At 40.5% G+C, this 60,948-nt stretch overlaps 1 protein-coding gene and 1 long non-coding RNA gene across 3 annotated transcripts; one reads left to right on the top strand and one right to left on the bottom strand.

Moving 5' to 3' along the window:
- Positions 1-16,651: 16,651 nt before the first annotated feature.
- On the bottom strand, positions 16,652-17,449 carry LOC121854743 (putative cyclin-dependent serine/threonine-protein kinase DDB_G0272797/DDB_G0274007). Its single transcript, XM_042349481.1, has one exon. The coding sequence runs from the start codon at positions 17,447-17,449 to the stop codon at positions 16,652-16,654; it is 798 nt and encodes a 265-aa protein (XP_042205415.1).
- Positions 17,450-18,978: 1,529 nt separating this feature from the next.
- Positions 18,979-33,443, top strand: LOC121854792. 2 transcript variants are annotated; one of them, XR_006086637.1, is made up of 2 exons: positions 18,979-19,035; positions 32,799-33,443. It is a non-coding gene; the product is annotated as an uncharacterized LOC121854792 (long non-coding RNA). The 2 variants fall into 2 exon arrangements; XR_006086638.1 differs by having other exon boundaries at positions 18,992-19,035; positions 33,138-33,443.
- Positions 33,444-60,948: the final 27,505 nt, after the last annotated feature.

The raw sequence follows: 60,948 nt of genomic DNA, 5'->3' as shown, positions 1-60,948 counted from the left end.
AACTTCACCCTTGACCTCCACTCAGACCTCCAACTTCACCCTCGACCTCCAACTTCACCCTTGACCTCCTACTTCACCCTCCTCCTCAGAGCCAACCAATAAACAACCAGACTGAACTAAACTAAACTGCACAGCCTCAACTAGTGTTCACCTCCAGCCTAAAGATCTTCATAAAGTATTGCTCAAGTTTATGAAGAGAAAGAGGAAGAAGAGGAGGAGTAGGAGGAGAAAGAGGAGGAGGAGGAGGAAGAAGAAGAAGTGGAGGAAGAGAAAAATGGAGAGTGTGTGTGGGTGCTCAGACACCTCCCTTTATGTATGTAATGTATGTATGTATGTATGTATGTATGTATATATGTATGTATGTATGTATGTATGTATGTATGTAGAGAGAAAGAGAAAAGAGAGAGAGAGAGAGAGAGAGAGAGAGAGAGAGAGAGAGAGAGAGAGAGGAGAGAGAGAGATACACATTCAAGTTTGTGTATGCAGATTTAATGTATCTATGTATCTATAGACGCATATATGACTGTATACACCTGTAGATCTACCAGACGCACCTGAGTGAAGGAGTAAAAATGACGTAGAATAATGGCGACAAGGTTCAAAACACCATGATAACTACCTAAGTTGGTATCCTCACTCATCACAATTTGGCCGGGACAAAAATTGACGTGAGCGCAACGCCAATACCTCTTGCTCAATGATAATTACAGGCAAGTGAGAAGTCGGCTTCCTGAACTAATCCTATTACCATGTAGGAGATTAATACCAGCCATCTCCTCAGACATCCACACTCCATCTCTCAGACAACATCCCGCGCGCCCTCTCTCACAAGCGGCAAAATCGTGACGTCAGGAGTGATTTTAACCAATGCCAATCCTACATGATGATGACGTCACATAAATAATCCAATTAAAAGTCTCCATTAATGACGACAGCATAATTCTGGCCAATGTTGAACACGCACAGTTCAGTGGTTCGTTCCTGCTAGACTCTGACATAACAGTGGGGGCTTTTGTCAATACACTGAAGCCCTGAAGCCACAACCTACTTGACCAATCCAATCTTTATAATTACGGTGTCACATAATCAACCAATCCAAGATATATAGTGTCACATAATCAACCAATCCAAGATATATAGTGTCACATAATCAACCAATCCAGATATATAGTGTCACATAATCAACCAATCCAAGATATATAGTGTCACATAATCAACCAATCCAAAATATAGTGTCACATAATCACTAATCCAAGATATATAGTGTCACATAATCAACCAATCCAAGATATATATTGTCACATAATCAACCAATCCAAGATATATAGTGTCACATAATAAACCAATCCAAGATATATAGTGTCACATAATCAACAATCAAGATATATAGTGTCACATAATCAACCAATCCAAGATATATAGTGTCACATAATCAACCAATCCGAGATATATAGTGTCACATAATCAACCAATCCAAGATATATAGTGTCACATAATCAACCAATCCAAGATATATAGTGTCACATAATAAACCAATCCGAGATATATAGTGTCACATAATCAACCAATCCAAGATATATAGTGTCACATAATAAACCAATCCAAGATATATAGTGTCACATAATCAACCAATCAAAGATATATAGTGTCACATATTAAACCAATCCAAGATATATAGTGTCACATAATCAACCAATCCAAGATATATAGTGTCACATAATCAACCAATCAAAGATATATAGTGTCACATAATAAACCAATCCAAGATATATAGTGTCACATAATCAACCAATCCAAGATATATAGTGTCACATAATCAACCAATCCAAGATATATAGTATCACATAATCAAACAATCCAAGATATATAGTGTCACATAATAAACCAATCCAAGATATATAGTGTCACACAATCAACCAATCCGAGATATATAGTGTCACATAATAAACCAATCCAAGATATATAGTGTCACATAATCAACCAATCCAAGATATATAGTGTCACATAATAAACCAATCAAAGATATATAGTGTCACATAATCAAAAGTAAACAAAACAAGAAATCAAGTTGTTTACTGTAACCCTTATGTTTGTTTTTCTCAGGTGACTAAACTAATCAATGAGGATAGTAGGAAAGCGGATCTGAGTTTGGGTGGATAGTAGTAGGTCTAGATGGATAGTAATGGCCTTAGATGGATATATAAGGATTTAAGTGTATAGGAGTGGGTCCAGGTGGATAGTCAAAGGCTCTAGACAGACAACAGATGCTCTCCACTGGCACTGGGAAGTTCAGAAAGGACGGGTGATGATTTGACAGATATTGGAAACATTTAGATAGGACTGGTGACGGTTTAGACAGATTCAGGAGACTTTAGACAGATTGAGGAAACTTTGGACAGATAGCATAGACATTTAGACAGTAAGGGAGAAAATTTAGATAGATAGATGAGAGATTTCGACAGGACGGGTGACATCTTAGACAGAGAGCGGGGATATTTAGACAGAATAGATGACGATTTAGACACAACGGACATATAGGCAGAACTAGTCACGATCTAGACAGAGTAAAAATTAGACAGAACAAGTCACGGTTTAGACAGTGTAAACAATTAGACAGAGTGACGATTTAGACAGGCCTCAGTGACCGAAGACTCAACCAGGGTTAAATGTTGTTAAATCCGTTCAATAATAGGACTCAGACAACCTATCAAGAGCCGTGGGGTGACAAGTCGTTGGCATAGAGATGAGGAACCGTGAAGACCTACCTTGGCTCTACGGCACAACTTAGGGAGAGGTCGTCAGCCAGGGTTAGAGACGTGAGCATGTTACCAAGATCCTCTGTTGAAGTGTGTCTGTGGGGGGAGGAGGAGGGGGATGTAGGCGGGGGCAGTTTGTGTTTCTGAGAAGAGGAAGAAGGGGGAGGTGCTCTGTGTGTGTGTGTGTGGGAGGGGTAGGGTTGTGTGTGTGTCATTCATGTCGAGGTCAACTTTGAATCCTTTCATGGAATATCGACATTGAAGCGTTGAAGAGTTTGTGGTTACGTTAACAGAAAATCCGTGAAAACAATTCTCGTACAAACGTATTTATAATGATAAATAGCGAGTCCGTTCCAAGACTAACAACATAGAAGTGTTCGCGGAATAATAAACAGCAAATCCATCAAGAAATACCGATGACAAGGCGTTCGTGTAGGGATAAACAATGAATCTTTGAGAACCGTAAGCTGAAACGTTTTTGTATTATATGATGAAAATCCGACTTACGTAGAAGCGTTCGTATAGCGGTAAACAACGAGGACTTTAAGAGACGAGTGTAAATACTGGCTCCCCAACACTGGAACATTTGTACATGACGTTCATATCATTTTTACCCTACAAGAGGAGAGAAACTTCAGCAATGGTTGGAATTAAAAAGATCATTTTCTGAGACAGTATCAGAGGAAAGGAAGGGAGTGAGTTTACTTGTAGGGGTAGGGGAGGAGGGGGGTGGGTAAGAGGGGGGGGAGGAAGGAGGGGTGGGAGGAGGGGTGTGGGGGAGGAGGGGGTGGTAGGAGGGGGTAAGGAAGAGTAGGGTGGGGAGGAGGAGGCAAGGGAAGAGGGGTAGGAGGGGAAGGAAGAGGTGGGAGGAGGGGTAAGGAAGGAGGGGTGGGTAGGAGGGGGTAAGGGAAGGAGGGGTGGGAGGAGGAGGTAAGGAAGGAGGGGGTGGTAGGAGGGGGTAAGGAAGGAGGGGTGGGAGGAGGGGGTAAGGGAGAGGGGAAGGATGATGGAGTAAGACTTAAGATAGCTTAAACCCTTGAGTACGATAACTTATAGCCTGGCGTACAATGACTTATGCCTTGAGTACGATGATCTATGCCCTTCAGAACTGTAACCTGTACTAAACTCGCAGTACTCTAGGAGTTAAGTCATCTTACTCAATTAATTCATCCACCAATTTTATCAGTGAAACTAATTTGTTAGACATTGTAGATTAGGTTAAAGATAGGTTATGTTAGGTTAGGTTTGGATAAGTTAGATTAGATTAGGTTAGGTTAGGTTAGGTTAGGTTAGGTGAGGTTAGGTTAGATTAGATTAGGTTAGGTTAGGTTAGAGGAACGGCACCATAGGTTATGTTAGGTTAGACTTGTTACCGTGCGTAGGTCTGGGGTCTTTGTTTGAGTGAGGCCCCCGTTTACGTGCGAGGTGCAGGTCATAACAGTGTAGTAAGTCACACAATAACGACTGGTGAATCGAGTGTCCAATCGTCGGTGCACGGCCTCAGTAAACAAAGGTATATTGGTAGTTTATAAACACGGCCGTTGGTAGCTGGTGTGGTCACGTCAGGCCCCCAAAACTAACAGTGTGTTGCTGACGCTGGCTGACAGGTGGAGCAGCTGTGTTGTGTGTATATGAAGGTTAAGAAGGAAGCTGCAACACTAACTTTCTCTCTCTTAAATGTTAAAATTAGTTTGATAGCAAAATATGAATTTGTATCTGAGGAAATAGGAAATAAAATAAAGGACAAATAACGAGTAAAAGAGAGAAAAGAGAAAATAAAAAAAGAGGAGAAAGAGGACGAAATAAAGAAGAAATACGAACTAAGGAAGAAGAAAGAAAAATAAATAATTGAACATTATCGAAGCGGGTATAAAAACTGCCCACAAACCGTTACCATGGCAAGGAAAATATACTCTGTTAATGTACAACTAGTATAGTCACCGCTGAAGACTGTCTCATGTCACCGTTTTCTTTAAAGCTCGAAAGGAAAACAAGCGTGTTATCCTCCAGCTAACGATTACCATGGCAACACTTATCAAATTTCGGGTTTATATGCACCAAGAGTTTAATCCTGGAGACCTTGTTACATGCTGATCAAACCTAATAAACACACACACACACACACACACACACACACACAGACACACACACACACAGGAATATATCAGTCCTTCAAGAACTCAACAAAATAAACATATAAAATAAAGAAAAAATATTAAATGGAATAAAAGCCAAAAAATAAATGGTTAAACAATTATCCAAAAAAGGTCGAGAGAGAGAGAGAGAGAGAGAGAGAGAGAGAGAGCATATATATGATACTGAAGGAAGTGAAACAGCGTCTAGAGAGCTTCCCATGTCCTTCCAACAAGTATCTTCCAGGATTTTCCAGTGATCTTACAGGAACCTTCCAGGACGTTCCAGGATTTTCCAGTGATCTTACGGGAACCTTCCAGGATTTTCCAGTGATCTTACAGGAACCTTCCAGGATTTTCCAGTGATCTTACGGGAACCTTCCAGGATTTTCCAGTGATCTTACAGGAACCTTCCAGGATTTTCCAGTGATCTTACAGGGACCTTCCAGGATTTTCCGTGATTCCTGGGGACCTTCCAGTGATCTTACAGAACCTTCCAGACGTTCCAGGATTTTCCAGTGATCTTACAGGAACCTTCCAGGATTTTCCAGTGATCTTACAGGAACCTTCCAGGATTTTCCAGTGATCTTACAGGAACCTTCCAGGATTTTCCAGTGATCTTACGGGAACCTTCCAGGATTTTCCAGTGATCTTACAGGAACCTTCCAGGATTTTCCAGTGATCTTACAGGAACTTTGCAGGATTTTCCAGTGATCTTACAGGAACCTTCCAGGATTTTCCAGTGATCTTACAGGAACCTTCCAGGATTTTCCAGTGATCTTACAGGAACCTTCCAAGACTTTCCGGTGATCTTATATGAATCATCCAGATCTTTCCAGTGACCATCCAAGAGCCCTAAGGAAGTTAATAAACATCCTTCCAGCAACCATCCCAAAACCTTCCAAGAGCTGTAACCTGGAAGGAGTGGTGCTGGAGGGTGTGTGTGGACCTTATCCACCGCCTAGGCATAACAACAGCCTCCCACGACAGGTACAGCCAGCCTTGACCTAGGGGCGAAGGAATACACCCATGGTTAAGGAAAAAATAGCCACTGTTTTCATTTTTCTTCTTCTTCTTCTTCTTCTTCTTCTTCTTCTTCTTCTTCTTCTTAATATTTTTTCTTCTTCCTCTGTTTTTTAGTAATTTTCTAATTTTCTTCTCTTTATTCTATTTTTGCTTTAGCTTTGAACAATAGTATTTGTTACAATACAAAACATTGAGAAAACTCTCTTGAATTTCTTAAGATAAAAAAGATGTTTAAAATATGTGACAATTAACTTGATGTGGGTGTTAAAAAAGGCATTAACGTTTTAGTGAAGGCAGAAATGTTCTATATAATTACTCATAAAAAAAAATACGGGATGTATTTCCAATGGAAGTGGGTCCCATATGCGTGGCTGACCGTTTGGGGCACCAAGATCTTTGTTTACAAGGATGCTGTATAACCATACTACACTCGACTGCCCTCACTACCCTAACTGCAAAGTCTGGTACGCATCCGTGGACTGGGGGTCCCTGAGCGCGAGCGGGAACCAGTAACCTTTAGGACAATTGACGAGCGCTGTATGCACTGGGCTATCGCACCCTAAATGTCCATTAGTGATTGTTTTAACCAACTGGTGTCACCCCTGGCTCCCATTACTCTCAGTCAGGTGACAGAATAAGGTGGAGGAGGCTTCACCCATACACGCTGGCAGGCTGAGAGAACTCTTAAGTGGCAGTCTAAGACTTACTCTGCTCTCCCGACTACAAAACTGAATTAATGAATAAATTATAATAGTAGACCTGACTGTAGTGACATTTGGAACCTCCTATTTATTCAATTAACTGTAATACTTAAACCTAGACGATAGTTTATTTCTGTGTAACAGATCATTTAGGTAAAAGCCAAAAAACATCAACAACAAAACTATTAATAAAAGTAATAATAATAATAATAATGAAAATAATAACAATAATAATAATAATAATAATAATAATAATATTAATAATAATAATAATAACAATAACAATAATAATAATAATAATAATAATAGTAATAATAATAATAATAATAATAATAATAATAATAATAATAATAATAATAATAATAATAATAATAATAATAATAATAATAATAATTATAAAAGTCTTACATTCATTATAAATATGTTATCTTCGTAATATACCTGTGACAATATGAACCAGTTAAAATAATCTTCACATTTCCATTTATTTCGTCTGGTGTATTTTTCCAGGTATGTAGCCCTTAGTGTACTGTTAGTGGCCAGTTAAACATCGATAATATAGTGTTTTATTTATACTGTAAGATAGACATGGGGAAATTGTAATATAGGCTATAAATTGTCTGTCTCTATATCATCACTTTAATTTGCTAAAACATAATCCTCTTTATCACACATCATCTGGGTCATTACGTTATGCTTTATTTTTCTAATAATTCACTGCTACAGGTACACAATTAGTTCACTTGAAGACTCTCCTCCAACATCTTATTTCATCTAAAGACTAACCTAACCTAACCTAACCTAACCACCATAACGCTATTGAGAAGGTGTGTGTGTGTGTGTGTGTGTGTGTGTGTGTGTGTGGTGATGATTTACGTAAAATATACATTATAGTTAGCTTTTTTATCCTTTATATATAAGAATAAATTATTAAATCAACAACAACAAACTATTAAGGGTTATTTTATATATGGATACAACAGTGACCTTCCTATATGCATGATTTAAGCTTAAGTCACATATGTTACTACTAAACCACGTATATATGTATATATGTAGACCTATATATCCTTCCTACATTCCTTGTTGTGGTCCTGTTCATCAAAATCCCTTCCCTTCTCTTCCTCTCCCTCCTTCCTCTCCTTTCCTCCCTCCCTCTCCCAAATCCTTTCCTTTAATCTTTTTCTTGCTAGTCTGAGGAGTTTTGGATAAGCCGGAGTAGCATATAACTTGTGGTCTCAGCTGTTGTGGGCGGAGTGTGGGCCAGGGGGCGGGGCTAGCCAGCTGCGTGGGAGGAGTCTGCGCAACGGGGGAGGTGGAGTCGCTCGGATATTTAGACGCCCCCTTCTTACTTCTTGAGCTGGGGGAAGAGGAGGGGAAGAGATAGAAGGGAGAAAGGAGGAGGGGGGTTGGTGGGGGGGGGATTTACCAAGTAATTGTTGCTGAAATGGTGGAAAGGAGACGGTTTCGAGGTGTATAAACCCAGTGCCTCCTCATGTCTGGGAATAAGGAGGGAGAGAAGTGATTAAATCGGTCATATACTGTTGAGAGTTGTGACGAAGGGTGAGGGAAGGAGGGAGGGAGGGAAGGAGGGAGGGAGGGATGGTGAGCAAGAGAGACGTGTCCTGACATGCCTCGACGTGTCATGACGTGTTTGCTCAGACGTCCACCAACATCCACCCCCCCCTCCACCACCCCACCCCCGGTCTATTCCTCTCTCCCCTTCTGCACCTCCCCCTCCCCCTCGCTACACCATCACACACATAAACAAACACACATCATAGCCACATCTTCTCGCTTCACTCTTCTCGCTTCACTCTTCTCGCTTCACTCTTCTCGCTTCACTCTTCTCGTCCATATTTTCATCTCTATGTTTAGTCATTTCTCCTTCATTCTCCTCTAATTTTATGTTCGTTTTACCTCTCATCATCACCGTGTGTTCTTCTCTGTATAGTGATCATGTCTCCTCTACACCGTCAGGGTTAAACACATCTGTCTCTTCCCATTAAAATTCAGCATCTTGAAGGTTGAAAGTTCATCGCTATAAATATTCTACTGGCTGACAATTTCTTAAAGTGTTTTAGTTTCTGATTTTTGTACTCTCTCTCTCTTACTGACTCGTGACGTCATGTGCAACAGGTAATATTTCTCAATAGGTTATATAGGCTACAGTACACAGGTGACCTTCGAGGTGATTCTGTCTATCTATTTTATCTATTTATATAGCTATGTATGTATGTATGTATGTATGTATGTATGTATGTATGTATGTATGTATGTATGTATGTATGTATGTATGTATGTATGTATGTATGTATGTATGTATGCTGTCTGTCTCTATTTTCTTCAGGTATACGACAATATTTTTAACCCTTGTGGCGTCCCCGTAGTGAAGGTGTTAATCTTTGACATAAAACAAATTCATTAGTTCAGTGTCCACCTGTGTCCTACACGTAACAGACACGTATTGCAGGTAAGTGGGATCACCTGAAGATTAACCTCCCAGTTTAGTTCATCTTATTTCACCCTAACCTAATCTAACCTAACATAAACTAACCTAACCTAATCTAACCTCAGCTACCTTAATCTAATCAAGACTAACCTAATTTAACCTGACCTAACATACACCCTTACACTCTCATCACCACCACACCCTCACACCCTCATCACCCCACCCTCACCAACACACCCTTACACCCTCACTACCACACCCTCACACCCACAAAAACAAAAAAAATCCACGTAGAACGACCCCAAAACATTATCCTAACTTCGGTAATGGTTAGAGAAGATAGCCAAGTTGCCCAAGTAGAGATAGCCAGTTTGATAGCCCAGGATATTGCCTCCAATATAGACGGTCGCGAATGATCTTAACCATGAGAGAATCTGCGTTAATGTTAGTTGGATTTTAGATAAACTCTGAAAGCTAAGTTAAAGGGAATTAATATCTTCATTTAGGATTTAACTGGAGTAGAGATATTGTGTGCATTTAATAGTGGACTGGATTAGCCGGAATAGGTTCGTGTGAGGGTTAAATTGTTTGTTGGGGGTAGTTATGGTATTAGGGATTGTTTATTTAAGAGATGAAGGTATCAGGTGTGAGTACAAGGGTAGGTGTGAGTGGGCAGGTGTGAGGACAAGGGTAGGTGTGAGTACAAGGGTAGGTGTGAGTGGGCAGGTGTGAGTACAAGGGTAGGTGTGATTACAAGGGCAGGTGTGAGTGGGCAGGTGTGAGGACAAGGGTAGGTGTGAGTGGGCAGGTGTGAGTACAAGGGCAGGTGTGTATGGATAAGAATAGGTTCAGGTGTAGATACTAGTACAGGTAGAGGTATTGGGGGAGATATGTGTTTATATACTGTAATTGAACATACAGTATAATTACAGGTAGATTACAGGTGTGATTATATAGGTAGATGTATATATAAGTACAGCGAGAGTACAGGTAAAAAATTAAATCCCATAACAGATAAAGTTACATTACCTAACATAAAATAACGTAACGTAACCTTACCTTACCCAATATAACGTAAAGTAACGAATTGTATCCAACCTTAACCTAACCGAACTTAACCTAGCCTAATGTTAACCTAACCTAACCTAATCTAACCTAACCTAACCTAACCTAACCTAACCTAACCTAACCTAACCTAACCTAACCTAACCTAACCTAACCTAACCTAACCTAACCTAACCTAACTTAACTTAATCTAACCTTATCTAAACTAACCTTATTTAAACCTCAAATAAGGTAAACTATAACACAACCATTATAAAAATTACCCTCCAAAAGAAAGTTTCGGTCACTGAGATGGATAGCCAGATAGATAGCGTGTGTGTGTGTGTGTGTGTGTGTGTGTGTGTGTGTGTGTGTGTGTGTGTGTGTCTAGGGGGTGTGTGTGTGTGTGTGTGTGTGTGTGTGTGTGTGTGTGTTGGTCTTAATTAAAGGTATAAATCTTTTAGTATTGAAATAACTAATTCTCATCAATTACAATACTTTAATCATTCAAAAGTCTCTCCACTGTTTAATTTCTCTGACAAACAAACACCTGTCTCTCTGTCTCTCTGTCTCTCTCTTATATTTTATCATCTCGCTAACTGAGAGAGCCGCTTCTATATATAAATAACCTGAAAGTTACCAAGAAACTTGAAAATAGTTAAAAAAAATCAAAACCTGAAACTTTACCTGAGATAAAGTACCGAGAGAGAGAGAGAGAGAGAGAGAGAGAGAGAGGAGAGAGAGAGAGACCCCAAACAGGACTAAAAACCCAAAAGACCAAAAAACACAAAAAAGACCAAGAAAAAAAAACTAGAAAAACCCCAATAGACCGAAAAGACCCAAAGGACAGACCCAAGCACGTATAACCAGGCCTGGAAAGAAAGACCATTGAGGGATGGTCACTCTTGACATCTCAGGACCAGAGGGAGGGAAGGGGTAGGAGATAGGGGAGGAGAAGGGGGGGGAAGGGGAGAGGAGGTAGGGAAGGGGCAGGAGTAAGGGGATGGGATAGGGGAGAGGAGAGGAGAGAGAAGAGGTAGGGAAAGGAGAGAAACTAGAGGTAGGGGAGGGGAGGGAGGAGGGGGGAGGGGAGGAGGAGGGGAGGGGAGGGGAGGAGGGTGGAGGAGAAGGAGAAAGAGAAGGGGGAAGAAGGGAGGTAGAGGGAAGGCATGGAGAAGGAAGAGGAAGTAAGGGAGAAAAGAGAAGGTGGGAGAGGACGTAGGGGAGTGTCAGGGAAGGTCAGTGGGTGGAGAATAAGGGAAGAGAAGAGAAGGGAAGGGAAGGGAAGGGAAGGGGGTAAAGTAATATTAAGTAATGACAAGCCTGAGGTCAAAGGTCAACAACTATCATTAAAGGTTCATTAGAGGTCATTAACTCGACATTAATTACTTAGTTCTGCTGCTTCGCTAGATATCAATTAAGACACATAAAGACTTAAGCCACTACACAAGATGTGGTGATGTGTGGCTGTGATGTGTGTGGCTGTGGTGATGTGTGGATGTGTGTGTGTGGCTGTGATGTGTGTGTGTGTGGCTGTGTGTGGGTGTGGCTGTGGTGTGTGGCTGTGGTGATGTGTGTGTGTGTGTGTGTGTGTGGCTGTGGTGATGTGTAACTGTGGTGGTGTGTGCTGTGGTGATGTGTGTGGCTGTGGTGATGTGTGTGTGTGTGTGTGTGTGTGTGTGTGTGTGTGTGTGTGTGTGTGTGTGTGTGTGTGTGTGTGTGTGTGTGTGCTGTGGTGATGTGTGTGGCTGTGTGTGTGTGTGGCTGTGTGGTGATGTGTGTGGCTGTGGTGATGTGGTGTGTGTGATGTGTGTGTGTGTGTGTGTGTGTGTGTGTGTGTGGCTGTGGTGATGTGTAACTGTGTGTGTGTGTGTGGCTGTGGTGATGTGTAACTGTGGTGGTGAGTGGCTGTGGTGGACGAATGACAGTCAGCACGATAAGATGAGTTTGGACGGCAATAAGCGACCTTGAACTGATAACAAGGACTAAATAATATCAAATGAACTTAATTAAACCATACTAACATGATACAGCATATGTACATGATTTTACTACATGATATAATAAGGTACAGACTATGACATTACTGTTGAGGGGAAGAGACAGTCAGTTAATGAGAGACAGTCAGTAACTTTCTCACTGCACTTTGGTTTTCTCATATTTTGTTCCAATGCCCGAATAAATTCTCGTCATCTGCATTTGTTAGTTGCTCTTCTGGCTTCCTCACCATGTTCATTACCTCTGTGTGTGTGTGTGTGTGTGTGTGTGCGTGTGTGCGTGTGCGTGTGTGTGTGTGTGTGACCAAACATTCTCCCACATCCTCTTTATCCAATTTCTTAGCTTCATCACACGACAATATAAGAACAAACAGCCGGAAATATTATCCCTCCACCCCTGGCGCCATCAAAACAAAGTGGCCAGAACGAGTACTAATTGGAAGGCGGGAATTTAATTTGTTTTTGGTCAAAATCTTAAAAATTAAAAGTTTGGTAAAAAAAAAAAAATGGTTTCTTCGGTGACGGTTTCGAGCAGAGCCCCTGTATTATTATTACTATTATTATTAAATTCATTATCAGTGTTAATTATATTATCACTATCTCCAAAACACACACACACACACACGAGGGAAGGTGAATCAGACTCCAGAAACGTGCATTCCACCTTTTTTTTTTTAATTCGCTGTTGTAAGTCTCCGTTAATGGCCAAAGTTAGTTTCAGAAATGCATTAAAAATGACCGTAAAACTTATAAGCAACAATAAACTCCGGTAATGTCATAATTCTAGCGGCAACATTTCGTCCTATTAGCCTTGATTACTGGCAGGTGTCGTAGACGCTACCTGTGTGTACTGGAGAAGTCTCGTCCTATGTTGGGTGATATTTTTGTTGTAGCTTTTATTTTTAGCTTTTATTTTTAGCTTTTGTTTGTAGCTTTTATTTATAGCTTTTGTTTGTAGCTTTTTAATTTCAGATTTTGTTTGTAGATTTTATTTTTAGCTTTTATTTTTAGCTTTTACTTATAGCTTTTGTTTCTAGCTCTTATTGTAGCTTTTATTCATATCTTCATTTTGTAGCTTCTATGTATCTTGGCAGTTGTTGGCTTTTGTGTAACTTTTTTTTCTGTATTTGTTTAAGAGTTTGTTGATTGTTTCTCCACTTTAGCTTTTGTTTAATTTTGCTTCTTGATACTGTCCCTAATTTTAGCTTTTGTGTATCTTGATTTAATCCCGGTTTTAGCTTTTTGTTTAAATTTATGTCTTGATTGCGTCCACATTCCAAGCTTTTGTTAGCGTGTTTATTTTGATTATGTCTTCGTTCTGGCTGTTGGCATTGCTTTTATTTTGTAGTTTTGTCTCAATTCTCTCTCTTTATAATTCGGTTTTCTATCTTAGTCGTCTCTCTCTCTGTCTCTCTCTCTCCTTTACCTCCTTTCTCTTACTTACCTATTTGTCTCTCTCTCTTCTTCAATACATCTTTCTCTCATTAATCTCTCCTCTCATTTTCTTTCTCCTTCCCTCCTTTCTTGCCTCTCTCTTTCTCCCTCTTTACCTTATCCGTTCCATTACCCAATTCTTAATTATCCCTTCATCTCGTCACTTAACCAAACTCTCTCTCCATCACTTAGTAAAAACTCTATTCTTCCTTCTCTCTCTCCCTCCCTCCCTACTTAAACTAAGTAAGGTGATGAAAAGTTCGATATACTATATAATGAACCATCAACCATTATATTAAAACATATAGGCATAAAATAAAGTACAGTCACTTAAAAAAAAAATATCTATACATGGGGTGATCGATGAATTTCAGAACGAACACTATATCTCCTATTGTCACAGTAGGTGTTGTCAAAATGTTTCGTCTATTGTGTCATATTTTTTCAACCCAATTTGGTATAGATAATTTTTTTTTGGAGTGACTTTACGATACATTTATTTATCTTCTGACTAACAATATTAACATCTAAAATCTACAGCCATTTGCAAAGTTCATCTGTTCTGTATGGATAATATAGTAAGGGTAGAAAGTTTGGTTTTGGCTGATGGTTCTTGATTACTTTTATGTTATGAAAATGAACAGGAAAGGAGTGAGGTGGTTTAGGTCCAGTTGCATCTCCTGTACCCTGCTAGTTAAACTTCCTGTACCCTGCTAGTTATACTTCCTGTACCCTGCTAGTTATACCTCCTGTACCCTGCTAGTTATACCTCCTGTACCCTGCTAGTTATACCTCCTGTACCCTGCTAGTTATACCTCCTGTACCCTGCTAGTTATACCTCCTGTACCCTGCTAGTTATACCTCCTGTACCCTGTTAGTTATACTTCCTGTACCCTGCTAGTTATACTTCCTGTACCCTGCTAGTTATACCTCCTGTACCCTGCTAGTTATACCTCCTGTACCCTGCTAGTTATACCTCCTGTACCCTGCTAGTTATACCTCCTGTACCCTGCTAGTTATACTTCCTGTACCCTGCTAGTTATACCTCCTGTACCCTGCTAGTTATACCTCCTGTACCCTGCTAGTTATACTTCCTGTACCCTGCTAGTTATACCTCCTGTACCCTGCTAGTTATACTTCCTGTACCCTGTTAGTTATACCTCCTGTACCCTGCTAGTTATACCTCCTGTACCCTGCTAGTTATACCTCCTGTACCCTGCTAGTTATACCTCCTGTACCCTGCTAGTTATTTAATCCATTATCCTATGCTGTTCTTATCCTATCATTGAACTAACTTTACTTTCTCTCTCTTTTCTTTTTCTGTCTGTCTGTCTCTCTGTCTCTCTCTCTCCGTCTCTCTATTATTGCCAATTGTTCCAGTAACCAATTCATTATTAACCTTTCCCTACACATCATCCCTTTAACTTTACTCTCACCCTCTCTCTCTCCCCTCTTCCAATCTTCCTCCCTCCACCCCCTCTCTCTGTCTCATTCCTACTTGTTCCATTACTTTATTAACTTGTTGCCTTCCCCTTTGTTTTATCAGTTTGTTAATCTCTCTCTCTCTTGTTTCTCTCCGTCTTCCCACACCTGTCTCTCTCTTTCTCTCTCTCTCTCCCTTCCTCCTCCTCCCTCTTCTCTCTCTCATCTCTACTTGTCAGTATTTTTTCATTCCTTTCCCTCCCCTTCATTTCCTCAGTTATTTAAACCTCATGATCTGTCTATCTGTCTCCCTCTCTCTTTCTTCCTCCTATTCTCTCTCTCTCTCTCTCTCTCCCCTTCTCCCTCTTCTCTCTGTCTCTCATCCCTTCATTATTTTATTCATTCCTGTCCATCCCCTTTCATTTCCTAAGTTAGTTAACCACCGTTCGCCCACCAGAGTCTAAGCTTATAATATACCATAGTAACAGTTTCCCTCAGACGGAGATATACCACTTCATGACAACAATAACATGGGTGCGATTATTGAGGTGAAGAATTAAATAGAAATAGAGTGAAATTAAATAAATAACGTGAGTGAACGATTATTTAGTACCATTGAGTGAACGATAAAATACAACCACAAGAGTGAAAAATTAATTAATAAAACACAGATTGAATTATTTAAATAGAAAAGTAATTAAAAGCTGTTAAATATAACGATTAATTGACAAAACATATAGGAAATTAATAACAAATAATAAACAATAACTGTAAATATCGATATATAATTAAGTACAACATTATTAATATATAAACTAAAATGTAGATTATATATACATAATTATAGGCAAATATAAATGACTGAGATGTTATATAATTTATACTACAATACAAATAAACAAATAACCATAATTGATAAAAGTTAAACAATAAGAATATACAATAACGGATAAATTATTAAGTGAAAATATTATTAAATAATTATAATAAACAGAAAAAAATCACTACTTAATACTTAAAACATTACTGTTGACACTGATGTTTCTGTTGTTAATACTGATGTTTCTGTTGTTGATACTGATGTTTCTGTTGTTGATACTGCTGTTTCTGTTGTTGATACTGATGTTTCTGTTGTTGATACTGATGTTTCTGTTGTTGATACTGATGTTTCTGTTGTTGATACTGATGTTTCTGTTGTTGATACTGATGTTTCTGTTGTTGATACTGATGTTTCTGTTGTTGATACTGATGTTTCTGTTGTTGATACTGATGTTTCTGTTGTTGACACTGATGTTTCTGTTGTTGACACTGATGTTTCTGTTGTTGACACTGATGTTTCTGTTGTTGATACTGATGTTTCTGTTGTTGATACTGATGTTTCTGTTGTTAATACTGATGTTTCTGTTGTTGATACTGATGTTTCTGTTGTTGACACTGATGTTTCTGTTGTTGACACTGATGTTTCTGTTGTTGATACTGATGTTTCTGTTGTTGTTTCGATGTTTTGCTGTTGATACCGATGTTTCTGTTGTTGATACCGATGTTTCTGTTGTTGACACCGATGTTTCTGTTGCTGGATACTGATGTTTTGCTGTTGACAGACTGATGTTTCTCTGTTGTTGATACTGGATGTTTGTTGATACTGATGTTTCCTGTTGTTATACTGATGTTTCTGCTTGCTGACACTTCAGATGTTTCTGGGTTGCTGATACCGATGTTTCTGTTGTTGATACTGATGTTTCTGTTGTTGACACCGGATGTTCTGTTGTTGACACTGATGTTTCCTGTTGTTGACACTGACGTTTCTGTTGTTGATACCTCGATAAGTTTCTGTTGTTGATACCGATGTTTCTGTTGTTGATACTCGATGTTTCTGTTGATACTCGATGTTCTGTTGATACCGATGTTTCTGTTGTTGATACTGATGTTTCTGTTGTTGATACTGATGTTTCTGTTGTTGATACTGATGTTTCTGTTGTTGACACTGATGTTTCTGTTGTTGACACTGATGTTTCTGTTGTTGATACTGATGTTTCTGTTGTTGATACTGATGTTTCTGTTGTTGATACTGATGTTTCTGTTGTTGATACTGATGTTTCTGTTGTTGATACTGATGTTTCTGTTGTTGATACTGATGTTTCTGTTGTTGATACTGATGTTTCTGTTGTTGACACTGATGTTTCTGTTGTTGACACTGATGTTTATGTTGTTGATACTGATGTTTCTGTTGTTGATACTGATGTTTCTGTTGTTGATACTGATGTTTCTGTTGTTGACACTGATGTTTCTGTTGTTGATACTGATGTTTCTGTTGTTGATACTGATGTTTCTGGTTGATAACTGATGTTTCTGTTGTTGATACTGATGTTTCTGTTGTTGATACTGATGTTTCTGTTGTTGATACTGATGTTTCTGTTGTTGATACTGATGTTTCTGTTGTTGATACTGATGTTTCTGTTGTTGATACTGATGATGTTGTCGACATATATATTATTGTTGTCATTAACACTGTTGTTGTTGACATCGTTGCTGTTGTGTTGTTGTTGTTGTCGCACTCCAGTTATCGACTACTGAGGTCATTTAGCCCAATTCCGTTACATTAACTAACTCGTTCTGCTCAATTAGACTGAACGCTGTGTGTGTGTGTGTGTGTGTGTGTGTGTGTGTGTGTGTGTGTGTGTGTGTGTGTATTGTTTGTTGTGTGTGTGTGTGTGTGTGTGTGTGTGTGTGTGTGTGTGTGTGTGTGTGTGTGTGTGTGTGTGCAGATATCAAATAAACAGGCAAGAAGTAAGAGCACATGACCTTGCTATCACTACACACACACACACACACACACACACACACACACACACACACACACACACACACAGAGTCAGTAGGCTACTAGAACCACACCAATCCTATACTTCTCCTTCACTCAGGTACAGGTGAATCCCTTTACAATAATTACCACAGGAACATCGATACAAGTTCAGGTATAAATTACAGGTGAGTTCCATAGCATTAGTGTAGTGTGTTTATGAGTCATGTGCCAACCCTGACCTCCCGACCAACTCGTTAACATGTATAAATATGTATGTGTGTTAGGGTGAAGTTTTGCATTGGATGAATTTCATGAGTTAAAAGTTGATATAGCTTCGAGTTTTAGGTCTATAGACAGGGTATACTTATTGTTTTACACATACATACATACATACATACATACATACATACATACATACATACATACATACTCAAGCTAGTGGCAAATATGGCGTCGAAATTGCACCAAGACTGTAGCGTAAGTATTGCTGTCACGTCTTTACCGCAGTTACAGAGGAAGATAATAATCACACACAAGTCTTTGGGAATGTGAGCTCCTGGCCCTTGTATACAGTGGAGTCCCCTTATGCTAGCCGTCTGTGGCGCCAATCACCCCACAGACTAATGACGGTGTACAGGCGCAGAAACAATTAATATCTGCCCATTCCGACCAGCCAAGGCGCGGCAAACACCGGAAAACCATTTGTAAGTCCACAGGAAGACCACCATTGTTGACGAATTTGCGACACTTCTTGAAATCCCCTGGCGAACTGTCCCACACCCTCATGGTACTGTTACATCTATCATAATCCATCTTATAAATCCCCTTCAACCTGCGGGCAGGGGAGGGATTAATCATTAATCCCGTGTGATCTTTGGTATATATATTGAGCGAGTTAGTTTAGATTTTAATACACGAGTGATGGTGGGTGAGCGGGGGATGGGGTAGGGTGGGAGGGATCTGAGGTGCTCTCCAAGATAGACTTTGTTCAACTTCCTTCTCGGAGGCTTTGGGTCGAGGCTGCCCCTTCTGTAATCTATCTTTGTGCCAAACTAATCTATCTATCCACAAGCCACCACCAAGACCTCGTTAGGAGGCTCTGGTCAGTAGGTGGCGGGGGGCGGAGTTTGGAGAGCCGGGGGGCGGGGCCACAAGCTGGAGGGGAGGGCCAGGCGGTTGGGGGTAGGAGAATATTTCCCTCACCTCTGCCACCTCAGTCGGGTTTGAGGCACCACGGGGAGCGTACGTCCGCGTCTGTCGCTGTGAGAGTGAGTGAGAGTGACTGGGAGAAGAGGAGGAGGGAAAAGGAGCCATGTGGGGAAGGAGTTTTTTCACCTTCTTGTGTTAAGACAATCCTCGGTTAAAGTAATTATTTACGGGCTATTAACTCAGGTGAAGGTTGGTGATATTAACAGGTAACTTGGTGACCTTTGAGACACCTTGGAACACATGTCTGGTAATGTCAACACACCTTAATATTTCAGTTCGGACCCCAGATGTTCTCAGGCGTCTGTGGGTTTTCTTTTTTCTTTTATTTTCGACACTCTGGACACCGGCTGATGTGACCCAGCCTGGTGGTCCTCCCAACGTAGCCTTTTAGAGTCGACAAGAAAAAAATAGTTCGTCCTGTAAAGATAATCCGAAAACGAAGACAAAAATATACTTAAAAAACTTTGAAATTCTGCATTTTTAGGTCATTTCAAACGTCGTGCTCAACGCATTTTTTTTTCTTGCATTTTTTTCTTTTTGTGAATTTAGTTTATTTTAACTTCATTGAGAGATTACCAACATTGACACTAAATATAGTCATTCATTGGACAAGTAAAAATTCCTTTACAATTTCCACAAGATGACAACTATAATAACTTACCAATTATTGATATATTTTTTATTAATTTTTATCTTAAACCTCTACAGAATATAGAAACTTGACTCATTATATATATATATATATATATATATATATATATATATATATATATATATATATATATATATATATATATATATAACCCGTTCGTTAGGTCTATTTATCTTTAATGAGTAGTTCATATGTTATTATCATCATCGTCTTCATCATCATCATCATCATCATCATCATCATCACCACCACTATCATCATCATCACCACCATCATTACTACCAACATCATCATCATCACCACCATCATCATCACCATCATCATCATTACCATCACCACCACCATTATCATCATCACCACCATCATCATCATCATCATCATTACCACCATCACCACCATCATCATAGTCATCATCAAGGAACTAACGTGGGAACACATAAATAGCATATAACATTCAAGGCGTCGTTGGCCAGGTGTTTATACAGGTATTTAAATCACTCGACACATTTCACCCTTATCATTAATTTAATTACGATATTAGGGTAATAATTATAAGGTAATTAACAGGTATTATAATTACCATCCATGTATAAGAACCTAATTAATCCTACCTGAGATAATGGTCAGATATTATTTATGGTAATTAAGTGTCATAAACCTAATTAATCGCATTTGGGATATTGGCCAGGTGTTACCTATGGCAATTAGTGTCTTACCTACCATCACCACCACACACCTATTTAATTAAGATATCTAATGAATAGTACTTAAGTTGTTGGTAATGTGTTTGTAACTTGGTAATTAGGAAGTAATTATATTTCATTATGGCCAAAGTTCCTCGGGGGAGGGTAAGTGATCGCATATATTAAGATGAACAGATGGCTGTTTACGTCAATCAGCTGATGTAACGTGTGTCGTCATTCACACACACACACACACACACACACACACACACACACACACACACACACACACACACACACACACACACACGTTTAAATAAAATAAAAACACAGTCGTATAAACATGCATTAAAATTAACGTTAAAATACAATAGGCATAAAAATGTACGGAAAATAGATCATCATGTATTAATAAATGTTTCGTTGTGTCTTCATCATCATTTTAAAATTTCTACTGAGAAATATTTATCAACAAGGCATTAGATTTATGTACGTTAAACCTCCGTCAGTATGTACGTTAAACATGGCTGTATGTACGTTAAACCTCCGTCAGTATGTACGTTAAACCTGGCTGTATGTACGTTAAACCTCCGTCAGTATGTACGTTAAACATGGCTGTATGTACGTTAAACCTCCGTCAGTATGTACGTTAAACCTGGCTGTATGTACGTTAAACCTCCGTCAGTACGTACCCTTAAACCTACTTCTGTATCTACGTTAAACCTGTCCGTATGTACGTTAAACCTCCGTCAGTAGGTACGTTAAACATGGCTGTATGTACGTTAAACCTCCGTCAGTGCGTACGTTAAATCTTCCTCTGTAACCACGTTAAAACTCCGGCTGTATGTGTGTTAAACCTTCGTCTGTGTAAACGTTAAACTTCCCGTGTATCTTTGAAGGTAAAACATTTGTCCCTTCTCGTAAAACTTTCAATCCTTCTGTTCCTTGTTCGTCAAAGTTCATGTTCCTTGATCCTACACTGCAAAGGAATTCATATTCGTTTCAGTAAAATAAATAAATACTAACACATCAAATCTCTTACACTCACTTCGCCAACTGACTACGCAAACAACGCCAAAGTTTCAGCGAGTCAGTTCCCGATGTCGCCAATGATCTCGTCATATTTTGTTTCTCGACAACTTACTGTACAGTTTTCTTTTTTTCATTTCGCGATATCCTTCAAACTCCAGTTTATTCCTTAAGCGATGAAGTTAAAGGCCACATTTCATTCACTTCGCGATCACGCTCTATCAGGAAGTATACTCCGCGAAGCCGCCAAAATCCACTTCACAGATTCCGTCAAAAAACTTCCGGTGATTTGGTTTCTGGTGCGCGAACCTCCGATAATCCCAGTTACCTGATTACCCACAAAGGTGCTCACTCACCTGTAAGTCCCGTCAAGTCCTTTCTTCTTCACGCTATCCTGTTAAAACGTCCGGTGACCAACGAACCGTATACCCGATCACGCACAGGCCCCGACGACCCGTTTTACCAATACGTAATGCCGCTGCACTTCCGGTACACGCCGAGTGGTCCGCGATCGCGCTAAAATTCGACGACTCCTTTCACGTTAAAACTCTGATTATTTGTCTCCTTGTTAAGTGATATCGTTGAAATTCGATGTATTTGGATATTCGTGTTGAATCTGGTTAAGTTACAGACGAGGAAAAAACGTTTCTTTACCATCGTGTTCAGATCCAAGTGAAGTGCCACAAATACCATCTATGCGGTAAGATCAGTAGCTCAAAGATTCGTTCTAACAGTTCGGAGATTCGTTCTATAGCAACTAGGTGACGAGCTCCAGTAGTTCATAGATTCGTTCCAGAAGGTAGGAGACTCGTTCCAGCACATTACAGATTCGTTCCAGTCATTCCGATACTCAATAATATCAAGGGGTTTTTTTCACGGTAACTTTTGTAGTTTGTTTATCTTCCGCTATCCCAGTAAATGTCGCATCACCTTTGTTTATACACACTCTCGCTCTTAAAAAAAATCAACCAGTATCTCTTTCACTCAGTTTGCTTACTTCTTGTTTACCTCCGCTTATTCGTTAGTGGAGATAGTCCATTAACCCCTTTTATATCTACGGGTCCCCTCTGAGCTGAATAAAATCTCTCACGTTAGCCAAATAGAATATAAAAAAAATGTCGTCCAGCAGTGAAGGGTTTAAAGACAAAACCTAATATTAAAATACCAAATCATATCATCACTACAGTCACCCATATTTCCCCCTACAGTAAACAAATACACATACATCATTTATAAATCATTAAGTAGATTAGCTTTACCCCTTAAGTGACGTCACATTATAGCCACACCATAGCCACATCATAGCCACACTATATCTACCTGACACTATGTTATACTCACACCTGGATAATTAGTGGTCCTTATCCCCCCCCCCCATCTTCCTCATCCCTTTAAAAAGAAGATATAAATTAATTTTCTAGATACCTGGTGTAGCGAATTGGCCGTCTAGATACCTGGTGTGGTTAATTGGTCGTTAAGTTACCTAGTGTGGTTAATTGACCGTCTAGATACCTGGTGTGGTTAATTGGTCGTTAAGTTACCTAGTGTGGTTAATTGGCCGTCTAGATACCTGGTGTGGTTAATTGACCGTCTAGATACCTGGTGTAGTATGGTTAATTGGTCGTTAAGTTACCTAATGTGGTTAATTGGCCGTCTAGATACCTGGTGTGATTAATTGGCCGACTAGATACCTGGTTTAGCATGGTTAATTGACCGTTAAGTTACCTGGTGTGGTTGTTACCCAAAGAATAAGGGATAAGATTACATTTTCTCTTCACCCGGACACGGTTAAACATCCGGAAAAACTATAAAAATATATTTTCTATATAGATGGTCAAGACGATTTACAACAACAACAAAAATACTATAAAATGAAACGAAAATACAAACGAATTTCTGGATACGTGTTCAGGACGAATTAAAAGAGACGAATTTCTAGATCTGCAGTCCGGTGGAATTTTTGTATGTGTGATCAGGACGAACTACTAAAAAAAAATATGTAGAATTTCTGAGTACCTGGTTGATTACAGGTGATATATAAAGGACCAGTAATCAGCAGATATATAGATCCTTAACATGGTATAGAGGAGTCAGTATCCCGTGAGTGTCTGAAGGAGGCATAGCGGTGTTATTCCCGTCATGGTGGCTGTACTCTGGTCTCCTTTTAACCCCTTGAGTACAATGATTTGACCTTTTGAGTACGATAATTTAACCCTTTGAGTATGATGTCTTTCCTCTTTGAGTATGATAAGTTAACCCCTTAAGTACAATTACTTGACCCTTTGAGTACAATAACTGGATCCTTTGAGTACTATGCCCTTGTGTACAATGAATTAGTCCCGTGAGTATATTACCAACAACCCCTTGAGTACGATAACAATCCTATGAGTACGATGCCAACACTCTGAGTACAAGATCTTAACCCCGTGGTAAATTAACCCTTTTTAGTCCCTTTTGAATATAGTGAGTTAACCTCTTTGATATAATGACTTAACCCCAAAGGAAACTAAGTCTCCTTAATCACAGTGTTCAAAGGGTTAGATTAGGTTAGGTTAGGCTAGATTAGGTTAGGTTAAGTTAAAGTAAATTAGGTTAGATTATGATAGGTTAGATAAATTGTTAGGTTAATTTATAATAGATTAAACATGTTAGATTAAATTAAGATAAGTAAGATTAAGGTTTTGTGAGATTAGGTTAGGTTACGTTAGGTTAGGTTACGTTAAGTTACGTTAGGTTACGTTAGGTTAGGTTAGGTTACGTTAGGTTACGTTAGGTTATGTTAGGTTACGTTAGGTTAGGATAGGTTTCTGACGTTGTATTGTTTAAGGCTACATTGGCTATTTTTCTTTATGACTTCCCCAGGTGTACAGGAGCCAACTGTACACCACACACACACACACACACACACACACACACACACATACACACACACACACACACACCAAACATCAAATTCTGCTAAAAATCGAAAGTTTAAGATCGTAAAACACACAAAAATAAATGAATAAATACAACAATTCTTCCTCGACAATTGCAACAAAACACCATCAAGTAGCAGTAGTAGTAGTAGTAGTAGTAATAGTAGTAGTTGTTATAGAATATTTACGCGTCCTGTTATTTTTTGTTGCCATTATAGGTAATTTACGTGTCGTGTTGTAGTCGTGTTTGTTATAGATTATTCACGTGGACTAACAATCACGCATTAAAAGGTCACTGTCTCTTCACTACGCTCCAATAATGTGTAAGTTAGGGTATATTATATACTTTGGTTATACTTGAGAGAGAAATATACTTTGGTTATACTTGAGAGAAATATACTTTGGTTATACTTGAGAGAGAAATATACTTTGGTTATACTTGAGAGAGAAATATACTTTGGTTATACTTGAGAGAAATATACTTTGGTTATACTTGAGAGAGAAATATACTTTGGTTATACTTGAGAGAGAAATATACTTTGGTTATACTTGAGAGAAATATACTTTGGTTATACTTGAGAGAGAAATATACTTTGGTTATACTTGAGAGAGAAATATACTTTGGTTATACTTGAGAGAGGTTATACTTGAGAGAGAAATATACTTTGGTTATACTTGAGAGAGAAATAGACTTTCGTAGGTGAAATAGACTTTCTATTGTTCTTTCCTAAGGAGTTAAAATAGACATCGACAATCAATAACTTTATTATAGTCGACGATAATTACCACAACGGCCTCGATAATTAACCTAAAACCTTTAACAGTTAGTAGTAAGTTAAATACAATTAAGTGGCCAATATCCCCTAACAATTATTAGTAAAATATGTACAATTAAGTTCCTGGTAATTAATTGCATAACTCATTATCAAAACTTATAAAAATGTAAAATAAAATAATAATTGTAAATAAAATAGACACAATAAAGCTAAAATGATAGTAAAAAAAAATGTAAATGAGATGAATTAGTAAATATAAAATGTAAAAAATTGTAAATAAGAACAAATATATGACCCAAAATAAGATAATCATAATAAACAGATAAATATAATAAATAAATTAATTAATAATAATAACTGACCCTAAATACCCGATTTAAATTATATATTAGTTATACAAATACTAACACAGTCAAGTAATTAAGTCAATAGAAGTTGATATAATTTACAATCATCTCTGTACAGTATATATAACTATGTAATGCGACTGCTATGTAAGAGTTAGGCTATGTAATGTGACCGCTATGTAAGGGTTAAGCTATGTAATATGACCGCTGTGTAAGGCTTAGGCTATGTAATGTGACCGCTATGTAAGGGTTAAGCTATGTAATGTGACCGCTATGTAAGGGTTAGGCTAGGTTGGGTAATGCGATCGCTATGTAAGGGTTAGACTATGTAATGTGGCCGCTATGCCGCTATGTAAGGGTGAGGCAATGTAATGTGACTGCTATGTAAGGGTGGTGCTCTGTAATGGACCGCTATGTTAGGGAAGGGCTATGTATGGGTAAAGCTATGTAATGTGATCGCTATGTAAGGGTAAGGCTATGTAATGCGACCGCTATGTAAGGGTGGTGCTATGTAATGCGACCGCTATGTAAGGGTGGTGCTATGTAATGCGACAATTGTCTATGGATCACGACGGCTACACAAAACGACTACTATGTAACGATAAAATGCTATGGAAAAATAACAGCTATGTAATTATAAGTAAGCCATCTTCTGCCGTACGCTTGCTATGTAGAAACAGATCTGCTATGTAACATAACTGCTATGAAAGGATGAGGCTGCTGTTAAAAGGCTGCTATGTAATAAGGTCGCTTTGTAGGAAAACGTTCGCTATGTAATGATAGGGTTGCTATGTAATTTGACCTTTATACAGTAAGGTTTGCTATGTCACAATAAGATGCTCTGCAATACGAATGATATATAATAATTAGGCTACTATGTGAAATTTAGAACGCTATGTAACACGAGCATTCTGGAAATATAAGATCGCTATGTAACGATCTTAATGCTATGTAACAGTAAGCATGCTATGTAATGTGGCAGAATGGTAATAAGAAAATCGCTATGTAACAATAAGGTTGATGTGTAAAGTAATCGCTATGTAATGAGATGATCGCTATGTAAAAATAAGTGCGCTATGTAAATTAAGGACACATAGTGACCTAATCGCTATGTAATAATTTGAACGCTATGCTAACTACTATGTAAATAATTTGACGGCCAAGCTAACCACTAAGTAATAATTTGACCGTGATGCTAATTGCTATGTAAATACACTATGGATGAACTTTGAACTCTGGTCATAAATAGTGAGTCCCTTTATTAGTTAATAAGCAAATTAACATTTCCCTAAGTAAAAAAAATATATATATCTGAATCGAAAATTTATCTCTATACGATTAGTAAATAATTTATTTCAAAAACTAAATATGCTGATAAATTATTTCAGTAAGATTTATTTTATTTAGAGAATAAATCAATAATTAATTTCTTTTGTGAAATAAAAATAGATTTTTTTAAGTTAATAATTAATATCGATGATAAATAAGGCTAAAATAATTCAACCAATTTCCAAAATAAAATCTGTATCATAAAGAACAAATTCCTTGAAATCTACTGATACAAATCGGTAAAAAAACCCCACTCAACTGATCTCAAAGACAGCGAGTAAATCTGGTAAAAAACAAACTCCAGATTTTCTCATAAAACAACAACGAAGACAACGCAAAATCCGTTCACAAATCCGAAAACAGCGACAGATTTTGAAAAACTCGTAAGATAAATCGAAGGAAATAGGTCAGAAGACTAAGAAGGTGGTAATCTGTCCCTAATGTGCATCACAAGTCTAATTTACTGGAAAATCTGTTGTGGTACAGGAGGGGGGTAGTGGTAGTGGTAGTGGTGGTGGTGGTGGTGGTGATAGTAGGGGCTGAGATAGTGGTAGTAGTGATAGTGGTGGTAGCGGCAGGGATGGTGGTAGTGACAGCGGCAGTGATAGTGGTGGCAGGGATAGTGTTGGTAGTGGCAGTGAGTGGTGGTAGTGGTGGTGGTGGTGGTGGTGGCATTGATGATAGTGTTGGTGGAACAGATATAAGTCGGAACAGGAATAGGACGGAACAGAATCAGGATAGAGGGAAGACAAAGAGGAAAGGAAACAGTTGAGAAGAAATATATAGTCGTAGGAAAGGCGTAAAGGGAAGGAAATAAGTCGGTAAATACAAGAAAAACGGAAGAGAAAGAAATAGGAGAAGAGAAAGAAATACGGATGGAGAAATGGAGGTATGGTAAATAATAATAATAATAATAATAATAATAATAATAATAATAATAATAATAATAATAATAATAGTAAAATAATAATAATAACTAATAATAATAATAATAATAATAATAGTAATAATAATAATAATGATAATAATAATAATAATAATAATGATAATAATAATAATAATAATAATAGTAAAATAATAATAATAACTAATAATAATAATAATAATAATAAGTAATAATAATAATAATATAATAATAATAATAATAATAATGATAATAATAATAATAATAATAATAATAATAATAAAATAACACCGTAGAATAAGAAAAAAATAGGTAAAAACAGACCCCAGTTTAATAGGCTCCAGTCCTAATAGACCCCAAGCCTTATGGACCCCAATACTATTAGACCCTTCTTATAATTTATTCAAAATCTAATCATGCATTTAAATTCAGGGTCTAAGTCGTTAACAACAAAAAAATCAGGAATAATTTATCTAATTCTAAATGAGACTTTAGATTTAGCTTCCTGTCTAGATATCAAAAACAGAAGGTATAGCAATTAAAAGCATTAACTGCAGCTAATACAAAATCAAATCCCAACAGGCATTATAATTAGGCAAAAATCTCAACTCTAATTCTAAAAATCCATCGTTTTTTTTCATTACGATATTTACAAAGATGGAGAAAAGTGTAAATATCATGTAAATCATTTTCAAAAGAATGTAAATAAGAGTAAGATATTTTTGTTTTGTTTTTATTACTAGTAAAATTGACAATGACTAATAAATAAAATATCAGGTAAATAAAAACTAATAAATTATGAATAATAGGATAAATAATAGATGAAATAATCGTAGGAGTAAATTAATGTATAAAATTATAAATATTAATGATGAAATAGATTGATAAATAATGAATAAATAAAAAATATATAAATAAATAAATAAATAAATAAACAGGAATTAAATAAAGCGATAAATAACAAATGAAATAAATTGATAAACGATGAAATTAAAAAAAAAACATAGTATGAAAGTCGGTCCCACAGACATCACGGGGAGGTGTGGATATAGCACACTGTACACTAACCCTTCGGTACACCTGGGTGAACTGGGAAGTTCGTGATCGAACCAGCGGCCCGTGGAACCGCAATAAACGATGTGGCTAAACAATCACAATTCACCAACCACAACAACCACAATCAACAACCATCGTATTGTTTACCGGTGTGAGGTAGAAGTTGTAAACAGAGAATATTTTAACGATGATTAACAAAATTTAAACACCCAGTGATTAAACAAATTACTAACAAACAGAATTATAACAAATGATCTTCACGGATTTAAACATGTCTTATGGAAACAACAACAACAACAAAAACAACAACAACAATCTACAGTGGAAAACAGGCCATGAGTTCCTATTGTGATTCTGTAGACATTAAAGTGATATTCTATTTCCTGCTAAACATTTTGTAGTATCTGAACAAAAATTATATAGTTCTCTATCTATCTATCTATCTATCTAGTGTACAGTTGTTATAGCGGGTAACCCACGTCAGAACACGACAGTAAGTGTTATATTCATCAATTCGCTCAATTTCAAATTAACAATGAAATTTTCAATGATCAAATATCATGGAATTTTTATAACCAGAACCAGACAACTTTAAATTAACTAGAAATTAAACCTAACTTTTTTTATCTATTTAATCATTTATAATTTTTTTTCCATGGAACGAGTTTGTGTTTCAGTATTAAATCAACCCACATAACAAATGCCCAATTACCAAATAGTGATGATTTACCTGTCCTAAAGTGAAGGCCCATTATCTCGTTAACAGTACAGGTAGTTGGCTGGTATACATATTACTAAGCTAACACTAGTTGGCTTGTATGCATATTATATATAATTATGTAGTTTGTGGCTCATTTACACATGATATCGGTACACTCGTGTTAAAAAGGCAGAGAGAGAGAGAGAGAGAGAGAGAGTTAGCTCTCCCCTCCAACACACGTTACCCTAAAAATAGGGAAATTGGTCATAAACTCCTTTAGTGAAAAAAAAATCTGATTGGCGATGAATATGTAAGGGGTGTGGGGAGGTGAGAAGCGGGGTAGGGGAGGTGTAGGGAAGACGGGGTTTAGGGAGGTGTAGGGGAAGACGGGGTGTAGGGGAGGTGTAGGGAAGACGGGGTGTAGGGGAGGTGGGAAGACGGGGTGTAGGGGAGGTGTAGAGGAAGACGGGGTGTAGGGGGAGGTGTAGGGGAAGACGGGGTGTAGGGGAGGTGTAGGGGAAGACGGGGTGTGGGGGAGGTGTAGGGAAGACGGGGGGTAGGGGAGGGGAAGACGGGGTGTAGGGGAGGTGTAGGGGAAGACGGGGGTGTAGGGGAGGTGTGGGGGAAGACGGGGTGTGGGGGAGGTGGGAAGACGGGGTGTAGGGGAGGTGTAGGGAAGACGGGATGTGGGGAGGTGGGGAAGACGGGGGTGGGGAGGTGGGGAAGACGGGGTGTAGGGGAGGTGTAGGGGAAGACGGGGTGTAGGGGAGGTGTAGGGGAAGACGGGGTGTAGGGGAGGTGTGGGGGGAAGACGGGTGTGGGGAGGTGTAGGGGAAGACGGGTGTAGGGGAGGTGGGGAAGACGGGGTGTAGGGGGTGAAGACGGGGTAGGGGAGGCGTAGGGGGAAGGACGGGGGTGTAGGGGAGGTGTGGGGGAAGACGGGGGTGTAGGGGGAGGTGTAGGGGAAGACAGGGTGTGGGGGAGGTGTGGGGGAAGACGGGGTGTAGGGAGGTGTAGGGAAGACGGGGTGTGGGGAGGTGTAGGGGGGCAGGGGAGGTAGGGGAGGTGTAGGGGAAGACAGGGTGTAGGGGAGGTGTAGGGGAAGACGGGGTGTAGGGGGGTGAAGACGGGGTGTAGAGGAGGTAGGGGGAAGACGGGTAGGGGAAGTCGGGGGGGGGAGGTGTAGGAGAAGATGGGTGTGGGGAGGTGTAGGGGAAGACGGGGTGTGGGGGGTGTAGGGGAAGACGGGGTGTAGGGGAAGACGGTGTAGGGGAAGACGGGGTAGGGGAAGACGGGGTGTAGGGGAGGTGGAGAAGGGTGGGGGGTGTAGGGGGAAGACGGGGTGTAGGGGGTGTAGGAGAAGATGGGGTGTAGGGGAGGTAGGGAGAAGATGGGGTGTAGGGGAGGTGTAGGGGAAGACGGGGTGGGGGGGTGTAGGGGAAGACGGGGTGTGGGGAGGTGTAGGAGAAGACGGGGGGTGTAGAGGAGGAAGACGGGGGTGTGGGGAGGTGTAGGGGAAGATGGGGTGGGGAGGTGTAGGGGAAGACGGTAGGGGGAGGTGTAGGGGAAGACGGGGTGTGGGGGAGGTGTAGGGGAAGACGGGTGTAGGGGGAGGTGTAGGGGAAGGATGGGGTGTGGGGGAGGTGTAGGGGAAGACGGGGTGTAGGGGGGGTGTAGGGGAAGACGGGGTGTAGGGGAAGACGGGTGGGGGTAGGGGAAGACGGGGTGTAGGGGGATGTGAAGACGGGGGTAGGGGAGGGGGTAGGGGAGACGGGTGTAGGGGAGGTGTAGGGGAAGACGGGTGTAGGGGAGGTGTAGGGGGAAGACGGGGTGTAGGGGAGGTGTAGGGGGAAGCAGGGTGTAGGGGGGGTAGGGGAAGACGGGGTGGGGGGGGTGTAGGGAAGACGGGGTGTAGGGGAGGTGGGAAGATAAAGTGTAGGGAAGACGGGGTGTAGGGAAGACGGGTGTAGGGGGATGTAGGAAGACGGGGTGTAGGGGGAAGACGGGGTGTAGGGGGATGTAGGGGGGGATGTAGGGGAAGACGGGTGTGAGTATGGCAGGGTGTAGGGGAGCGTTAGATTAAGGTTGGTGGGTTAGGTTAGGTTCTACATTACTGTTCCTATGTACACATCAATTCAAAATTATAGATAAATATATGAACTTATTGCTAAATTACAATTACACACACACACACACACACACACACACACACACACACACACAGGAGATACAAGTGTTAATGAATAAAACATGATGATACAGTAACACTTTTAAGGCGTTGTTCACTATAGCTTTACCACTTTTCTGATGTGTTAACCTAGATTATTATGAGACTAATAATAATAATAATAATAACAATAATAATAGTAACTAATAATAATAATAATAATAATAATAACAATAATAATAGTAACTAATAATAATAATAATAATAATAATAATAATAATAATAATAACAATTGTAATAATAATAATAATAATAAATAATACAACAGCAACTACTTCAAATGGTTCTAATAATGGCGACGATAATGATAATGAAGATAAAAATAATGACGAGGATGATGATGATGATGAAGAAAACTAACAAACATTAATACTGATATCCAAGACGAATTATTATTACAAAAACAGAATTATCATTGATGTCAAAAGGACGAAATTATAGGCAACAGTCAACCTGGTATATCATCTTATTTAATTATTATATTATTTAATTTTATTTCATTATATTATTATTTTATTTCATTATTACAGTGTCATTATATTTAATTATTTTATTATTTAATCGTATTTAATTGTTATTTTATATTATTTATCTTAACCTATAAAAATATATTAATCATTATTTTAACAATTAATTAACCAGATATAGGAAATAATTAAATAGGAACGAGTAGTTAAGTTTATCTGAATATTTAATTGCTATTAGTATCTTTCCTTAAGTACTAATAGTATCTTAAGTGCTATTTATATCTTAGTTAAGTGCTATTAAATATCTTAACTGCTATTAATGTCTTACTTTAACTGCTATTAATAATTGTTCAGTAGAATTGAAGGACGTTAAGTGCTATTTATATCCGACATTAAGGGATAATGATATATTACATTAAATTGCTATTTATCGACGTTTAACTGCCACTTATCGACGTTTAACTGCTATTTATCGAAGCTATTATTTTCATACATCAAGAGCTATTAACATTTTACCTAAAGTGCTCTTATTATATTACGTTTAAAAGTCCGATTAATATTTTCTACGATAGGTTAGGTTTGGTTAAGTTACGTTAGGTTACGTTAGATTACGTTAGGTTAGGTTAGGTTAAGTTACGTTAGGTTACGTTAGATTACGTTAGGTTAGGTTAGGTTAAGTTACGTTAGGTTACGTTAGCTGTAGATACGTGTAATAATCAATGTCTCTCCGATAGATCGATTCTATATGCGATAGATTGGGGACTATTACACCGGTTATGGGTGACTTGTGGGCCAAGACATGCCGCCCCTGGTATGTCCCTCTAGCCCGAGAAACTTAAGGGGAGGAATAACTGATAAAAGTAAAATAAGGAAACATTAAAGAAAGATTTCATTCATAAGATAACAAGTGAGACATAAAGATAATAACTAGGGGGAAATATTTAAGTGCGTGAGACATAAATTATATATTCTTGGTAAAATACTCGAGTCATAAGGACAATATTCATGAGACATAAATATTAAATACCGGGTGATATTCAAGTGAGACATTAAATATTATATTCCCGGGAAAGATACTGCAGTGTGTGAGACATTAAAATATGCTCAGTGAATAAAAGTAAATTTTATTATAAAAGAGAAAAAAAAAGACTTTGAGGGAAATAAAGAAATTAATTGAGACAAAAAATAAGAACTAAGTGATCGAGGTATAAAATAAACTGACAAAAATAAAACAAAACTGACTGAGAAAAATATTTGGTATATATAATTAAGACGTAGATAAAACAGTGAGACAAAAACAACGAAATACATACAGAAAAAAAACAGTGACAAAAAAACAAAAAAAAACTCAGTGCGTCGAGCAAAAAAAAAAAAAATAATAAAATAAATACAAAATCCAGTGACTGAGACATTAAACTCCTCTCGGGACGTGTTTCAGACAAGGTCAAGGTCACAGGAGGTCACGGAAGATCAATAAAACCTCCAACGTCTCACAAGAGGTCAAAGAAAGTCAATAAAACCTCCAGACGTTTCACAGGAGGTCAAAGAAGATTTATCTGGAACATCAGTTGAGGTCACGGGGTATTTCAAGTGGCTCCAAGAGGTCAAGTAAGGTCACACGGGTCACACCGCACAAGGTTAGGTCAAAGGGAAATACAAACGGTTCCCAGGAAATGGTATAAGAGATCAGAGCAGTTTAGACGAGGGCCTCGAAACACCGTAGGAGGTCAACAGAGGCCGGGAGAGTCAGAGGTCATAGAGGCTGTGGAAGGGAAGAGAAGTTCAGAAAAAACTCGAAAGGTTTTACGAGGCCAGAAAGAGGTCGCCAGAGGTCAGAGAGCGTTCACTAGGCACCTTGAGAACACCCCAAAGGAGGTCTCAGAGGTCATTGTAGAACAGAGAAACCCCATAGAAGACGTTAGGAGTCACAGATGAAAGCTTGATAAGTACTCAGTGAGCTGCTGAGGTTGTAGGAGACCGCCGCAAGAGGCCCCCAAAGGTCACAAGAGACCTCTAACCACAGAAGGCCACAAGAACCTCCAATAAGCGGCCCCACAAAGGCACAAGAGAGTTCCAATAAGCCACAAGAAGACCCCAAAAAGCCACAGGGGACCAAAATAATCACCGCAAAGCTACAAGAGGGCTCTAGCAAATCCCACAGGAGGCCACAAAAGGGCCCCCCAAACTCAAAGGAGGCCACAAGAGGGCCCCCAATAGCCACAAGAGGCCACAAGAGTTCATCCAATACCCACAGGCCACAAGAGGGTCCTAATAGCCACAGGAGGCCACTCAAGGGCCCCCCAACAGCCACAGAAGGCCACACAAGGGCCCCCAACATCCACAGGAGGTCACAACAAGGCCCCATAGAGCCACTAGAGGGCCTCATAAAGCCACTAGAGGGCCCCATAAAGCCACAGGAGGCTAAACAGAAGAGCGGGTTCGTGTAAGAGCGTCGTGTAAGACAGGATGGGCTCGACACTTCACGTTATGGACACAGTGTACAGGAAGATGGAGGGAAGAAAACACTGGTGCGCTTCGGTGCTCAAAGTCTGGCTGCTAGCGACCATCCTTCACCACGTGCAAGGTAAGTGACACTCTTGTTGTGGGTGATGGGTTGTAGGTGATATAGATACTGTACATGATAAAGTGGGTGTTGTAGATGGTCTAGTGGTGTTGTAGGTGGTCTAGTGGGTGTTGTAGGTGGGTTGTGGGTGTTGTAAGTGGTCTAGTGGGTGTTGTAGGTGGTCTAGTGGGTGTTGTAGGTGGTCTAGTGGGTGTTGTAGGTGGATTGTGGGTGTTGTAAGTGGTCTAGTGGGGGTTGTAGGTGGTCTAGTGGGTGTTATAGGTGGCGGTCTAGTATAGTCTAAAAGAGTTGTAGATGGTTATTGGTTATTAAAAGAAACTATAGTGAATGATTATTGACTAATATGTTGTAGCAGATTATAAATGTTACAATTAGTTGACAGTTGTTATGCGAGGAGGGGTAGGGGGGGAGGGTAGGGGGGGGTAAGGGGGGGATGAAAGGGGGAATAATCCTTGAATAGTGAATAATTAATAATATTATATATAATGTATGAAGCTAGTTGAATATATCACACTGTATTATATATACACCTGAGGTTAATTAATTACAGGTGTACATATCTGATCGCACCTGTAGTTACATTAAGGCAACACATTTGTAATGCTCTTCCCAGGTACATATTACTGTACCTGTGTTGATTAATTAGATGTTCATGTTATATGGGAATTAATCTACCTGTAATTTATACCTAATTAAGACACAAAAATGTAAGTTAATTTTTTTATGATTTATTTATCCTTTCCTCTAGTCTACAGTATGTTGTATGCATGTAGTGGTAGTGGTGGTACAGGGGATTGTTGTAGGTGGTGTAATTGTGGTTAGTATGGTGAAGGAATTGTTGTAGTGGTGTAATAGTGGTTAGTATGGTGAATGAATTGTTGTAGGTGGTGTAATAGTGGTTAGCATGGTGAATGAATTGTTGTAGGTGGTGTAGTAGTGGTTAGTATGGTGAATGAATTGTTGTAGGTGGTGTAGTAGTGGTTAGTATGGTGAAGGAATTGTTGTAGGTGGTGTAATAGTGGTTAGTATGGTGAATGAATTGTTGTAGGTGGTGTAATAGTGGTTAGTATGGTGAATGAATTGTTGTAGGTGGTGTAATAGTGGTTAGTATGGTGAATGAATTGTTGTAGGTGGTGTAATAGTGGTTCATATGGTCAAGGAATTGTTGTAGGTGGTGTAATAGTGGTTCATATGGTGAAGGAATTGTTGTAGGTGGTGTAATAGTGGTTCACATGGTGAAGGAATTGTTGTAGGTGGTGTAATAGTGGTTCGTATGGTGAAGGAATTGTTGTAGGTGGTGTAATAGTTGTGGATAGATTATTGAACGACATATCCTAGTTTATCATAACCTAACCTAACCTAACCTAACCTAAACTATCAAGAAATAGACAATTATGAAGATGTTCTGTATAACACAACAACATATAACACCTTCCCTCCTCCTCCTTCTCCCTCCTTCTCCCCCTTCCTCCTTCTCCTTCTCCTTCCTCCCTCTTCCTCCCCCTCTTCTCTCTACCGGTGTCTAAAAGTCACTCATCGTCTGATCTAATTAAAAAATAATTATTGGGTATTGGTTTATTTTCTTCTTTTAAATTTGTCAAGTGAGAGAGAGAGAGAGAGAGATGAACAGACATACAGACGGATGGGCAAACGCACAGACAGGCAGGAAGAAAGACATATAGACAGTCGGACTGACAGACCGACACACACACACAAACAGACAATCCTACAGTCCACCTCTAGTTCCTTCTGCAGCAAACTATACAGTGAGCTTCAGTGTGTGTGTGTGTGTGTGTGTGTGGGTGGATAACTGAAATGTGTCTGGGTGTGTGTTTATTTCGACTACTGAAGTAATAATAATAATAATAATAATAATAATAATAATAATAATAATAATAATGATAATAATAATAATGATAATAATAAACGGTTAATTAATAGAGTTGCAGCCGGTGGCTGAAAATATGCAAACTTACATGTGATTTAGACATAATGATATGCGTTCAATACATTAACAGGGCTGTACAGTACATAAATCAGGAGTAGTTTATTATTTTAACAATAGATGTGATGGTGCTGTTCTTATATCTATCGGTGCGGGCTCTTATGGGCTGAATTTTGTTGTAGTGGCGGGATGCGCGAGGTGGGTGGGGGATTGCCGGTGGCAGGAGGTGGCGATGACGAGGATGATGCAGTGTCCACTGCCAAACCTTGCTAGTGCTTGGTGGTGGAGGTCACTGAGGGATGGCATTTCCAGGGTGGAGAGAGCGTTGTTGTAGCCGGAGTAGTCTGCGCCGGGCATGATTCTGCAGGCCCTTTTCTGTATCTTCTCTAGCTGACGTTGTTGGGTGGAGTTGAGAGAAGACGACCAGGCTGGTGACGCATAAGTTAGTTTGGGGAGAATAAAGGCGTTGTAGATGGTCCTCAGCTCTGGCGTGGGTGTCCCAAGCGACCTAAGTCGTCGTACCATGTAGAGTCGGTACGAGGCTGCCTGGATTGTGTTGTTTAAATGGGCCTTCCAGTCCAGTTTGTGGTCTATGGTAACACCCAGGAGTTTGGCAGACTGCACCAGCTGGAGAGGATGGGCACCCACTGTGACTGCTGGAGCTTGCACTGGGGTGGTGGCGGTATTGATGTGCATGACTACGGTTTTGGTGTGGTTGATGGTGACCTTGTTCTCCGTGGTCCATGCGTGTAGTCTGTCCAGGGTGCCTTGTAGCGATGAGTAGTCTGGTGCGGTGTTGTCCACTGTAACCCCCACAGTGCAGTCATCCACGTACTTACACCTGTGAGGAGTGTCCGACAGAGCGTCGTGTATGTGTGTGTGTGTGTGTGTGTGTATGTGTATGTGTGGGGCAGTGTTCACGTCGGCAACTGTGCTACATTTTTTCCTCCAAGCCGTGAGTCGTCCTTTAGCCCTGTAGTCATAGCAACCTTACCTCTGACGACCAACTGGAATTGAAGTTTTCATTCCGAGTGACCTGATGTCTTTTTGTTCCTTTGCGGCGACCAAAAGTATGATTTATGTTATTACGTTATTTTGAGGCGTTGATATTAGTCACGGATTGAAAGGTATTGTAAGTATTGTCTGCAACTAAATGGGTATTGAACAATGAAAGTAATTTTGCTCTCATTATGTTCTTGTAAGCTTACGCAATGATACGGTAAAATTGAACACACACACACACACAGGTTCTCACAACAAGATACCCACAACAATGTATCCACAGCAAGATACCCACAACACGATACCCACAATATACCGAAAAGATGCCCACAACAAGATACCTACAACAAAATACCCACAAGATACCAAAATGATACCCACAAGGTACACACAACATGATACCCACAATAAGGTACCCACAATAAGGTACCCACAATAAGGTGCCCACAATAAGGTACCTACAACAATATACCCACAAGGTACCCACAAAAAGATACCCACAATAAGGTACCCACAATAAGGTACCTACAACAATATACCCACAATAAGGTACCCACAATAAGGTACCCACAATAAGGTACCTACAACAATATACCCACAAAAAAGTACCCACAATAAGGTACCTACAACAATATACCCACAAGGTACCCACAAAAAGATACCCACAATAAGGTACCCACAACCAACGCTCTCAAACTAACATGGTAAACTGAACTAAAACTCCCAGATAAGAGTAAAGTTTAATCCGGCAGCGACTGAGCCTCTGTTGAGCTGATGGTCCCTTAAAAGGCCAACAGATAAGCACATGCAGGATATATTATTAAAGTAGAATAAAAGGTAATAATCCGGCGAGAGTATGAGAGATTATACCCATAAGTGTGTTATTGAGCCAAAGAGAAGAGACAGTCAGTACAGGTCATGTAATATTAACCTTTTAAATCTGTTTAATCCAAAGTAGATTCAGGGATTTTAGCGTAAATATCATTAAGTCACTGAGGTACTCGTCAGGATTTTTTAAAACCAATTCCTTGATTATTTTGTTGAATTATTAATACAAATGCGATGTATGAAATAATAATTATCAAAACATGAATTATTGTAGCCATGGACTTGAACTCTGGATTATAAAATAAATTTTCACACAATAATTGACATTAATAATTAAAAATATACAAGTGTTTTTCTGAACCATTATCGGATATTTAATAAAACTGTCTGGCATTAATTCCAGAATTATTTCATGGCAATATTTTTAATATTTTATGTTGAAATATAAATACCTTACGAAGAATAAAATAATGTAAGTCTACAACAGCTTTGAATGAGAATTTAAACTGTAATGCAAACTGCTAATGAAAAGTTTTTATACAAATAATTCATTGATTAATTAATTTAAACAAATTAATAGGCCTATCTTATTTGTAGGTTTGTTTATCAGAAGAGATTTCGTGTGCCATTGTGTAGTCAATAATAATAATAATAACAATAATAATAATAATAATAATAATAATAATATAAATAATAATAATAATAATAACAATAATAATAATAATAATAATGTATACTTAACTCTACAGGGAAAACACACACACACACACACACACACATAAAGAGTTGTATAATCTTTCAAACTGACATACAAATATTGGTTAATTATTAAATCTTTAGCATAATAGAGAACCAAACGTTATAAGCTATAACTTGTGGTCATTCTGAGTCGAATCACTGGTTCACTGGATTATCGAATGGTTCACTGGTTTATTGAATCACTGGTTCATTGGATCCCCCACACTGGTTCACTGGATCACTGGTTCATTGAATCGTTGGTTTATTCAATCACTGGGTTATTGAGACGTTAGGTCATTGGTTCATCGATTCACACACTGGTTCATTAGGTCATTGGTTAATTGGATCACAGGTTCATTGAATCACTGAATAATTTGCTCACTGGTTTACCGGGTTAGGTTTTGTATGAACCCGGCGTTAAGGTTTTGAAAAGGTAATCTTAAATCTTGACACACACACACACACACACATACAGTACATACATATACACACATATACACACACACACACACACACACACACACACACACACACACACACATACACACATATACACACACACATACACACACACACACACACACACACACGACATCATCAGACACACACACACACACACACACACACACACACACACACACATACACACACACACACACACACACACACACACACACACACACACACATACATACATACACACACACACGCACACACACACAAAGACTCAAGCAGCGATAACGTGAGAATAAATGTTCACAACACTAAAATTCAAAGTCTGGGTAATGTGGGAAGTGCCGTATCTCGGGCCGGGATATATACAAAACCAGTTGGATTTCGGAAACTTTGATCATCCGATGTGGCGAAATAGCTAATCGAGCCAGTTAGAGGCACCGGAGGCTCCAAACTAGGCGTCTGAGATATCGAGACCCCGAATCATGGGTCGTTAAGGATGGTGATAAACCTTGAACTTAGTCGGCAACATGTCGCGACCTCTCCCTCCTCCTCCTCCTCCCTTCCTTCTCCCTCCTCCCCCCCCAAAAAAAGCAAAACAAATTCAGTTCGTATTAATGACTCTTCGAATCCTAATGTTTCGAAAATTGCTGCTTCGTGTCCTCACACTCTGAACTTTGATGCTTCAAGTCTTCATGTGTTTCGAATTTTGATGCCTTGGGTTCTCAGCTATTGCGAATACTGATGCTCCAAATCTTCATGTAGTGAATGTGGATAATTCGAACAATAATGTTTCGAAAATTTAAAGGATTTAATAGAGGAGATGGTGAATATTTTTTTAATGTGTTGTGAGTCAGAACCGTGGTGTAAACTACAAAACTTCAACGTCACTGTTTCGAACCTTTCGAATTATCTGTCTGTATTTTAATAACACTTCGAGTCTAGATATTTCTACTTCGAATATTTAGATAAAGAAAAGTGTTGTTAGGTTTTCTAAGGCTGTCGAGATAATTATATTGGTATTGTAAAACACTAAATCTTGGGTTTATTATTTCGATTAGATGGAGGAATTCGAACCGACATACTGTATAAACCACACAACATTGGGTTCATTGTTTCAAATTACTGACTCGAGAAGAATAAGAAATACGTGATTTTAATTCATATGAATTAAAATCACGTATTTCTAGTTCACTGTCTCAAACACACGGCAGATTACAGTCATAATTTGACTTTAACTCTCGAACCACTTAAGACTCGTTACGGAAAATCGCAAATTCTGCAGGACATTAATTCTGGTTTACTGTTTCAATTCATCGACTCAAAACGAGACGGGAGATGCGAGCCATAATTCCCAACTAATTCCAGCCTTTACTTACAACTGCTACTGAAAATCATAAGTCGCACGGAACATTATCTTGACAGTAGTAAAGTTAGCGTCGGCCTCTCAGGAAGTTGAAAGACAAATCGAGGCAATTACACGCGAACTATCGTAACCTGCATCGTTACAAATTGCGTCTGCTTCATTACTGCCCCCAAACTCATCCCCTCCCCCCCCCTCTCCACCCCCACTATCTCTCTTCCTCCTCCTACTGTACTTGAGAGAACGAGTGAAGCAGTTGAAGCCTCGATGCTCGTTGAGGCTTCGAATAAGAGCCAAGTTTCTGTGTCGGCGTGTGTGTGTGTGGGGGGGGGGATGCAAGGCAATGTTCCTCGAATTCTAATAATGGCTGATTCTTTTTACCCCATGATCGCAATCCAGCATTTTCGAGTAGGGTTTATTTTTAACAATTCTCGGCCGTGTTCCACAATGGCTGCCTCGCTCCATCCACTCCCGGCACATATGAGTTTAGCGGAATTATTCCCATAAAAGTGCCTTAGATATTTTTAACCACGGAGAGGGAGGAGGAGAGGGAGGCAGAGGCTGTGGGGGAGGGGAGGAGGAAGAAGCAGAGGCTGTGGGGGAGGGGAGGAGGAGGAAGGGGGAGCAGAGGCTATGGGAAGAGGTAAGGAAACAAATGTTGTGGGCGACAGAAAGGGAGAAGAGAAAGGTGGGAAAGAAAGATGGAGGCAATGGTGTAGAGGAGATAATGAAGAAAGGAGATGAAGGCGGGAATAGGGAGAGAGAGAAAAGTAGTAATAGAACGTAAAGTTGGTGGGAAGTGGAAGAGAAAGGACAGTATAGGAGGAGTAAGAATAGAAAGAAGAGTAATTGGAATAGGATGATTAGGAAGAAGAGGAAAGGCAAGAATGGGGATAAGGAAAGGAAGATTAGAAGGAAGAAGGGAAGGAAGATGGAATAGGAAACGAGGGTGAAGAAGGAACAGAAGAATCATGGAGGAGAAGGAGGAAGGAAAGAGGGAGGGGAAGAAAGAAAGGAAGGAAAGAAGGAATAATACGTCGTAGAATTAAAAAAAAACATTAAAAAATTAGGAATAGGAGAGGGAAGGAAGAGAGAAAGGAAGAGATGACGGAGCAGTATAAATAAAAACAATGAAAATAAAAGGAAATGACGAAGCAGAATAAGAGGAAATCAAACAATTAAGACGAGGAAGAAGAGAAGGAAGGAAGGAAGGAAGGAAGGAAGGTGACGCGGCAGGACAAGGCTTCGTCATCTCCCCAAGGTGTGGTGGTTGACAGGTTCCTCTCTCTTTATTTACAAATTTTAGTACAACTGTTTTTTTGTCAGGTAATAATCATTTTCTCTCATTTAATTGGGTTTTATATATGTCTGTCTGTCTGTCTGTCTGTCTGTCTGTCTGCCTGTCTGTCTGTCTGTCTGCCTGTCTGTCTGTCTCGCATCCTCTCTCTTTTTCTGTCCTCAACTGTCTTATTTATGTATCTGTCTCTGTGTCTGTCTCTCTCTTTCTCTCTTTATCTCTCTCTCTCCAACTACTTATTCAAAGTCTCTTCTCTCTCTTCTCTCTCTCTCTCTCTCTGTCTCTCTTTAACAGGACAAACAAATCCTTCCTCCCTCCCCCCAAAAAACAACAAACGCGGGGAGGCAAGACAGTCTCTACCACACCCATCAACGCCCCCCTCCCTCCCCGTTAAGGTCGAGAATCATCATGTGTATGGTAGTGTCCGTCGACCAAAGGAGATGGAATAGTTCTTTATGACACTGTATTGTAGTAGATGATGTTTTGATTGGTATAAATAGGGTTAGGTTAGTTTTTTTAGTGTCTGAGAGAGAGAGAGAGAGACTAATGCCATCCACTTCTTCAATATCACCATCACTGTCACCCACCTATAATATCATCCACCACCACCATCACTGTCACCCACCTATAATATCATCCATCACCACCACCACTGTCACCCACCTACAATATCATCCACCACCACCACTGTCACCCACCTACCCAAATCACGGGTCCGAAAACTCCAGGTAATTTTTAGCGCGTGTTAATGGGTGCGGATTAGCGTGTTCCCCCTCACAGAAATCATCGCTAAATTAAACCTCTGGGGAATTCAGTGTTATTGTAGTGTTCTGAAGAAGTGTTGGCGATTTTTGGGCGAGTGTTTTATTTATTTTTTTTACTAAGCTCCTTCTGTTTAGTTCCCGCTGAGAAACCCTGTGTTGGAAGGTGTGTGTGTGTGTGTGTGTGTGGCAACATAGCTGGAGTACCCTGAACAGGTGTTTACATAGACACGGGGTTCGAATCTTGTTCAGTCGATATTTTTATTACAATTTGTTACATGGAAATAAAATACACACACACACACACACACACACACACACACACACACACACAGTAAACATATACCTGCGGCAAATCCAGGCAGCGTTAACACCAAAAGTCCCTGATGATTGGTCGACTCTCATTACAGTTTAACCAATCAGCTAACACCTATCAGAGTAAGGTGACAAGTGTCGAATTAACTGATTGGATAAAATGTTGCCAATACACAAACACGTATTCAACAGGAAGTAAAGTTGAACTACATGAAAAAAAAAAAGAAAAAAAAAATCGCATATATATATATTTATTTTTTTAGGGGGTTAGCTGTTACCACCACCACGTCGTAATTGCGAGTAAAAGTAAAAAAATAAAAACATTCATAACATTACAGACTACGTGACCGCTAAAATAAACCCAACAAAATCATTTAATTCCTGGAGAAAAAAAAATATGAATACGTATATATATATATAAATTTTCTACCCCTCCCCCCTTCCCTTCCCCCTCCTCCACCCCCTCCAAAAAAACTGGGCCTTCCTGGATATTTCTGCTCGTGGATATATTTCACTAAACCCGACGAACCATATTCTTGTTATCAAAACGAGTTAATATTTTGTTCAGTTTTCGGGTGGGACAGAGTCGCTGTTGTTGACTATATAGTTTACAGTATTGGTATTCACTTGTCGTTTGGACTTGTCTGATGAACCCAAAGTCATTCGAGACTGACGATGAAAAAAATAGACGTGAATGCTGATAATTTTGCGATTTTCTGTCTCACTTGAAATCAGTTTGTGTGTGTGTGTGTGTGTGTGTGTGTGTGTGAGTGTGTGTGTGTGTGTGTGTGTGTGTGTGTGTGTGTGCATATCAGAATAAATTAAATTGATCGTACCTGAGTGGGAGGTGTAACTGTCTCACGAGGAGGTGTTTAGTTGCTTACCTGGGGAGGAGACCATTAATCAATATTGCCTGTTGTCCATTCTACTGACACCTAAAATATTTCCCTTCATCTGATAAAACTTATACTACCCTCATCTGTGACACCTGTAATATGTCTCCTTATCCTTGATACTCTTAATATTGCCATCATACAGAAAACGGGAGTCTGGACAACAACACGGTGGTGTGAGTAAGTCCTGGTTATCAGCGTTATTTTGAGAGTATTTGTGCACAGAGGGAGTCAGTGGCTGGGGTAGAGAGGTATAAGGACTGGTGAAGCTGCTGGACTATCGTGAGGTTTGGGACTTAGCTGTACAGTATTTAGCAGATAATATCGCTGCACGAGACCCACCACTGCTGGCTGGGGATGAGGCGTGCCCTCAGGCTAACGAGGGAAAATCCCTAGTTAGCTGACGTCATGCTGGCCTAATGGCCGGTGTTGCCACAACAGAGTCATGTGGTCCCTGTCGCTTCGATTGTACAAAAATCTCCACCATGGATATAACAAAAGACGATCGATCTGACGGCGACCTTACACACAGAGATGAATGAGAATGAAGTTAACACTACAGAGACTAATAAAGATGTCTGATTCTAGATTAACTTAACACCTACGGCTTCACTGATAAACTTCTCACCTAGAGAAGAGGCAGCCAGGGGAATCGTCGATCTCGAGTACTCTTCAGGGGCGCCTTCAGCGACTATAAGACCTCTGAGCTCGGCACTCCTCAGGGTGGGGTACTCAGCCCCATAATATATAACGTCCTCGTGTATCGTCTCATAGGTCCATTCCCCCTGAGAGGTACAGAACGGATTGTCAGCTATGCTTACGACATCTGCTTGCAGGCAGCCTCACCTGAACGCCTACAGCAACTCATCACCGCCTTTCAAGAATATGCCTATCGGTGCGGCCTTATAATATCCCATGAGAAAACGAAAGTCTACTTCGCCACACCAAGTCGATTACCCCAACCCATTTCTATCAACGGTAATGGCCTCAAGGCCTGTCAACAATACCAGTACCTAGTGACTCCAATAAACCTCCCCTGTACCACCCCTAGAGGCACGGTTCACCCTTTGGTTCACTCTCTCTCTAACCTTCTATGTTGCCTATAAACCGTCGCTCATAGACTATCACACTTTCCAACTGTGCTTACTATCAACCACCGTCTTATCACCTCTTGAAAAGTTGCAGAATGTATCAATGCGACCATATCCAAGGCTGCCCATTGACCACCTCTCTAATGCCCTTCGAAACTCGTCTCATTTGCCGGACGAAGCAAAAAGAGGATACAAAATTCTACTCCAGATCTCTTCTGACGTGTTCCTAGATCTCAACATTCACATTCCTCAGATAGATGGCGGGCGAGTGCCAGCACCATGGGACACCACTCCGCCGACCCTACACTACACTACACTAAGACAGATAACCATACAATAGTATAACGACAAGCATCACTACAGAAGATCAGTGAAGTCACAACAGTCATCCCAGGGGACTCAATCATCGCCTACCCCGGGGGCTCACGACAGGACACGGGTGCAGTCGGCTGCGCTTATGCGGCATATTCCGGACTGACTTATGTCGCCGAGGTGTCGCCTACCTGATTGGGCGAACACAACAAAGTGTGAGGTACAGGGCATCCTGGGGGCCATCGAACTACTTGCTGGACGAGGAGCGGAGTGGACTGGTGATCAGTGATTCTCGTTCTGGTCTAAAGTCGATCACCTCACCCCGTCCCGTCTGTCAGGATCTAGTGAGAAAAATCCAACATTGCCTCATAAGGGCGAAAACAGACGTCCTCCTTATCCACCTTATATGGATCCCACACTGGCCTCCACGAACACAACTATGTAGACAACCTCACAAAATCCGTCTGCACACTCCCTATCCCTGATAACACTTCAACCATAACTTCTGGTCGAGTCAAGACGCGCCTCAAGAAAGCCGCTCTTCAAATCATAAGCGAGGAACGAAGCGAACAGCGAGGCGCCAGTGTTAGTGTTCACCATTATGATAAATACTGTGACACAAAATAACAATACGGCCGGAATAAATGTCTGACTCAGCTCAGTGATGTAGTTGCCACCGGAATCAGACTTGGCTATAGGCCATGGTGGGAACTCATGAGAAATACTTACCCAGCACTTCTCAGTGACGAATTTGTGGCGAAAATAGAAAACACAGCCTTCAGCATTACATCTCAGAGTGCACACCAATTTTCTCCTTGTTGCCACCTAACAAAACCTGTGACGAATTCTGTAAATTCATCCTAACTACCAATGTATCATTCCTTACGCCCACTAGCAGTCAACTTTAACTAAAACTTGGGGTGCAGCTGCCCTACGAGGCGAGTCTGTGTAATTCAGTTTGATGGGCGGTTGGCCTATGTACGGTACATAGGACTACCGTCCCTGTCTAAGGAGCGTAAATAAAGACCTAAAAACTATATTACACTCATTCAAGAAACACCTGTAATATTTCCCTCACCTTTATAATACCTGTAATATTATTCTCACCGTTAATACTTTCCTCATCAAATGAAACCTATAACGTGTTGATATTTAATGTAAACAACCAAGGTAAAATATTAGTTTTTTGTCTTTCAATTTAAAGTTAAATGAGTGAATCAAAATCAATGTTTTTTTTATGTTAATATATATTAACTGTTTGAATTAATAAATATATCCAGCGGGTGATTAGCTGTACTCACCTTGTTCTGGAGGAAGAGGCTGCGGTGTGAGACGTTCAGGGACGACAGGAGAATGTTGACCAAACGATTATTCTGCCTGAAACAAAAACATTTACGTCAATGGTGGGCGGTGGATTCAGAGTTTTAGGTGTGTGTTTGTGTGTGTTTGTGTGTGTGTGTGTGTGTGTGTGTGTGTGTGTGTCCTTGGTGATACATATCAGTGTGACGTCAACCTGGTGATGTGAAGAAAAAAAATATTATGTCGGGAGAAATTCATGAAAAATTTATTCATAAATTTATACCTCCCAAACACACCTGAATTTTTTAACATAATTAATTAAGTTGGTATGACACTATTTTTTACGGCCAACGAAACTATGTAAACATCCTTCTTTACACACACACACACACACACACACACACTTTGCTTTCACTCGGAATCAACAAGGCGATCATCCAAGGAGCAGCGACAGATGTTGCAGGTGTGGAAGGCTACATCTAGTGTGGGAGGGACGGCGGTAGATGTTGCAGGTGTGGAAGGCTACATCTAGTGTGGGAGGGACGGCGGTAGATGTTGCAGGTGTGGAAGGCTACATCTAGTGCAGGTGTGGCGGTGACGTTTGTCCGCCTCAGTGTGTACTGTAATCGATTAACCTGGAAGGTGGTTGCATTCCCTAGTGCAATATTACGCCTTAACGCCTTCTTAGCGCACACACACACACACACACCTGTAGACGGAATGAGAGAGAGAGGGGGGTTGCTAACACTCACTGACTCACTGTCGTTTATAACAAGTGTGACGCCATTGTACATGTGTGTAAACTACCTATTTGCTCATTAACTCACAACATTGCTACTAGACTTAGTACCTCACAACACCCAGTACCTCACAACACTCAGTACCTCACAACACTCACTACCTCACAACACTCAGTACCTCACAACATTCAGTACCTCACAACACTCAGTACCTCACAACACCTAGTACCTTACAACACCTTTCAGTCGGGTAGTCACATTTTCCTATGTCCACATAAACTCTTAATAATACGATAACAAAAAATCAAAATCGTCTACAGGTAATTTGTGATGAATATAAAAACAGTAACTTACAACATATCACTAAAAACAGGGAGAATATAATCCACACTGGCTGTACTGTACACTACACCCAACCACACCGGGTATTAATGCCTGACTGCTGAGTTGAGACGGTATACGGTGGAGTCCTCAGAGTATTGACAGTCCTCGTCAGGGCATGAGGCGCCAGGTTCAACGCCAATACATTGCCATCAACTGATTAAACTAAACATATTGGTCATAGTTTCAGTCATCCATTTACTTCTATTTATTTCCCATATTTAAAGCATGTATTATTTTTTTTTAGTTATGGGATATTTGCAAAATTAGATAGATTTTTAAGTTTTAGTAAATATTATTGTTTTTAATCAAATATCACCCTTCGACAACACATCAACAGAAATTACCACTTCCCCCCAACAACACTTTACACTAAGGCTTGTTCTCGTAAAAGTGAAATATTCCATCATTACATTCCAAAGATCCTCCTACTTCTAAAATACTTCTTTTTAATAAAGCAAAATACAATGTAGTAATTATTTAAGTAACGTTTCTGTTTGTAGTTAACTATCACGTTCCCTATGGGTTACCACTACCTATGTTATTATTATTATTATTGGTAGTAGTAGTAGTGTATTAATCACTATATTTACTAGGTGTTCGTGTAACCCTTGCATACTTCCCCCAAGCTGCATTGGCACCCTCTATTTATTATTACAAGGCGCAGTCAAAGACATTCCACTTATATTGATCTGTCGTGTTTACATGTTACTGTGAGCGTAAAGATATGTGTGTAGGTTCGTCTGTCCTCACTGCAGAGTACACAGTTACCATCCTCTGATACTCACAAAGCTTTCATAAGGTTAGCGGCCTTGACAGCTTGGCCTAGAACAGCCACGGTATATCCTTGGTGAACTTCCTACTAGGGTCAAGGTCAAAGGTTATCGATGGGAGTCAGTCACCCCCCACATTGGCAAGGTTCCAGGTGTGGGGTCGAGCGCACCCGTAACACCTCTCTGGTTGCTGTACCCCCACCCCACTCACCCCCCCATTACAGGCACCAAACCCATAAAGGACTTTTGTCTCTCGCTCCCCCAGCCTGTGTCCCCTCACCTCTGCCCAGTGTTGACAGAATGAGTAGGTAGTAACAAAAAGGGAAGCGATGCGACGCCTTCCTTACCGTCACCCGCTGCGTTACAACCCCTGGCCTCCTCGACCCACCTGCACCCCCGGGATCGAACAATAATGATGTTTGTGATGACAGTGACTACCACAACCACAACCACAGTGTACTCAGTGACCAGCCAACCAACCTTCGAATCTCTGCTTCCTGTTACCCACATTCTTACCCACCCACCCACACCCCCTTACCAGTCCCCTGAAACTGGGGCCTCCTGTTAACGCCACTTCCACCCAATCACTGATCCTGTTCCACCATCAAGGAATACCCACTCCAATCTATCCATGACCGATTCTCTTGAACAATATAATACAATCATTTCGGTGTAGCCATTCAGTTCCTATGAGGAAGGACCCGTAACAATGGTGAAGTGTATAAACCTACGACTCCTTACACACAGTCGAGTATGAAGAGGTGATACTTGAGCCTCCACCACCAGACACAGCTGAGTAATACTTCCTTATGGCTGACCTCGACGACGCTAGGCAGCACAACTCCAACTTGCTCACCTGAATAACACTCCACAAGATGATGTCATCCCACCACTATCACCTGAACCATTTTATATCCCAGGACCTGTTATCTGTTCTCTCCCTAAGGTCACATGCACATGGTACTGTACACTAAGATGTGACCACCTTACTCCAGTGACCACCTTACTCCAGTGACCACCTTACTCCAGTGACCACCTTACTCCAGTGGCCACCTCACTCCCTGCCTCCCTCACTTTCATCTTCCCTCCATCCCTCTCTTCCTCCTTTCATCCCTCACCCCTACCTCCCACCCTCCTTTCCTTCTCTCCCTCCCTCCTCACCTCTCTCACCCTCACCCTCCCTCACTTCCACCCTCTCACTTTCCCTCTTACACTCCTACCCTCACACCTTTACACTTCCCTCCCTCATTCCCACTCTCACTCCCTCCTTCACTCTTACCCTCTCACTCTTCCTACCTCATTCCCAACCTTCCTCACTCCCATCTTCCCTCATTCCCACCCTCTCCCTTTCCCTCCCTTACTTCAATTCTCACTCACCCTCCCTCATATTCATCCTCCCACTCACTCACTCCCAACCTCCCTCACTCCCACCCTCTCACTCTCTCTACTCCCCCTCTCCCTCTCCCTCTTCACAAGCCTGGTGTAGAGTCGCCTTCATCCCTCACGAGATAAACACAAACATTCACAACCTCGAGGTCAATCTCCCCCCTGTTTTATCTGCCTCGCCAGGCCCAGGTCTTCGCCATGGGCCCCACGTCTACCCCCTCGCCTTGGAGTCTACCTTCATGGGCCCCGGGTCTCTCACCCTGGGCCCACGTCTACACCTCGCCGGTCCCCGTCTACCCCTCGCCCTGTGCCCCGTCTACCCCTCACCCTGGTCCCGAGTCTACCTCGCCCTGGGCCCCACGTCTACCCTCACTCAGGGCCCCACAACTACTCGGCCTGGGCCCTGAGTCTACCTCGCCCTGGGCCCCACGTCTACCCTCACCCAGGGCCCCACAACTACCCTCGCCCTGGGCCCCACGTCTACCCTCACCCTGGGCTCCACGTCTACCCTCACCCAGGGCCCCACAATCACTCGCCCTGGGCCCCATGTCTATCCTCACCCCGGGCCCCGAGTCTACCCTCACCCAGGGCCCACAACTACCCTCGCCCTGGGCCCCGAGTCTACCCTCGCCCTGGGCCCCACGTCTACCCTCGCCCTGGGCCCCGAGTCTACCCTCGCCCTGGGCCCCGAGTCTACCAATATCACTGGTGCTGGGAATTTCAATCTAACTCTGAAGGACACTTATTAAAATTTGATATCCATACAATATCGGAACCAGCGCTCAGTTGATTCACTCCTGTGCTCGATACAGTTTTCGAGGAGGTTCGAGTCGGGGATGGATTCGTTCGTGGTTTGGGACAATTTCTTTTTACAATATTACTGTCTATATTTTAAGAATATATCCTAAAGGGCATAACAATCAGCTGGTAAATAGAGATATATATTTACTTAGTGATGTATTTCTCTATTTTAATCTTATATGCATTTTTGTTGTTTTGGAAATGAATTAGTCAATGTTATCGAGCCGAACTAATCCACAGTCCGTAAATGTTAAACTGAGCATAAGGCGGTGAGGGGTGGGTTGACGGAGTGGGCGGGGAGGGTAGGAAGTGGGTGGTGGGGTGGGCGGCAGTATGGTGGTGAGCTGAGCGGCAATGTGATGGTAGGCGGCGGTATGATGGTAGGCGGCTGTGTGGTGGTGGGCGACAGTGTGGTGGTGGGCGACAGTGTGGTGGTGGGCGACAGTGGATGGTAGGCGGCAGTAGATAGTGGGCGGCACTGGGTGATGTGCGATAGTGGGTGGCGAGCAATAATGGGTGGTTGACTACAGTTCTCAGTGGGCAGCTGTTGGTGGGCAGTGGGAGGTAGGCAGTAATGGGTGGAGATGGGCGGTAGTGGGTGGGGGTGGCAGGTGTCGGCAATGGGTGACAATAATCACAAATCAATAACACACTCACCTGACACCTGACTCAGCCTATCTCTCTATCTATACACCTGACTCAGCCTATCTATCTATCTATACACCTGACTCAGCCTATCTATCTATCTACCTATATTATCAATTTATAAACCAAAATCTTTAAACAAATATACAAATAAAATTCCTTAGAAATACATAATTAACTACAGTATCTTTCTAAACTTACTATACATAGTTAAGTAACACTCAGAAGATAACAACACGTATCTTATGAATAATTAATGAACCTAGCTCCTGGGTACAGTGGGAAGCGGACGATTATCTATACAAAAAAAAAAATGTTGAATCGTTTGATATTAGAAAATGCATTTTTTTTTCCACCGGAGTGTTTGAGGTTGTGACAGTTTTGACTGCCACGGGTTCACAGCACAGCTCAATAATTTCATCAGAAAACAGATAACTGGGAACAATATTTTTTTATATTTCTGTGCGTTGGTGTTTTTGGTGTTGAAAATGTAGAGCCTTGCAACTTGTATCCCCTGGTCAATTGGTATTTTCTATAACACGGTATAAAACTGTGCCCTATGACGCATCTTTGTGTTATATATAGATATTTATTGAAACCATATCCTATACACTAAGCAAAATATAAACAAACAAACACACACACAGAAACGAATATAGCAACAATTACACAAACATAAGACACACCCATATACAAATACAAACACGTCAAAACAAACACATTTATAAACAAATAAGCACAATTACTTATGAACAAACACAACAACACATAGACAGACACACCAACACAGAAACAAACACACCAACACAGAGACAAACACACCAACACAGACACAAACACACCAACACAGACACAAACACACCAACACAGAGACAAACACACCAACACAGACACAAACACAGTACCGGTACATAAACTTTCTCTGTATTTCCGTTGCCAACAGAACGATTATTATAACTGTTTGTGCTACCCCCGTCATTATCTTCTTCTTCTTCTTCTTGTTCTTCTTCTTCTTCTTGTTCTTCTTCTTCTTCTTCTTCCTCTTCTTCTTCCTCCTGTTCTTCTTCACTGGACATCAAATTATTTCCCATAAAAAACATACTGCTGATGGTGACTTCTCTATTTTACTTTTCTCTATTGACAGGAGCAAAAATCTTTCTTTTTATCTAAACCCCGAGAAGAAAAAAAATGACTGATAAAAACATAACAGCATCTATGAAAGTAACGTCAGAAATAACGATGGAAGTGCTGCGAATCTGTTATGCGACCCGGATTTGTATTTTTAGGAAATTCCTCATTGGACTGTAACGAAGCTGTCAAGGTTCTGGAGAAGAGAGAGTGGGAGGATTGACATGGTGATTGGAAGGCCATTATGAGGTTCAGGTCAAGGTGTGTCTATGTATTAATGAGGTCAGGTCATTCAGAAGTTACAGGTGAAGTTGGAGACACAAACCAGTTGGGAGAGAGAGAGAGAGAGAGAGAGAGAGAGAGAGAGAGAGAGAGAGAGAGAGAGAGAGAGAGAGAGAGAGAGAGAGAGATTGCAATATAAGGGGCCACCCACATATAACCACCCGCCCACGCCCATAACACACACACACACACCCACAAGAAAACACAGAGGTTAGGTTCTTGTGTTTATAATTCTAATCAAACATAATTACAACACGATTAGTCACGCCAACTGTCCCTCTCTACACCCCGTTGTCTGTTGGCACTGACTCCACCTACAATATTGTGTGACCAATCATAAGACAGAAATGAGTCCCATGAGGTTTGAAAAAGACCTTGTGATTGGATATATTAAATATGAATTACGGGTGAGGTTTTTCTGATAAATTTAAGCAGTTGAAGCTGGGTGTGTGTGGGGTGAGGACGCAACTTGAGGCCTTGGGGGTTGTGGGGTGGTGATGTAAGTTAACAGATACAAGTGTTAATCCTTTTTAACCATAAGAGGCGGTCCTTCCATGGTAACAGTTAAGGAATATACATGTAATATTAACCACTGTGTCCGGTGTTAACTTCCTTAACTCTCCTTAATATATATATATATAATATAATAACTAACTAGAGTTCCCCCACAGCTGCTGGACAAGTGGCAATATTGCTCTGAGGCTATTAACTGGGAAACACACACAAAACCAAAAACACACACATACACACAAACATAAACACACATACACAGATGCACACACAGACATCCATACAAACAAACCCAAACAAACATGAAATACCCTCTCCTAATACCTCCACCACACAAGTCTACCAAACTTAACATCAAAATAACATCCAACTGTGTCAAATGGTACGAGTCAGATACAACTGCCGGAACGAGCAATAAAGTGTTTATACTGCCAGTTATGAAGGTCAATAGCTAAATCATAACAGAAATACGTGGACTATGACTAATTTCAACAGAGTTCGTTATCCAGGACATTTTGATGAGAGATAACTGTGACTTTGTGAGTGTAGTGTTTACCTGGATGAGAGATAGAGAGAAGGTGGAGGAGAAAGGGAGAGAGAAATGAGAGAGGGAAGGAAGGAGAAAAGGGAAGACAGCGAGAGGAAGGAAGAAATAAAGAGATGAGAGAGAGAGAGAGATAGAAAGAGAATAAGTTATTGCTCTGAGGTATGACAGCTTGAGATATATGGCAAAACGACCAAATTATTAAGGCAACGTCCCTCAAAAAACAAATATATTAAAAACGACAAATTTGCGAATACAATTTATTAAATCCCTAACAAAATCGACGACCGAATTGTTAATAAAAACGACACAGTGTTTCGTAAAAGCGACCTTAAACTGACCGAGTTATTAATAAATACGACCCTAATAAAAACGACTAAGTTATTATGAATTTTGTTTCCAGTCGTTCAAGAGATGAATATATTTGTTGATATTAGCTTGTGGTAGTGGAGGAGGAAGAGGGGAAGGAGGAAAGGGAAGAGAGGAAGATGGGAGGTGGGGAGGAAGAGACAGAGGAAAATAAAGAGAACGAGGAGGAGGAGGAAGTAGAAACGGAGGAAGAGGAGTTGAAGAAGGAGGAAAACAGGTGGAAGAAGAGGAGGTGGAAGAAGAAGAGGGGAAGTAGATGAAGCTGTAGAAATAGAGGAGGAAGAATAAAAGAGGAGGGGGATGTAGAAAAGGATGATGATGATGAAGAGGAGGACGAAGAGAAGGAGGGGAGGAAGAGGAAGATAACAATGAGGAAGAAAAGAGAGAGCAGGGAAGAGGAGGAGAAAATAAGAAAACAAGAAAGAGAGGTAGAAGAGAAGGAGGAAGAATGGAAGACAAAGACGAGGACAATGAAAGGGAAGAGTAAAAAGAAGATAAGGAAAAATGACTAATAAAGAGGAGAGAGGAAGAAGGAAAATGAAAAAAAACGAATATAAATCTAAAAAAATAATTCCCCTAAAATAATAAAATAAATAAACTAATAATAACACAAAAAGATGAAAAAAGAAAAAAAAGAGAAAGAAAATGGAAAAAATATATTGTATAAAGAAATAGGAATTAGAGAGAAAAACAGAAACCAAAAAAGTAGAAAGAAAACTAATAAAACGAATAAAAGGAAAAAAATACAAATAAAAATACTTGAAAATGAGAAAAGTGAAGTAAGAAACTGAGAAGAAATACTAAGACGCTCCATTAGACGAGTTTCCCCTCCTGCTGTCTCCCCGTTTTCTGAATGAACTTCCACTGGGTAGAATCCAACCATCGCGGTGATTAAAACCTTAGGGGAGATTAATATTGCTTCATCATTATATTTCCTTCCCTCTGGCAGCTCCTTCTAGCCTTGGGAGGGAAGGGGGAGAGGGAGGGAGTGGGGAGGGGGGAAAGGGGAGAGGGAGGGAGGGAGGGGGAGCTCAGTATAACATAGCATGGAGAATAGAGTATGATAAAGCGAGAGTTAAAGAGAGGAGGGAACAAAGGAGGGAAGGAGGATAGGAAGAGAAAGGAAGGGGGAAGGGAAGGAAGGAGTGAAGTAGAACATGGTATGGTGGGGAGAGGTAGGAACAGAGGAAAGGAAACAGTAGATAGAGAAGAAGGAAGGGAGAATAATGAGGAAGGGGAGAGAGGGAGAGGGGGAGAAGAAAAGGTAGCGAGTTATGAGTTACAATGGAAGAGCAAGAGGGAGGGAGAGAGAGAGAGAGGGTCGAGGGGGAAGGAGGGAGAGGGAAACAAGGAGTGGGAGCCAAGGAAAAAGAGAGAGGGAGAGTGGAGGGAGAGCGGTGAGAGAGGAGGCAGGGTGTAGGAGGAAAGTTTAATATTCTTTCATTAGTGTTGGTGGTTGTGCTTAGTGAATTTTGAAGGCTTATATTACCACATCCAGCTCTCCTCCCCCCCTCCTCCTCCACGTACACCTCCTCCTCCACGTACACCTCCTCCTCCTCCACGTACACCTCCTCCTCCTCCTCCACGTACACTCTCCTCCCTCCTCCACGTACACCTTTCCTCCACCCACACCTCCTCCTCCACGTACACTCTCCTCCTCCACGTACACACTCCTCCTTCTCCACGTACACCTCCTTCTCCTCCACGTACACCTCCTCCTCCACGTACAGCCCCTCCTCCTCCCACGTACACTTTTTCTTTCCTCCACCACACCTCCTCCTCCACGTACACTCCTTCTCCTCCACGTACACTCCTCCTCCTCCACGTACACTCCACTATCCCATAACACCATCCTCTACCACTGTACCACACCACACCACCACACCACACCACACCAGAGGGAAGAGGTGGGAGATGGAGAGAGAAGAAGAAAGAAAAGGAAGAGAAAGTAAGAAAGATTAAGGGAAAGGGAGGAGGAATTAGGGGAGAGGGAGAGTGTGGCAACCAGTGGGAGGGATAAGAGGGGAGATAGAATGGGAAGAAGGAGAACTAAAGAAAGAGGGGAAGAGGGGGAGAGAAGATGGATGGGGAGAGGTGGATACCGGAACTTCTACCACAATGTCCTCGTGTGTGGTAACGAGAGAGAGAGAGAGAGAGAGAGAGAGAGAGAGTAAAATTAACATGGAGACTGACATACACGAACAGATAAAAAACAAAGCCAAAACTAAACACACGGATAGACAAACAAACAGATAGAGAAACAAGGAAAAATAAATAAAAATGGGAGAGAGAAAGAGAGAGAAGGGAGAGAAGCAGACGTGATGAGAAGAGGAAGAAAGGAAGGAAGGAAGGAAGGGATGGAGGGAGGGAGGGGATGAACCAAGAGTGTGATGGATAATGTTGATAACTTTACACTGGCAGTGACTCTGGCATTCATGAACGTCAGTGCTGGCAGAAGATAGAAAAAAACAAAACATAAACCGTCTCTGAGAATGTCAACTGCATGGAGGATTTCGCCAGACGCTGCTCACTGCTCTTACTGGCGACGATTTACTTATGGAATGAAACTCTTGATGAATTTATAACTGGTTAGGTTAGGTTAGGTTAGGTTAGGTTAGGTCTGGTAAGGTATAGTTAAGTTATGTTAGGTTAGGTTAGGTCTGGTAAGGTATAGTTAAGTTATGTTAGGTTAGGTTAGGTTAGGTTAGGTCTGGTAAGGTATAGTTAAGTTATGTTAGGTTAGGTTAGGTCTGGTAAGGTATAGTTAAGTTATGTTAGATTAGATTAGGTTAGGTTAGGTTAGGTTAGGTTAGGTTAGGTTTAAAGGGAAGAATTACAAGACTAACACGGGTTACATACAGAGGTCAGTCCCTTACACTGGATGACTCAGAACACCAAGAATTTTCTCTCTCCTCCCCTTCCTTACGGGGAAAAAAAATCAACTCTTTTTTTTCCCTAGCATTAATTTCCTCGATATATAGTGGCGGGGGGAAATCTTATTAATTAACATGTTACTAAGGATGTTAACTTTCCCCGTTATACTCTTGGAACTGAGTTAATTATACCTGTTACTGTTAAGAAAAAACAAGTTAATAAGGATATGTTAATATTACCATTTAACTCCCAGAATTAAGTGGGTTAAATTTCCTTTGTTAGTTAAGGGAAATAACAGGCTAACAAATTTGATGGGAATTATGTTAATATTTCCTGTTAATTCCCGGAACTAGTTGAGTTAATTTCCCTTGATATAATCTGTCCTAAACAATCCTATTTAACCTAACCTAACCTAACCTAACCAATACCTTACCTAGATTAACCCAACCGAACTTAATCTAACCTAACCTAATCTAACCTAGACATACAGACAATCGCATACACTTAAGTATAATATATACAATAAAATTCGGTATATTCAATCGGTAACGGAGCCTTGATATAATAGTTCAAATTAACTCAATAAAAACACGTATTGGCAACTGAATGTTTTGAAAGATTATATAAAAAAAACCCAGACAGATAAAATTATTATAAACTTGCATAAAAAAAAACCCAAAATTTTAAAGCAGAAATTCACGAGAAAAACATTGTCAAATATATTAAAACACACACACACACACACACACACACACACACACACACACACACAGACTGACCCACTTCCGTCTTCTACACCAAACTTCCCTCGTAACAGAGATTCACCCTGTTTTTATTAATATATTTTTCGTATTATTCATTTTATGTGTGAATTTCGTTTTTTTTTTTAATTTGAGAAAAAAACTCCTCCTCCAAGGGACAGTGTGAGTCAGTTTTTTTTTATGCTACTGTCGACATTTTTTGAATTTTACTGTATTATTATATATTGTTGTATCTGCTTTATCGGTGGTACTGTATCCTGTTGTATATAATCATCTGTATCCTGCTGCTTCCTGTTGTATTTTATGTATTCCGCTGTAAAAATCCTGTATTATTGTATGTTGCTGTACCCTACTGTATTTTGTGGTGTATCTTGTTGTATCTCTTGTACCCTGTTTATCTGATGTACCCTGTTGTATATTCTATATCCTGCTGTATCGGAGATTATCTTGCTGTAAACTTGCTATACCACCCTAAAATTATACTGTATTTTACTGTATCTATCGTGAAACCCTGATGGAACCTTACTGTATCTTGCTGTAACCTCGCTTTCCCAAACCGTATCTCATCGTAACCCTGCTGTACCAAAACTGTATCCTGCTATGAACTTGTTGTATCCCACATTAATTAGCTGTAATCCTGCTTTAACCAACCGTAACCTTGCTGTAACTTTCCTGAACTCATACTATCTTATCATAACCCTACTGTATCTGACTGAAACCATACTACACCTTCCTGAAACCAAACTGTATCTTACTGTACCGTACTGTAGCCGGTACCTCACTTCCTAGGAGATTAAATTTCAGTCGCACGTAATCACATCAAATGCTGCTTGCCCACTTGAAACAATCTCTACACAGAGTCCATTAGAGCAGAATCGCTATCGTGCTCCATCCAAGGGAAACTCACCTCTATGTCTCTATAAACAGACGCCTCTATCCCGCTGCCTCTGCCATCTGGCGGTGGCACTTGACATCAAACTCACATTTAAGTCTAAAGTCGTCTCATCTCGGAGTTTCTCTTTCTGTTAAAAAAATGAAATAAATATATATTAAATATATTTGCAAAACGGATTTCCTAAAGTAAGTGTTTATCTAAGTACTTGGGTGGTGGAGAGGGGGAGGAGGGAAACAAGGGTGGTTTTCAGAGGCATTTGGGGAGGTAGGAACAGGTTTTAGCATTTAGGGGAGGGAGGAAACGGGGTGGTTTCTAGGGCATTTGGGGAAGGAGCGAAATCAAGGGTGGTTTTAGGGCATTTGGGGGAAGGGAAGGAACAAGGGTATTTCTTAGGGGCATTTGGGGATTAGGGGGAATGTAAGGGTGGTTTCTAGAGGCATTTGGGGGGAGGGAAGGAACAAGGGCGGTTTAGGGCATTTGGGGGAGGAGGAACAAGGGTGGTTTCTAGAGGCTTGGAAGAGGAAGTGAAGATAGTTTTTTTTTTAATCCATTACGAAAGGGAAAGAGGATAGTTTCTAAATAAGTTGAGGGGGGGGTGGAGGAGGAAGGGACGGGAGGAAGGGAGTGAAAGAAAGTTGGATGGTTTCTAAATACAACAGGAGATGGAGGAGGAGGAGGAGGGAGGGTGGAGGAGGAGAGGAGGAGGAGGAGGAAGAGGAGGAGGAGGAGGGAAGCTTCTAAGTATTGGAGGGTTGGAGATTAAAGGCAGAGTAGATAAAAAATTTAATAGTTTAATAGTCAATCCGCTTAAAAAATGCTTACCTTACACAGAGACTAAAACACGTCTTTTACAATAGAACACAAATATCTTTTTTTTTTACAATTGAATAAAAAAATAGTTCTTTTACAGGTACAATAGAATAAAATACCTCTTTTAAGATGGGATAAAATGACCTCTTTTACAGGTACTAATCAATGACATTAAGCAGGTGCAGATGTAATTAGCAGGTGTGTTTAGTGAATGGAATCAATCAGCTTGTTAGTAATTATGAGGAGGATGTGTGTTATTTTGGTTGATAATTCGAGTGTTTGTTCTCAAACCTTACCATCTTTTTCACTTTGCTTAATTTCTTTTTAACTTACTTTCAAACGCACCTCTTTTTCAACCGTTTCTTCATCCCACAATTTTATCCCTTTCTCTCTTCCATCTGCTACTTTCCCCCCTTCTCTCATATTCCACTTAATACTCCTTCTCTTCCTTTCTGCCATTTCTCGTCTCTTAGTCTCTTTCATCATCTCTTTTTGGCCTTTCCTCTTTCTCTCAAACTGTTATTTATCTTCACTTTCGTTTTCTCTCCATCATCTCTCCCTCTCTCTCTGTCTCCCTCACTTCCTCATTCTCACCTTCTTATCTTCCTTTTTTCTCACCCATCTCCTCTCATCCACTTCTCCCCACTCACCCTCCTCCATCCCCTCCTCACTCACCTCACCCTCCCTCTTGTTCTCACCAACATCCCTCTCATCCACCAAATTCCCCACTCACCTTCCTCTCTCCTGTCTCCTACCAACATCCCTCATCCACCAACTCCCACTGACCATCTCTCCCTCTCCTGTCTCCTTACCAACATCCCTCTCTCTCATCCCCCTCACCCCCACTCACCTCCCCTCTCCCCTCTCCCTCTCTGGTAACCTGTCACCACCAACATCAAACACACACCACACAACACACCAAGACCATAAAAAAAACAAAAACGAAAACAAATCCTGAAAAACAAATCCAGGTCTTGAACTATTGCCAGTATACGTTATATATATATATATATCCCTATCCTCCCTAAGGGCTATAGAAGACCATTATATAACCATTGTGATCCTTGGATATATATAGGGTCACTGTAGAATATAATCAGTATA

Source organism: Homarus americanus, unplaced genomic scaffold (assembly GCF_018991925.1).
Source record: "Homarus americanus isolate GMGI-L3 unplaced genomic scaffold, GMGI_Hamer_2.0 scaffold53233, whole genome shotgun sequence".
Lineage (NCBI taxonomy): Eukaryota > Metazoa > Arthropoda > Malacostraca > Decapoda > Nephropidae > Homarus > Homarus americanus.
Note: the sequence above shows the minus strand (reverse complement) of the source record. Positions and strands in the feature narration are given on the sequence as shown.

Bases quoted from the DNA above. Each gene is read 5' to 3' on its own strand.
- LOC121854743 (XM_042349481.1), bottom strand. From the start codon at position 17,449: ATGTCGACAACATCATCAGTATCAACAACAGAAACATCAGTATCAACA.